Source organism: Neoarius graeffei, chromosome 11, assembly GCF_027579695.1.
Source record: "Neoarius graeffei isolate fNeoGra1 chromosome 11, fNeoGra1.pri, whole genome shotgun sequence".
Taxonomy (NCBI): domain Eukaryota; kingdom Metazoa; phylum Chordata; class Actinopteri; order Siluriformes; family Ariidae; genus Neoarius; species Neoarius graeffei.
Window position 1 is genome coordinate 30,602,207 of NC_083579.1, and position 72,089 is coordinate 30,674,295.

Sequence of the window (72,089 nt, forward strand, 5' to 3'; positions counted from 1 at the left end):
TGCAGAATGTGGTTTTGCATTGCCTTGTTGAAATCTTCCTGGAAAAGATGTCATCTTGAAGGCAATATATGTTGCTCCAAAATCTATGTATTTTTGTATTAAATGTACAAAATGTACTTTTCTGCATTAATGCTACCATCACAGAAATGTAAGTTACCTTTGCTAAGGGCACTGATATAACCCCATACCATGACACACCCTGGCTTTTTGACTTGTTCCTGGTAACAGCCTGAATGGTCCTTTTTGTCTTTGGTCCGAAGCACATGGTGTCCATTTCTTCAAAAAAAAAAACCTGGAATACTGATTCGTCTGACCACAATACTCATTTCCACTGTGTGATGGTCCATCCCAGATGCCTCTGAGCCCAGAGAAGTCAACGGTGCTTCTGGACACAGTTAACATAAGGCTTCCTTTATGCACAGTAAAGTTTTAACTGGTATTTGTAGATGTAACTCTGTATTGTAGCTTGATAAAGGTTTGCCAAAGTAATCCTGAGCCCATGTGGTTATATCAGCTGTAGATGATTCTCAATGGTTCTCGATGCAGTGCCATCTGAGGGATCAGAGATCACGGGTGTTCAGATTAGGCTTGAGCCCTTGCCCTTTACACCCCAAAATTCCTTCAGATTCCTTGAATCGTTTCATGATAGTATGTACCGTAGAGGGTGAAATATCCAAATCCCTTCCTATCTTTCTTTTAAACATTCCAATAATTTTCTGATGCATTTGTTGACAAACTGGAGATCCTCAGCTCATCTTTGCTCCTCGAAGACTAGGCCTTTCCTGGATACTGATTTTGTACCAAATCATGATTACAATCACCTGTTGACATCACCTGTTTCAAATCACATCATTATTTCATTGTTTTACCTCATTATAGACATAAACTGCCCCTGCTCCAACATAAAGAATGAAGTGATGTTTACCAGACAAAACATAAAACATCCTGTTCCTAGCATTCCTGTCAGCTCTCAGGATTTAAAGAATTTTACTGTAAGGAGATGTTTATTTAACAGTTATGGAAGGGGTCTCCAGTGACAGTCTACCATTTCTGATATTTTTGTTGAAATTTTTATTCGTTGAGAAAAATGATGATACATTTCATCATTGACTTTCAGTATTTTGTCATTGGCAAGACCCCCCACTCCCCGACTTATCGGCAGATGGATAGATTATTGACCAGAAGAAAAAAAACACTCCCTAGCCAAGTATTTAGTTGATCATCAAACTGAGTGATTATTTCCGAATGTAACAGCTGTCTGAGTCGGAGTGAATAGGGCAGACATGCGTATGGCCATTCCTGCCACACTGCCGCAATAATCTCAGAGTAATAATGGCTGCAGAGCGTGTGAGGAGCGCATGAGTAGGCGGATCAGGAGGTGTGGGGAGATTAGGCCTTCGGTGGCTCAGCCGTGCCAAAGTGTAGCCATGCGTCACACCAGTGCTGTTGTTCTCCTCCGTCTCTGGAGTGAAGAGGGACACTCATGGCTCCCACTGATAACTTGTCTCACCCGGCAGACAAGCCAGGCTTACCTCAGCTCCTCACACACACACACACACACACACACACACACACACACACACACACACACACATCCTGGCGTATTAACACACACACACACACACACCTCAAGCCAAACTACTGTACATGCTCACCTCTGGGATCAAATAATTTTCAATTAAATGGAAAATGCTAGAATATTGTGAACCTCAGAACTTCTTCAATTTCATCTTACTCATTAATCATCATTTTTCGATGTGCATTCTGCCAAAAAAATATCATATCACAATTCCCTGAGGCATTTCTACAATACACAATCATGATACTGTATATACCCTAGGCTTGCTCATAAAAATTCATTTATATGTTAATATAATAATTATTATTATTATTATTATTATTATTATTATTATTATTATTATTATTATTGTTGTTGTTGTTGTTGTTGTTGTTAATAATAAACACATTTATACTAAATGTGTGTTTATTTTATATAAAGTTTAAATGGAAAAATATAATATAATGGAAAAAATACAATATTAAAGATTAAGTATAAACTCAGCCTGCTTCCAGTCAGCAATTATAACAATATAAATACACCAATCAGCCATAAAATTAAAAACACTGACAGGTGACGTGAATAACATTGAGTATCTCATTACAAAGGCACCTGTGAAGGGGTGGGATATATTAGGCAGCAGGAGAACAGTCAGTTCTTGAAGTTGATGTGTTGGAAGCAGGAAAACTGGGCAAGTGTAAGGATCTGAATGACTCTGACAAGGGCCAAATTGTGATGGTGAGATGACTGGGTCTGAGCACAAACAGCTGAAAAAGTTCATGGTGGCTAAAACAGAAAGGTGTCAGCATTAACTTTTTCAGTGATTTGTGCCACGGTAATTCTTCTGTAGGATTGAACTATATGGGCCAGCCTTCGTGCCCCATGTGAATCACTGAGCCTTCGACACCCATGACCCTGTTGCCGGTTCACCAGTTGTCAAGTCAAGTTTATATTTATAGCGCTTTTAACAACAGACGTTGTCACAAAGCAGCTTTCCAGAAAATTAAAGACTTTAAACACAAGCTAATTTTATCCCTAATCTATCCCCAATGAGCAAGCCTGTGGTGATGGTGGCAAGGAAAAACTCCCTCAAACGACATGAGGAAGAAACCTCGAGTGGAACCAGACTCAAAAGGGAACCCATCCTCATTTGGGTGATAACAGACAACGTGATTATAAATAACTCGCTTCTATAACAGTGTCCTATAGAGTCACAAAGTATAACTGTGAAACCAGGAAATTCATTATAGTTTTAACATGAAGTCTGTTTTGCTGAAGTTATAAACTGTTCATTGATGGAAACTTGAATGCAAAACTGTTCATGATAACTGCAGTCCTAAACTTAGCAAGGTAACTGTAGTCCTCAGCCATAAAAGCATTACTGTAAGTGTCCAGAGCGTCTTCCAAGTGTGACTTTCAATTGTCCATATGGTGCCATCCTCCACAGGAGCAATGTGATGAGATTCCAACCAGACATAGGGCATCAGGATGGATCAGGCAGGTCCAAGGAGCACTTCCTTGGACCACTTCTTGGTAGCTACTAACCACTGCATACCGGGAACACCCCACAAGATGTGCCATTTTGGAGATGCTCAGAATCAGTTATCTAGCCATCACAATTTGGCCCTTGTCAAAGTCACTCAGATCCTTACTCTTGCCCATGTTTCCTGCTTCCAACACATCAAATTCAAGAATTGACTGTTCTCTTGCTGCCTAATTTACCCACCCCTTGATGGGGGCTACTGTAATGAGATAATCAATGTTATTCACGTCACCTGTCAGTGGTTTTAATGGTATGGCTGATCAGTGTATGTATATTCGAAAACCATGGTATCTCCAAAAAGAATATCATGACATACCCAAGCATAATACCAATATTATATCATTATATCGCCCATCCTTTTTTATTTGAGAAAAAAAATGGACTAGCAGACTGTCCGTCATTCCTAACATGTCCATAACTATGTCTTTTCTTATGATTCTTTCCCTGAAGCCACTATTTAATAAAAAGTCTTACCTGCAGCGTAGCGGAGCAGCTAATCCACTAACCGATCCACTCACCTCTCTAATCCTCCTGGTTTTTTTCCCTCCTTTGTCACAGACATCTGACAGCACCGGTCCCAGAAGAGCAGACTCACCCTCTAAAGTACACCCCGTTGCCCTCCAAATGTATCCCACAATCCTGTGCACAAAGACAGGAGGGTAAAGGGTCGTTGTGTGAACAGAGGAAAAGCCCGAGGAGGAGGATTTGCTCATGATCACTTGCTCTTCTCTGATGAACGTGAGTGATCTGAAATTTTTCAGCACATTTAGAAATATGTTGCTTTTATATCATTTTATCTGGAATACTTTTGGTGCTGAAATCTAAAGGGGTGAGGTTTTGACTTAAAAGCAAATTTTTCAGCAAAATTGGCAAGCTAATTTGATTAGAGCTCATCTCATTTCAACAAAAATCTTCTCCATAATCATACATCATACACCTTCTTCAAAAAGTAGTTTCAATCATTTATTATTAAATATTTTGATTAAATATTAGGCAGGTAGTTCAGAAGAAGGTAGCATTCCCACCATTGGAATTCTATATGTTTTCCCCATGTTGGTTTCCTCCTGGTTCTCCGGTTTCCTCCAGCTGATGGACTGGCTGCTCTAGGTGTACGTAAATGTGTTTGTGAATGTTTGTGTGGTGCACTGCAGTGAACTGGTGTCCCATCCAGAGTGTTCCCAACCAGACTTGTAGTACTCGAGTCCAGGACTCAGACTCGAGTCTGACTCGTGCCCTAATTTTAAGGACTTGTAACTCGATTTGGACTTGAGCACTGATGACTCAGACTCGTGCATTAATTGCATTCGGACTCATAAATTGGAGACGAGGATTCATTTTTTTTCTTTATTTTTTTTAACATGCCATAATTTGGCATAAGATATTTATATCTACATTAATTTTGCACTAATTTTGTGTAAGAGTGTCACACCTGCGTGCCTTGGTGCGTGCATCAGGTAGACTCTCGGGCACGCTCCGGATAGCGCACACACCAAGCGGACTCTCACGCGCGCCGTAAACGGCTCGCACCTGCATAGGATTAAGGCACAATCAGCGAGCCTATATAAAAACCATGAAAACACACTTACTTTGCGAAGTATTGAGTTGCATTGCTGATACATTACAGAGCCTTATTTCCTTGTTTGTTTTCCTGATCCCTGGTTTCCTCTTTCTCATCTTTGATTCTGCCGAGTCTACGATAGCCTGTTTGTGCCCCACTCGACCTATTGCCTGTTTCACTGTTGTACGATTTTGCCTGCCATTCTGGATTGTTTACCTGTCTTCACGTCAACATTTCATGACTTTGCTTGTAAGAAGAAAATTGTTTATATTTAAATTTTTCATTCTTGTAGCGTCACATGACCATTGATGACAAAGTCAACACTGCAATGAGACAAATTAAAGGTATTCATATTTTTGAAACCAGATTAGCATTCCAAGAAGATCAGTGATATATATATATAAAAGTTAGTCAATTTCTCAGAGCGGCATGGTGGTGTAGTGGTTAGCGCTGTCGCCGCACAGCAAGAAGGTCCAGGTTTGAGCCCCGTGGCCTGCGAGGGCCTTTCTGTGCGGAGTTTGCATGTTCTCCGCGTGGGTTTCCTCCGGGTGCTCTGGTTTCCCCCACAGTCCAAAGACATGCAGGTTAGGTTAACTGGTGACTCTAAACTGACCGTAGGTGTGAATGGTTGTCTGTGTGTATGTGTCAGCCCTGTGTTGACCTGGCGACTTGTCCAGGGTGTATCCTGCCTTTCGCCTGTAGTCAGCTGGGATAGACTCCAGCTTGCTTGAGACCCTGTAGAACAGGATAAAGTGGCTAGAGATAATGAGAGATGAGTCAATTTCTCTTTAATTCACTTCATCACTTTCTGTTTAATTACATCATGAAGAGTTTCGGGGTTTGGTGTTTTTTGTTTTCCTCAAGATGTGAAACTATGTTCAATCTAGCTGTAATGTGTGTTGACATTGAACCCAGGCTCTTTTTTTTTTGGTTTTCACATAGCAATTAAACTTGTTTCTTAACCCTGGGTGGCAGGAGGTGCTAAGACAGGTTAAAAAATAGAAAAAAAAAAAAGCTTCTGGCTGAAGGCTACAGCATATATAATTAGTTACTCTTGACAGGTAAAAATTGAAAACATGATTCATGGCTTAGAGCTATTCAGTAGTGAGTAAATTCAGTTCACCGCTGCCATTTATCCAGTTTATTTCAAATGTAGACGTTAGAAACGTTTACATGCAAACATCATTATTAATTACTTCACATAACATCATTTTCCTACAACATGTAAAGCTCATTGTAAATATGTCTGTTCAACAAGAGCAAATCCATTTTCTATGTAAATCAGCTGTAATATACAAAATAACAAACATCTCAGCTCTATCATTTATAATAACTAGATAAAATGGCTGATGTATTAATGAGAACAATAAAGATAAAGAGATAAAGAGGTGACAAAAAAGAGATGACAAAAAAAGCAAAGGCTTTTTCCGTCCTGAGATTTCCTAGACATTTCCTAAATCAATCTTTATTGGGAGATAATAAATCAATCTTTAGTCTGGTTCCTCAGTACGAAACTCATTCAGTGTGACAGTTTCAAAAAGTGGAAGGGAAAATTGGAAAACTGGATAAAGGATAGTGGTTGGGCATTTTGATATGCTTTTGATTCTTGAACTATGAGACATTTTTGCAAAGTTATGATGCTTTAATCCTAATGTTGTGATCCTGATTACAGCTCTGATTCTTGGTTTGGATAATTAAATGGAATTTCTTGGACTTTGAAAAGGTATTTAAGGTATAACAGTGGTCCTTAAGATCTTAATAGGTTCACTACACTGTCAGAAATAGGGATACAGTAGGAGTCCATTTCTGTCCCTCAATGCACAATGTACACTAATGTACCCCCAATTGGATTTCAAGGTAACTGTTGCCCCTTTTCCACCAAAGCAGTTCCAGGGCTGGTTCGGGGCCAGTGCTTAGTTTGGAACCGGGATTTCTGTTTCCACTGACAAAGAACTGGCTCTGGGGCCAGAAAAACCGGTTCCAGGCTAGCACCAACTCTCTGCTGGGCCAGAGGAAAGAACCACTTACATCAGCGGGGGACGGAGTTGTTAAGACCAACAACAATAACGAGACCGCGAAAGATTGCCATTTTTAAGCGACGAGAAGCAGCAGCTGTACAAACGCGAAGTCATCCATTATTATTATTGTTGTTGCTGCTGCTGCTGCTTCTTCCGTGTTGTTTTTGCTTCAATATTTGCGCCAAGGTTTATGCAAACGTAGCGACGTAACTCATGTTTACAGCGACGTAATGATGTATACAACGACGTAACTGACGTATACAGCGACGTAATGACGTGGCTTCCCTTAGCACCGCGAGCTATGGAAAAGCAAACTGGTTCTCAGCTGGCTCGCAAGTTGAACGAGTTGTGAACCAGCACCAGCACTGGCCCCGAACCAGCCCTGGAACTGATTTGGTGGAAAAGGGGTATGTGTGTACCTTTTTAGGGCCAAAAAGGTACATATATGTTCCCAAGCAGTTTATAAAGGGTACAAATATGTACCTTAGAGGGTATTGCCCCAGTGACAAGCCACTGTACCCCTAAAGGTACAGTAATGTACTTTATTTTTCTTAGATTCTACCTTAACAATCAGATAGAAGACTGAGGTTACTAAAGAGATGACAAAAAAAGCAAAGGCTTTTTCCGTCCTGAGATTTCCTAGACATTTCCTAAATCAATCATGCTGATTTGCAGACAAGATTAAGGGATGAAAGCAAAGGGAAAAGACCCTACCCCCCAGACACACATACAACTTCCAGGCCTTGCTCAGAGAAAGTAGAAAGCGTCTAGACATTTATTTGTGTGTTGTGTCTCTGAAGTGCTCTTTGAAACCTTGGGGTGGCCCCTCTGTCAGGTGGGCCTATTTGCCTGTGGCTTGGAGGTTCCAGGTGAGCTGGAGGTGTGGCTTTGATTGTGGAGCTTTGTTGTAGCACCCGTCTCAGCCTGTTCTCTCCTTCAAGCCTTTTGGCTGCCGCTCTGTCTATAGTGCCAAACCAGACCAGACCAGTCCAGACCAGGTAAACCTGAGGCCTCTTCTCACCTGCACACACATACATTCACTCACTCGCTCCCTCACTCTTTCTCATCCTCCTCCCTTTCTCTCCTCACAGCGTGACACAAGAGGTGCTGAGCCATTGCCGAAGCTACAATGGGAGTCTTGTTGCTTTGCCTCCCACACTGCCATTTCTCTGGTTACTGACAAGACAGCTCCGCAGTAATTTCATAGTTATTATGCTCTGGGCAATAACCTGAGTGGGGGAAAGAAAGAAAGCAAAGGCTTAGGTATGACTCGGGTTGAAGGTTGTGTAAAAGATATCGTGATGAATGAAGTGCAATTATACACTGTTATTCTTCTTCAACGTCCCCTTGCACACAGATCCCAGCGCCTCTCATGTGCTAATAGGAAGTCAGCAGCGTCCAAGCTTTCGACCACAAGTTAATTTCTTGACATTTCCATTCCATTAACATCACGCAGATGGCCAGAGCAGAACTTAATTTCTGCTATGTTTACTTGGTTAGAGTGCATGCTTCCCTGTTGGAATCAGCTGATCCATTGTGAAATCTATGCACTCAGGAGAGGTGGGTTTTTTTTTTACATGTGCCAATGTTTAATATCCTGCTGGAGAGAGTGTAGATTTCTGTGTATGTGTGTTTAGCATATGCTGTGCCATACGTACACACCCATATGCTCAGCAGCCACTTTAATAGGAACACCTGTACCCCACTTATTTATGAAAACATCTAATCAGCCAATCATGTGGCAGCAACACAATACTTACATCAAGCACACACAGGTTTTTCACTGCATCAAACATCAGAATGGGGAAAGGAACTGCTGATCAGATGGGATTTTTTCCGCACAACAGTCAGTTTGAATTAGAAATAAAAAAAACATCCAGAGAGAGAAAGAGAGAGAGAGAGAGAGAGAGAGAGAGAGAGAGAGAGAGAGAGAGATCTGGGGGAAGAAATACCTCACTGATCAGAGTTCAGAGGAAAATGACCACACTGGGTCAGTAGTGACGGTTTGAAAGGCTACAGTAACTCAACCACTTTTTACAGCCATGGTGAGCAGAAAAGTAGCTCAGACGGCACAAATCGTCAAAGAAAACCACATCCGGTTCCACTTCTGTCAGCCAAGATCAGACTATATTGGGGAACAGGTTAACCCAAACGAGACAGTTTAAGATTGCATGAACATACAGGTGTTCCTAATAAACTGGCTGTGTGGTGTACAGGCATACCTTCACATTAGCTTTGCATTTTTTATTTTTTATTTTTTGCATAATAAAGATGGCAGCATGCCAAGACAGCAGATGTGCATCTTCCAGATATCTTGTGAGTCTTATAAAGCACAAATGCGAACATTTTCAACTTTTTTTTCCCTTCTCACCTTTTCTTAAAGATGCCTGGAAGATGAAAGCACCGTGGTCTTGCCTTATCACTGTCTTTAGAGCTTCGCAAAACCTTTGGCAGTTCCCCTCTTCCAGGAGAAGCAGCGTTTAGGATTATAGTTCTAAGGACAACCCTGACTATTCACACTTGGCATTAGCGAGACAGCCTCACTACAAGAAGGATATTTTTTATTCCTTCAATTTAACTTTAATTACCCAAATCTCTGTGAGGGCACACAAGAAAAGCCCAGGCATTTGTGTCAAGGAGATTACCAGACTGCCCTGCCAAGTCCGCGCGTCGCTGCATCGTTAGATAGAATTCAAATTCAAATCCAGGCTAAAGACAGTGCAGCTGTCAACCCCCCCGGCCTGCAAAGCCCCGTTTGGATCAAAAATTAGCTGTCCTCCCTCTGCCTGCTCCTTCCTCTCATCTTCTTCCTCTTCCCCCAAGGACCTTAATCCCCCCTCCCTCTAAGAAGTCTGACAGCTAAAATAAAGCCATAAAAATGGCAAAATAATTAGTAATTAAAAATAAAATTCATTTTTTTAATTCTCTCTTCTCTTCCATTGTCTTCCATGTCAGCTGGTTAGAACTATGATCTTTTGACATAGGTTACATAGGTGACCCCAATTTGATTCACCTCAAGAGTGATCTGTCTGTAATGGCATAATCTTTAGCGCAATGTGTATCACTGTACCTTTGGAGAAATGTCTCCCGAAAGCCTAGTAAACCTGTCGTGGTGATATGGTGGGTAAAACATGAAGTCTCCTCAGGAGGTCATCTTTGTTGTCACTGATACCATTAATGGATCATATACAATCATACTAGTGGATTTCTGAACAATCAACTCTTGAGCATACAAGAACAGGATCCCTATTGTCTTATTTACTTGTTCACTTATTTACATGGATCCAGCACTTTAAAACATTTGCGACAGTGGTGCACTGGGTAGAATTGCTGCCTCAACCTCAACCTTGGGTCACTCTCTGCATGATCATTCACATGTTCTCCTCATGTCCATATGGGCTTCCTCTGGGTTTTTTGGTCTCCTCCTACCTCCAAAAGAACATGCCATGAGTGTGTGTCTGTGTGTGGGGAAGGGGTGTTCCCAACCAGTGTTTCTGAGATTCGGAGAGGTTCTGGATCCACCTGGCCTGCTTGATCCATCCTGATGCCCTACGTCTGGCTGGAGTCTCATGACATCACTCCTGTGGAGGACGGCTACATATGGACAGACAAAAGTCGCACTTGGAAGACGCTCTGGACACTTACAGTAATGCTTTTATGCCTGAGGACTGCAGTTGACTTGCTAACTTTAGGACTGCAGTTGTCATGAACAGTTTTGCACTCAAGTTTCCATCAGTGAACAGTTGATAACTTCAACAAAACAAACTTCATGTTAAAACTAATGAATTTCCTGGTTTTACAGTTATACTTTGTGACTCTATAGGACACTGTTATAGAAGCAAGTTTTTTATAATCATGTTGTCTGTTATCACCCAAATGAGGATGGATTCCCTTTTGAGTCTGGTTCCCCTCGAGGTTTCTTCCTCATGTTGTCTGAGGGAGTTTTTCCTTGCCACCGTCGCCACAGGCTTGCTCATTGGGGATAGATTAGGGATAAAATTAGTTCATGTTTAAAGTCTTTAAATTTCTGTAAAGCTGCTTTGCAACAATGCCTATTGTTAAAAGTGCTATAAAAATAAACTTGACTTGATTCAACTCAAGGTTTACAAATTGAATCCTGAGTACAACATTTTATTTGTGGTGCTTGAACCACTCAAAATGCTGTAGAAATGGCCCTAAAATGAAAACAGTCCATCTTTTAATGTCCCGAGGTAAAGCACCTTTGTGTCCCAGGCATAACCATCGACTATCTCATCCCCCATTTTCAGCCCAAGGTTATCATTTCCTACCATGCACCAATGAATGGTTAGGGATCAAAATTCCAAGAACAACTGGGATGTCAGAGCTGGAAAATTGTATGCTATTTTCTTGTTTGCTTTTATAAAAAGATACCTGCTTATAATAATTCAAGGTTGCAGTGACATTCCAGCAACCTTGCAGTGTTCAGAATGAACCTAGCATGACATGAGGCTGACACATTAACAATGTCTGGCGTGGCCAAGCAAACAATCTCTGAGTGCAATTTCAAAGGCATACACGGACCTGGTCCTGATTAAAAACCCACCAGTTTCTGTGTATGTTTTGGCTGAAGCCCCATAGGTGGTGGTGTTAAATAAGGCAACCAGATTTGCACCATGGGATGGTAGGGCAGGTTGATTGTGAAGTTCATTCAACCAGCCAAACATGAAGTAGATGCTCAGACCAGTAGGCATCAAACTTGGAGAAATGACGTGGTGTGTATATATATGTCATGGAGGAAGAAGAAGAAGAAGAAGAAGAAGAAGAAAGGAACAATTACATCCTGGAGGAGCTTCCTTACTGCCTTGCGCTGACTTCTAACAAGCCACAAAAGCCAACTTAATAACCCTCCCCCTACCACACGTGCACACACACACACACACACACACACACCCTCTCTGTCTCTTCTGGCCTCAGGGAGGGCGGGCCGATTAATATCTGCCTACCTTGTTACCTAATTCATTATGGAATAGTAGTTAATTTGATTTGATATTATTTTAATAAAATTCTGTAATATATTAGATTGTTTCAGGCTATCAAAATAATTTTCCAATTATTACGGTTACTCAACCAAGGCTCTTTTTTTTTTCCTCCTTTGTGAGCGGCAGTGGGCCTGACTCAGAATACATTAGCTCCTACAACTCCATTTCGACTGAAGGAAGAAGAAATATATATGCATGATTACACCAGAAATGTTATTACTGGTAATGTGCTGCCTGCAGTACTCAGCAAACGGCCCCACAGATTGATGCGTGATTGGCACAACATGGAGCCATGAACGCTTCGATTATGTCCTCGTAAAAATACATCAGATTCCCTTTTATGCTAATAAACGAGGCCTTGTGTTTTTGCGTCTGTTAATTAGGAGCATGCTCGAGCAACTCTGCCCTTCTGGTCGCATCAAGGCAACACGAGTTTCCACTCGGACTGAATCTGCTTATTACGCCTCAGGCTCAGATTATGAAGTCGACCAATACAGCATTAAATTCTGACTTCCTTTGAATGTAGGAGGATCACTGAATACTGCGTATGTAAGAAATAAAACATGGCATATTGTGCTGTTATAGTAAAATAATCAACAATGCGAATGAGGTGGAATGAGTGTTACAATCCCAATTGAGAAAGCTAATCCCAAAGTATTTTATTTCTCTTATACAGTATCACATCAACTTACCAAACATTAATTAATTGATGAATGACACATTGTACTTTTTATCCATTTATGGTTACATTATAAAGTTATAAATGTTAAATAAATGTCTTCTCATAGTAAACTTCACCATCTCAACTATTAAAAAAAAAACCCTCTACATTGTTTTTGAAAAGTATTTATTTGGCACTACTCACTTTTAACATAATTTCATCCCTCATATTTGAATTTAATGTTTTGTTTAACACCCGCTGAACTATTTACATTTTTACATTATAGTAGCCATAAGCAGATGTTTTGTTTTGTTTTTTTCTCTTTCTTGAAATTAATAATACAAAACATTCAGCTTGCCAAGTTGCCAAGAAACTCTAAAGCACAAACTCCGACTAAAGTTACGGTTTTACCTCTGATTAGAAACACTGATACTGGAGACTCCTTCGAAAAACCTCCTTTCAGAAAACTTCACCATATCATCAGTTATACACTTCGGTTTAGAATCTGGAACATCTGCTGATAATGCTGAGATGATAATGAAATTATAAAAATCTTGCGGAACGAACTCCTCACCATGCTGCTGTTATAGAACATTAATCAACACCTCTCTTCTGACCAATCAGAATGAAGCATTCGACAGTGCTGTGGTATCGATAGATAGCTAACATGTATATGATTTGAAAGCCATCACACTTTCTTTCCTCCGGACTCTGCTCGTCCTGTCTCCTGAGGCTCTTTGGCGGACATTGCTTCCTTGATCGTCCTCATGGTATAGTTTAAACTGAGTACTTTATTTTGTTGGATGCAGACCAGAGAACAGTGCACAATAAGTGACTACTAATTAACACTCTCTCATTGCTGTAACATTGTTGGAATCCATTTTCATTAAAACTCTTCTGCCAGACTGGGGACCAACGTTTCGAAAAAGATCCTAAGAGAGCCACTTAAGAATCATCATGGGGAGGTCACGATCCTCCCAATGGACACTCCCGCGCTTTCAATATCGACCTTGGGTCTCACACAAAGAAATGCCCCCCTTCTCCAAAGTGGAAAGCGCCAATTTCTGAAGTCTCCTGCTGAAGTACAGACCATTTGGCAATGAAGAAACGTCTTGTTTTTCTCTTTTTGATGAGTGTTAAGCTGGCACTGTGTGGACTCTAGTTCCATAAAAACTGCAAAGGAAGTGATTTTCTATCAATTAATTACATATTTTTTACTTTCTTGAACACTTCCTACAAACTTTTTTTTTTAACTGAGATGAACTTGCAGAACCACAGATAAAGTGAAGTAGAGAAAATACAGTAGATTAGGGTTTTAGATAAGAAGAAGAAGGCTGAAGCAGTGTCCATGCGACTTTGTAATGGCCCAGTTTTCAGGCTTATTTTGATGCAAAGTCCATATTTTTGCTGTGATTAATAGATGAAACTCTTTTGGTTCAAACTGGGCTGTGTTCAAATCTCAAATCAGGTCATTCATTGTGGCTATCGATAGTATGCACAAGGACCTGTCTGGGTCAGCAGTATATTTACTTATATGATAAATGAAGAAGGTAATATATATATTATATACACACACACACACACACACACAACAGTTGTGGTCAGAAGTTTACATACAGTGACATGTATGTCATCTTGGATATGAATGTCATGGCAATATTTGAGCTTTCAGTAATTTCTTTGAACTTTTCTTTTTCTGTGGCAGAATGATTGTACAGCATACATATTTAATTAAAAAAACACTAGAATTTGGTGCACAAGTTTTAATTTTCTTTGGGTTTTCTGAAATCAATACAGGGTCAAAATTATACATACAGGGTCAAAAATTTACATATGCTCACTTAGATTATTAATTCAGAGGTTCTGAAACTTCCACTTAGTGATCATGATTGACTACAGCTGGTTGACTCTGTGCCTTCATAAAAAGGGTTTGTTTACAGCACTCATTGGATTGACCAACACACAATACAATGGGAAAGTCCAAGGAGCTCAGTGCAGATCTGAGAAAGAGGATCGCAGATATACACAACTCCGGAATGTCTCTTGGAGCCATTTCTAAACAACTGCAAATTCCAAAATCAGTTCAAACAATTGTATGCAAGTTATTGTGAGGTGTAGTCACTTTGCCAAGCCACTTTGCTTCAAGAAAACCCAAACTGTCACCCTCAGCTGAAAGGAAACTGGTTTGGATGGTCAGGAACAACCTGGGAACCACTGTGCCACAGTTCTGCCATGAACTGGAAGCTGATGGATCACTGTCTACAGTTCAGTGAGTTTTACGTCACCATGGACTAAGAGGCTGCTATCCAAGAAATAACACCCTGCTCCAAAATTGACACCTTCAAGCTTAAAGCAGATACACATAACCTTTATTTTTAAATAAATTTCTGAGTGGATAGTATCTCCATCCTTGACTCTTGTATGCTGCATAAATGCGAATAAAAAAATATATATATATTTTTTTGAGAGTTAACTCGACTGCAAAGTTGGCATTTGAGCTGCCCCGCTGAACCAGCCAGCCCTGAGTGCGTGATGTCACAGCGGTAACCGGTTTTAAGGCTGATGCCTTTGACAGCTATAGACCAAAGTCATATAAATAAAAATTTATGGTGAAAGTAAGAAATATTGTTACTGACTTGTTCAACTAAGACTGATTTGACTTCAGTGATTGTGGGTTGACTCTCATTAAAACAGGATAGGTGTTATAACTTATGCAACATACAACATGTACATGCATGCATTTTCACTAATAAAACATAAAAGGCTAATTAAATAATCAGATGAACTGAGACAATCACATTCTGAAGCAAATTAAATAATCTTATACCGGTAACTTACATACAATACAAGTTACATGTATTAATCTAAATGCAGGTAAACAACGTGTTGTTTTTGTTGTTTTATATCCAAATAAGAGTCAGAGCTTACCCATCTGTGTTCTCGCTTCTTGAAGACCAATCTTGTGGCCGATTGTTTTGAAACAATCTGACTTTCAGTTGTTTGTTCAGTTCTCCGTTCATTCGCTTCTTCCATGTAAGGGCGAGATGGCCGCAATATCCAGTTTAGGAATAAGACGGCTGGTCCACTCATTCTCTGTTTTCTTCATACTGTGTACTCCGCCATTACTGCTCGGCTCAGGCAATTACTAAAACCCGGGACGGAACGGTACGTCACTGGTTTTAGCAACAACCGTAGGGAGATCACTGCCTGAGTAATATGTCCAGTCCCACTCCATCCCAGGTCTTAGCAACAACCCTTGGCTCACTCTGGGAGGACTGGTGCAACTGAACTTTCCTTTTTCATCTCATCTCATCTCATTATCTCTAGCCGCTTTATCCTTCTACAGGGTCGCAGGCAAGCTGGAGCCTATCCCAGCTGACTACGGGCGAAAGGCGGGGTACACCCTGGACAAGTTGCCAGGTCATCACAGGGCTGACACATAGACACAGACAACCATTCACACTCACATTCACACCTACGGTCAATTTAGAGTCACCAGTTAACCTAACCTGCATGTCTTTGGACTGTGGGGGAAACCGGAGCACCCAGAGGAAACCCACGCAGACACGGGGAGAACATGCAAACTCCACACAGAAAGGCCCTCGCCGGCCCCGGGGCTCGAACCCAGGACCTTCTTGCTGTGAGGCGACAGCGCTAACCACTACACCACCGTGCCGCCAACTTTCCTTTTTAAATAAATAAATAAATAAATAAATAAAATACTTTCCTTTTCTTGTTTTCTTTTCCTTTAATTATTGGTACTGCACCCTCTTTCAATATGGGCTTATAGTCAATGCTCCTCAACAGATCAGAGGTCTCGTATGAGTCTTCAGTAAAATGTGCAGAGCAGAGGAGAGACCACTTCGTAGACACCCCATGTGCCTGTGAACTTCCCACAAAACACGTCCAAATCTTTGCAGTTTGAACAGTCTTGGGCCATTAATGCAACATAAATCCACCTTCTGTCATTTTGCTGCACCGTCCAGCAACACATCTACGTGGCATGGCAATAAATTAGCTCAAAATGGAAGATCAGAGTTGCAGTCAGCTCTGTGTTTTAGTATAGCGGAAATGGCGATGAGACCAATAAACTTGCTGGTACCTGCTGTGACGTTACGGATGTCAAGGCCATTCACTCAGACCGCTACCTATATGAATCACTTTAATCATAAAAATTACTATATTAGATTTATTGTTAACACTTAAAACTATTCCTGTGCCATTCTTGAGGTCTCAAGGCATTTATAAACGAAAGTGAGGCCATGGCTCTGCGTATATGCTTGAACTAAAGTTTGAAGCTGACCACACGGACAAAGGAAAAGCCTTCTGGAGGAGAGCTGTATGGTCACATGAGACAAAGATTGAGTTGTTTGGCCACAATGGCCACCATGTACAGAGGGACACTGTACCAGCTGGTGGTGGTGGTACACTGTAAAAAAAAATTTGTTGTTTTAACTTAAAAAAGTTAGTGCAAGGGCTGCCTTAAAATTTTGAGTTCACTGGAATTCACATAGTAAGTTAAATTGTTGTGAACTTACTATATTAATTTCAGTGAACTCAAAATTTTAAGGCAGCCCTTAAGGCAACCCTTGCACTAACTTTTTTAAGTTAAAACAACAAATCATTTTTTACAGTGTAGGATCATCATGTTCTGGGGCTGTTTTGCTGCCAGTGGAACTGGTTCATTGCACAAAGTGGATGGAATAATGAAGGAGGACTACCTCAGAATTCTTCAGCATAAACCATCAGAAACTTGAACACGACTTGGGACTTGGGAGTTACAGCAGGACAATGAACCCAAACACGCATCAGAGCTGGTTGTGGAGGATAAAGCAGGCTAATATTAAGCTTAAAACAAGTCCTGACTTCAACCCTATTGAAAATATATAGACCATGCTTATAAGTCAAGTCCATGCCAAGAAAAAAAATAATAACTTAATTGAACTCTACCAGTTCTACCATGAAGAGTAGTGAAATATCCAACCAGAATTCTGCCAGAAGCTTGTTCATGGTAAACAAAAATGTTTGATCAAGGTGACTCTTGCAAAGAGACATTTTACCCAAATATTAGGTGTGCTCTATGTATATTTTTGACCTTGTATGTATAATTTTGACCTTGTGTTGATTTCAGAAAAACTAAAGAAAAGTAAAACTTGTGCACCAAATTCTTGTGGTTTTTTTTTAATAAAACATGTATGCTTTACAATCATTCTGCCACAGAAAAAGAATAGTTCAAAGAAATTACTGAAAGCCCAAATATTGCCATGACATTCATATCCAAGATGACATTCATGTCACTGTATGTAAACTTCTGACCAAACTGTATATATATATATATATATATATATATATATATATATATATATATATATATATACACACACATATATCACTGTCGCCTCACAGCAAGAAGGTCCGGGTTCGAGCCCCGTGGCCGGTGAGGGCCTTTCTGTGTGGAGTTTGCATGTTCTCCCCGTGTCCGCGTGGGTTTCCTCCGGGTGCTCCGGTTTCCCCCACAGTCCAAAGACATGCAGGTTAGGTTAACTGGTGACTCTAAATTGACCATAGGTGTGAATGTGAGTGTGAATGGTTGTCTGTGTCTATGTGTCAGCCCTGTGATGACCTGGCGACTTGTCCAGGGTGTACCCCGCCTTTCGCCCGTAGTCAGCTGGGATAGGCTCCAGCTTGCCTGCGACCCTGTAGAAGGATAAAGCGGCTAGAGATAATGAGATGAGATGAGATGAGATATATATATATATATATATATATATATATATATATATATATATATATATATACACACACACATATATCACTGTCGCCTCACAGCAAGAAGGTCCGGGTTCGAGCCCCGTGGCCAGCGAGGGCCTTTCTGTGCGGAGTTTGCATGTTGTCTGCGTGGGTTTCTCCCGGGTGCTCCGGTTTCCCCCACAGTCCAAAGACATGCAGGTTAGGTTAACTGGTGACTCTAAATTGACCGTAGGTGTGAATGTGAGTGTGAATGGTTGTCTGTGTCTATGTGTCAGCCCTGTGATGACCTGGCGACTTGTCCAGGGTGTACCCCGCCTTTCGCCCGTAGTCAGCTGGGATAGGCTCCAGCTTGCCTGCGACCCTGTAGAACAGGATAAAGCGGCTAGAGATAATGAGATGAGATAACGTCAGTGATTAAAGCTCATAGGCAACGGTTTTAATTTTATGCACATTTGAAACTTTGTATATTAAAAAACCCTCTGTAATTTTCTTCTGGTCCCAAGAAGTATTGTTAATAAGTGATAATTAAAATAAGTTAGCACAGATCACGGCGAATTTTTGTTCAGCTATTTTCGTGACCACTTGGCGTGTGACGTCATTTAAGTCAAACAAATCGCTTGAGTTGAGTCCACTTCCGTTTACTTACACTGCCGTTCGGCTTGAGTGCAGACGTGCATTCAGTAATTTCCAAAGAAAAAACATGCCTTATTGTTGTGCAGTGAACTGTAACAACGGGACCGGTTCAATCAGACTCGGCTGAGTCGCTGTCTGATTCTGCGGCCACACAGTCAAACCAGTGAGCCACATTCACCAATTGCTTCGCAACGGCCATAGCTTCATACATATATGGTTTCACCTCTCGATATTCAATTTGGAGAGTCCCTACTTCAAAATCGCTATCGCTTTCAGACATTTTACACAACTTCTCACAACCAAAGTCTGTACATGTGTGCTCGGTTCGCAAGTAAACACAGAACTACTCCCAGTCTGTTTGGCTTAAATGACGTCACGATGACTGTCCCCTGGTGATGAAAGTGTGCATAAGTGAGATGTAAACAAACCTTCGGAAATTGGGCAAAACAGTATATTTTAACTGTTTTATTCAATTTTAGGGTGCAAATTAGACACTAGGAAAATTGAATTTGCTTTTTGGGTCGTTCTTCTCGACAATAAAGTTGATATTCTACGTTTCACCTCTGACCATTGCCTATGACCTTTAATCCACATTTGGATGATAACCCCTTAATAAATGATCCTGCACTGTGATGGACAGTACCTTCTCTTTTAAAGAGAACATTATACAATCTGCATGAAACGTGAAGGTTTGATGACGGAAGGTGGTGAGATTAAAAGCAAGATTGTATGCATGAACGTAGATAGTCGTTTCTTATGATTATTCTTATGAATACTGCTGATATGTCCTTACTGATGCCATAGTGCAATTTAAAAATATTGCAGGTTACAAATCATGTGATATAGGAAGCTACAAGATACATTTTTATCTATTGATGCTACTGAGTCTTTGCATCTCACCTATAACTCTCAGGAAACGTTCAGAACAGATGTGGGACCCCGCGTCCCTGTCACGCTGGGCCAAAAAAGAAAGTCACAATGCATTATTCCAATGACACACTCATTTTTCCACATGGCATGCTGTTTTTGAAGGCAACTGCATGCTGGAGGATAAGACCCTTCACCAGGCTTTCCTCCTTAGCCTGATTTGAATAAGGAGCTTTGAATTAAGTGGACAGGCCCCCTTAGACAACCAGTGGTGCGCTTTTAAGAAAGCGACCGTGTCAGAGAAAGTAATTTTGATTGACGTTATGAGGAAATTTTCAGGCCGGCTGATTTAATTGTGAGTGCCAGGGGGTATCATTGGGGGCCAGGTAATGGCAGTTTTTTGGAGGGACGTTTTGATCTGGGCTTCTCCCTGTGGTACCCATCCACACGGGCACCACAGGCCAGAGGGCAGGAGAACAAAGGCACCTTTATGTCTGTGAATTTCACGTCCTCTGCTTTGAAAACAAATGGGCAGTTGTGGTGCGGAATGGATTCCCAAGCCCATTTGATGTGAAGTCTTTAGTGTCAAGAGTAGCATATTCATTGATAAAAGGACAGGGAGGGAGAGAAGGAGAGCAAGTGAGGGATGGGGTAAGGGGAGGCAGCTGCATCTTCTTAAAAACAGACTCACTTGCATCTTGGACGGAAGAGGTGTGGATGGGTTTTTTAAATGGGCCTGGAGGATTAGGGTGGAGAGTTCAATGAGAGACAGATTGAGCTGAGCTTGAATGGAGTGGAAGTGGAAGAGATAAAAACCCCTGGACCTGGTCTTCTGAGACCAGCCTTGTGTTCACAGGTTATAAGTTCATGTCTCAACACGAATCAAATTCACTGAGTGTCCAGTCAATCAAGCTCACTGCAAAGGGTTCAGGACTAGTGACCATTTTCAGCTAGTGCTAATGCTGCAAACCAGGCAAGTGCACTCACACATGGGCATGCAGTCCATGAACATCCAGGTGGATGTTTCATAATGCTTATGAACAGAAACTTAATTATCAATCGGGGTTCCCTTTGGAGTAGGGTTTCTCTCAAGGTTTCTTTCTTATGCAATTTTTCTTCATTACTGTTGTCTCTGAATTGCTTGTTAGGGATCTAGATCTAGGCCAGATTCCTGCAAAGTGGTTTTCTTGATTATTTTTAACGATGGTGCAGGAGGTAGTGTTGCTGCCTCACAGCTCCAGGGTCCCTGGTTCGATCCTGAGCTCAGGTTACTATCTGTGTAGAGTTTTGCATGTTCTCCCTGTATCCATGGAGAGTCTTCCTGGTTCTCTGGTTTAATCCCTGTTCCCAGAAATGTGCTGGCTATGCCAAATTGCCCCAGTGTGTAAAGGTATCTGTATTGTGTTGTGTGATGGATTGGCATCTCATTCAGGGTGTATTCCCACCCAGTGTAACCACCATTACCCAGACTGAGATAAAGATTGACTAAAGACTAGAAGTATTACTCAGGAATTTCCTATATCCCATGGTAGATACTGTGTAATTTATATTGTAGCATTTTCCCTGCTCTAACACGCCAACGACACCTCAGGAATGGTTGTTAATTAGTTGATTAGTTGAATCAGGTATGTAAGGAGCACCCTGTAGTTTTACCCTGCTATCCCTTTAGTACAGTCTTAGTTAAAAGAACTCCTCAATGGTTGGTTCTTCAAAGGTTTTGATCATCCTTTGGATAGGGTTCTTCACTTCATATACTCTCTCGAAAGGTAAACACTCTGTTGTCAGATTCGAAATAGAACATTTAAAGTTTTCTCCAGAGGAACATGTCCAAAAAATCCTTTAGAACTCTAAGTTATTCAGTGTGGGAAATAAGGCTGGACCAGTGGACATTGACTGGTAATTTTCACATTTGTCTTTCTGTATTTCAAAAGCATTGGACTGGATGGCCGATAAAAAATAATCAAGGCTCAACATTAGCAGTAGTCTGACTGGATGGGGCAACTGAATGTTTGGTCCAGACAAGTCAAATCTGCATCTGCTTGTCTGACTGGACAAGTTGAATTATTCCCAACTCTCCCATTAGTTCCGGGAGTCTCCCACGTATAGATAGCAGCTCCCTGAGACAGAGTGTGAACGAATGCTGATTGGTCTGTCTTGCTAAGTAGACCAATCAGTGTTCTGTGTGGGCGGGCTTTATGGCTTCTATCCAAGAGAGAGAGAGAGAGAGAGAGAGAGAGAGAGCATCCTGATTGCTCTGTCTTGTTAAGTAGACTAATCAGTGTTCTGTGTGGATGGGCTTTACGTCTTCTTTCTCAGGCCAAGTTTGCATTAGACCGTATCTGTCTCGTTTTCTTCGCGGATGCACTGTCCGTTTACATTAAAACGCCTGGAAACTCTGGGAAACGGGAATCCGCCAGGGTCCACGTATTCAATCCAGATCATGTCTGGTCCGGTGCTGTGTAAACATTGAGAATACGCGGATACGCTGTGCTGAGCTCTAGCTGGCGTCGTCATTGGACAACGTCACTGTGACATCCACCTTCCTGATTCGCTGGCATTGGTCATGTGATGCGACTGCTGAAAAACGGCGTGGACTTCCGCCTTGTATCACCTTTCATTAAAGAGTATAAAAGTATGAAAATACTGCAAATACTGATGCAAATACTGCCCATTGTGTAGTTATGATTGTCTTTAGGCTTGCCATCCTTCCACTTGCAAGTGGTAAGTGACGCGCATGCCCGACATGCACTGAGAGCACACACACAGCGGCTCAGTCCCAAATCACTGCTCGTGCGCGCCACTCGCGCGCTCTGTGAGCTGCGCAGGGCCGGAGTGCGCACCCTCCAGAGGGCACTCGCTGTTCAGGGCGGAGTGATTTGGAGCGCAGGATGCCTGCGGAGCCGAGCGTATCCGTGTATTGGCGTTGCTGTGTGCACGCGAATCGTGTATTGGCGTTGCTGTGTGCACACTAATCATTTTAAAAACGTTAATCTGATGATCCGCTGATACGGTCTAATGTAAACCCCACCTCAGATGGAGAGTCCATCAGTTCAGTGTATCCAGGAGCACTGTGACAGAGTGCCAAAAAAAAAAAAAAACACTTCACCTCAGACTACACAAAAGTGTCTCCTTGCCTCATAGGGGTAAAATAATGTTTCATGAATGTTATTATAGTACCTATATATGAGTCCCAGTAAGTTGTAACCAACTGGAACATCCTTATCTTCATACTTTTTTCTAGACATGGACCTGACCTGTGTGTACTACTGTTTTCTTGGGTATAACTTTAAGCATGTTTTTTTTCTTGAATCTACTGATATTTTCTTGTAAATTATATTCGGTTTGTAGTGTAATTAGCAACTAGTGTCTAGTATGATTTGGCCTTTGAAGATCACAAAAATGTGCCTGAAAATAGCTAAGAAGCCATCTCCAGGGATCTAAAGCCCTTCAGCTTCCGGGGTCCTAAGGCAGGCCCCAGACCCCCGGCTGCATTGTTCCGGGCCTTTGGTCCGTCATTCAGACAGGCTCAAATTTGGTCAGACAGACAGCATTTCAGACTTGTCTGTCCAGTGATAGTCTGCTTAAAATTCCTTATTTCCCACACTGGTATTTTTTAGGATTTATGCAGATTGTTCTCCTTCATATATGTCCCTATGTCCAGAGTCATATGTAGCATATCTGCAACTTTGGTCCATATGTGAATCGCACACAAAAAAGAATACTGTACTGTTGTGGGTTTCCCAAAAGCCTCTTAATGCTAAGAGCATCTTAACTAGGAGAGAGAGTGTTCATTGTGCTGCCCATGCGACCATTTAACAATGATCTTTGTGCTATGATGCTTTTGGGAAACTTGCCACTGATGAGTGTATAGGAGAAAACCTGGCTCTAATTCAGTGAGTCTAGTTTTCTAATCATGAACCATCCCGGCATCTGGACTAGATCCTAAGTTGTTTGGTTGGAACAAATCATCTAATTAATACAAAATACACGCATTTCTTTTATTTTTTTTCAGCATTTTTGGAAGGAATCTTCAGTGTCAGTGCTTTGTAACAGTCATAGGTAAAGCTGTAACTTTTTCTCTCATGGGAAGGTCTTCAGGACAGAGGACTTTACGCTTTCTGATTTCTTGGTAGCTGCATTTCTTCAACTTCATTAAAGAGGAAGAAAGAAGCTGGTAAGGGAACAGCTAGTTATATGTGTGATAACATCCATGCTATCAGAAACTAAACAGTTTTGTGGACATTAAACATAACTATAAACAGATAAAAGGTATGATGTAAGACAGGGTAAATATATGAAAGTCTGTGAAACCTCTTCCTGATATAAATTTGTTAAAGCATGTGATTGGCCAGGCGGCACGGTGGTGTAGTGGTTAGCACTGTTGCCTCACAGCAAGAAGGTTCTGGGTTCAAACTCAGTGTCCGATGGAGGCCTTTCTGTGTGGCGTTTGCATGCTCTCCCCATGTCTGCATGGGTTTCCTCCGCATGCTCTGGTTTCCCCCAAAGACATGCAAGTTATGCTGATTGGTGGCTCTAAATTGACCATAGATGTGAGTGTGAATAGTTGTTTGTCTCTATGTGTTAGCACTACGATGATCTGGTAACTTGTCCAGGGTGTACCCCACCTCTCACCCATAGTCAGCTGGGATAGACTCCAACTTGCCTGCGACCCTGTACAGGATAAGCAGCTACAGGTGATGGATGGACAACAAACAAGTTATATTATTTTATATATATATATATATATATATATATATATATATATATATATATATATATATATATATAAAATGTGTGTGTGTGTGTGTGTGTGTTTTATTACAGTTTTTTTAACTATTCATGAAGTGATGATATGGTTCATTAAAAAAAGACATCTCATCTGTTTAGAGTCGATGGTTCTAGTCAAAAGTGGTAACGTGAAGCACCAGTGAAAATTAAAACATAACCACATTTTGAATTGGTTTATTTACAGCCATGAACTCATCACCCTTGGTTAAGAATTAAACGGTAACTCTAGTCGCCATTCAGTCCTTTTATTTATTTTTCCAAGAAATGTTGTGTCATTGGAACCTCACAGATTTCAGCCGAATACTCTTGATTTATACTCTCCCAGGCATATATCTATGTAAATACCTTCAAACTAAAGTTAAACACATTGAATATCAAGTTCAGTTAATTGGTCAGTAAATTTGATTCATGTTCTGTTTTTGTGATATCTCATCATAGTATCATGGGAAGTAATCACACCCGGTGTTGTTTTGGTTTTGAAAGAGTGTTTTTTTTTCTCCAGTAGTCATCTCATCATGTAAAATACTGTTGCCAGTACATGTGTATGATCAATTGAGAACAAATTTCACATTTAGATGTAGATTTATGCATAGGTTTAAAAATGAGGCTGTGAGTGTATTTGTGGTTGTAACTGAGATCGGTGTGTACTTATCTCAATTTTACTAGCTGTCTCTATATGGAGGCAGCTACAGGAGAAGGGCTTGGGAAACAATCAAAAACTCAGACAAGGGGAAACTTTTATAAGTGAAATAAACTTCATAACTATATATGTTTTGTGTCCTACAGCCTTCTGAAGGATGAAAAACCATTTGAGAGAACTTTACAGAAAACCAGTGGGGTTGGAATGCTCATTGAAATCACATCATCTGTAGATACTAGATATTCCATTTCATTGCTATAAAGGAGGCTTTCTCTGCTGTTGGTTGTGTGGTCGAATTTGGGCATAAGCCTATTTCATTATGACAACCATATACATTCACCAGCCACTTTAACAGGAACTTGTCCTTGATCCTAATATTCCTGTTCTTGGCTGCAGGACTGGAACCCAATGTGTTCTTCTGCTGTTGCATACTGAAATGCTTTTCTGCTCACCACGGTTGTAAAGAGTGATTATATGAGTTACTATATCTATCCTGGCAGCTCAAACCAATCTGCCCATTTTCCTCTGATCTCTCTTATCAGCAAGACATTTGTTTCCACCCACAGAACTGTCGTTCACTCACTCACTCACTCAGTGGTTTTTTTTTGTTTGTTTTTCGCACCATTCTGTGTAAACTCTAGAGACTGTTGTGTGTGAAAACCCCAGGAGATCAGCAGTTTCTGAAATACTCAAACCAGTCCATCTGGCTCAAACCAACACCCATGCCACAGTGAAAGAAAGTCACACTTTGAGGTCACAGTTTTTCCCATTCTGATGTTTGAAGTGAAAATTAACTGAAGTTCTTGATTTGTATCTGTGTGATTTGATGCATCGTGCTGCTGTCAAGGGATCGGCTGATTAGAGAACTGCATAAACCAGCAGGTGGATGGGTGTTCCTAATAAAGAGGCCGGTGAGTGTATGAATGAGATGTTATCTTAAATACGGTGTTAGACCTTGTTGGAAAAACATCATTGATCTTTAATGAGAATGGACAAAAATACACCAAAAGCATCCCGATGAGCAAAAACAGTCTGATCTTGAACTTCTCGTTTAAGCAAACCAGTAGGGGCAGGGCTTCGGTCATTTTGTTTCATTTTTATAACATTATGGTGTTATAGTGTTCCTGAGAACATACAAATTCTCAGTTAAAATAGCATGATGAAATGATGAAAGTAAAAACCTGACATTTTAGCCATTTCCAACTGTTATGTGCTTTCCCTGTCTCTTAATATCATCACAAATGTATTATAAATTGCTCATCCATTTGATGTGGAGAATTTGCAAAACACTTCTACAAAATGAACAAACCGTCTCGAACCTTACGCCCCCCCCCCCCCCCCCCAAAAGAAAAAACCCCTTTCAAATCCAACTAAACACCATCCTAAATGTGTGCTTCGACTTCAATAGAGAAATTGTCTCATTTCATTTGATTATTTTTGGATGGCAAAGATCAAAGCCTCGTCACTGACATGGCTTGACTAACCTGCCTGAGTGAACGCATTTGGAAAGTATGATTTTAGCCTGTGATTATTTAACCAGGGACGCATTGTTGATTTTATTATATAAGTCAATAATCTTCTCTATTCCCCAGATTTAGTTAATCTGCCTAATTACAAATTAGCATTCTCTGCATACCAGTCCTAGATTTCCAAATTAACACCCCCGCTTCCAGGGGACGGTGAATCAACCACGCTCGCTAATTCCTCCACGGACTGCGTGATGCATGGCAGATCTCTCTCCTCCTCCTCCTCCTCCTCCTCCGTTCATCCCCTTCTTTTCTGAATTTTCCCCCTCAATTGTTTGGTGTAGAGTGATGGAGGAAAACATGAGGAGACTCCAGTGTTGGCATCCTCACTCGCTCTTTCTTACACACACACACACACACACACACACACACACACATTAATGCATGTAAGTGGTTCGATCAGGGGCATTAATAACAATTAGGAAGCTAAGTGTTGAGGTGGGGCCTGAACGCTGCTGCTCGACTCTCAGAGGTTTGAATATTGGCAGTGACTGACGATTGCTTGGTGGCGTCATCTTGGAAATGTCTTTAATTAGTGGGAAAGAAGGAAAATCTAGATAAAGCCTGTATAAATCCTGTGGTTCCTTTTTGAAAAGGTAGAATATGGAAAGAAGTGCTATGAGGCTTCATTAATTTGGGGTTTAATATATATGTGTGTGTGTGTGTGTGTGTGTGTGTGTGTGTGTGTGTGTGTGTGTGTGTGTGTGTGTTTTGTGGGACAGATTGCAAAAACCCACTGGTTGTCAAGGCAGCTGTCGGTACGATACACTGATGTGTCTACTTTAAGAAAACATAAATATATTTCACCCAAACAAAGTGGAAATGTTTTTTATTTAGTCTAATTTCAAATCTTGCCTCAGTGTCTGACTGCGAAGGTCATGTTGTGTTTAACAAACGGTGGTGGTGGTCAAAATTGTCAGTCTGCTTGTAGGATTTCCTCACAGCTTTGATTGAGTTCTTGCAAGTCCAATAGCAAAATAGCCATAAGCCTGATCAAATTCAGCTTGTAAACGACAGCGATGCTCCTGTACCTTCACATCATCATCAAAACAGAGAACAGCTCTTGCAGACTCTGGTGATGGATGACAGTGGACAAAGTTTTAAAATGTCAAGATCCTCATAAAAACTGAGCAAAACTCAAGATAAATAATAACGCAGCAATTAATTCCCCACAGATGTTCTCATGAGCAGAGATCAGAGAGTGAAGAGATGACGAGGAGACTTGGGTTAAAACATCACTAGCGCTAGTGAATTTTACTTCAAGTGATGAGACAGCAACTGATGCTGATACTCAAAAACTCATTTCCCATTATCTGTAGCTGCTTATCCTGTACAGGGTCGCAGGCAAGCTGGAGCCTATCCCAGCTGACTATGGGCGAGAGGCAGGGTACACCCTGGACAAGTTGCCAGATCATCACAGGGCTGACACATAGAGACAAACAACCATTCACAATCATGGTCAATTTAGAGCCACCAATATAGATAAAGCCACCAATTAGCCTAACCTGCATGTCTTTGGACTGTGGGGGAAACCGGAGCACCCAGAGGAAACCCACACAGACACGGGGAGAACATGCAAACTCCACACAGAAAGGCTGCTGTCGGCTACTGGGTTCGAACCCAGGACCTTCTTGCTGTGAGGCGACAGTGCTAACCACTACACCGCCATGCCACCCATTTCCCGTTATGTCATCTTCAATTAAAATTCTTTCAAATGTGGCAGTTTTGTTGGTTTTCCGTCAGTAGATTAGAATATAAATGTAGAGGTAAATCTCGTGTCTTTCAGTGGAATTAGAATGAAATCCTTAAGTGCAATTCTTTTTTTAATTTTACTTTTAGTGTAAAGATTGGTCCTAGAATCATTGATATAATAATGAAGATTTGTTAACATTTATGGAAGGAGTCACCAGTGTCAGTGAGTAAGCTTTGCAGTTTATGGGTATATGACAAGCTCATCTCATCTCATTATCTCTAGCTGCTTTATCCTGTTCTACAGGGTCGCAGGCAAGCTGGAGCCTATCCCAGCTGACTACGGGTGAAAGGCGGGGTACACCCTGGACAAGTCGCCAGGTCATCACAGGGCTGACACATAGACACAGACAACCATTCACACCTACAGTCAATTTAGAGTCACCAGTTAACCTAACCTGCATGTCTTTGGGGGAAACCAGTGCACCCAGAGGAAACCCACATGGAGAACATGCAAACTCCGCACAGAAAGGCCCTCGCCGGCCACGGGGCTCAAACCCGGACCTTCTTGCTGTGAGGCGACAGCGCTAACCACTACACCACCATGCCGCCTATATGACAAGCTCTGGGTGTTTATTTATTTATTTATCATGAGAGAAAAAAGAGAGTTTGGTGATGGAAGGACTTCTATAACCCAAGTGAGCTTTACTTCAGGACGCTTCAGGACATGCTTTTATAGAAAAAAATGATTTACTTTGACGTAATAATAATACTCCACTTCATCGCATCACGCCATCGTGTTTTATTTCCTACATAACTTTACTTGTGGTTGTGACACATGAAACAAAAAGGAATAGATTTAAACCCACCACAAATATAAAGTTTATACTCAATACTAGGTCATCATTTTCTTCTAACGTTCATCAGATCAACGTTGAAATAAATAAGGAAGTTAAAAAAAAAATCCAGTACACCAGTGCAGTATACTGCATGTTGCCTTGTGTTATCAAACATCAAGCATTTGCTTGGCTGTGTTTACACTGTTAGCAACATCCCTCCTGCAGCCGAAGTGTTTGATTTGCTTCAGATCTGACGGTCAAAAGATTGAGCTCTTTCCGTTGCTCTCTGTGCAGCCGCAGAGCCTCCAAATCCCCACTTACAGCATGAAAGTAAAAAGTAAGAGACGGTAGAAGGGGAGGAAAAAAAATCCCATCTCTGTAGTCCCACGTCAAATACAGAGTCGAGGGCAACGAGAGGAGAGATAAACAGATTTGAAAAAGCAATCAACATTTCCCTAAAGCTCAGGAGCTGATTTGCATCCGATTCCAAGATCATGTTTTATTTATCAGTAATCACGACCAATCAGGAGAGAAATTAATCAATGAAGGCGCGAGCAGCAGCGATATCCGGCCATCTGGGGGTCACACTTATCCGCCGCTCAAGCCCCGGTACACTCTGCTCACTCCTCCATCGCTCCTGAGCGCCCACTCCTGCCTACATCACCCTCCTCCTTCCCTCTTTCCGCTACGTTTGTCATGGGCCCATATTTAGGTGACTGATTTTTTTTTCTTTTTTTCCCAATGAGCTCTAAGGAACTCCATATGGCCAGGATCAAAGGTGTTGCTGGGTGCATGGTTCTGCTTTATTGCCAGCCGCTGCTGTTAATTAGAAAACAAGATCAGAGGCAGTATTAAAATCCAATTAAATTGATATGAACAGATTGCCAAGTGATGTTCGCTAATGTATAATTGAGCACCATGCAAATTTCACTGGCTGCCTTTTGTTTTTTCGTGTCTCCCCGTCTATCTCTCTCGCGCAGAATGAGCAATGGAGCTTGAAAGTTTTTTTCTTCATCTTCTTCTGCTTCTTCTTCTTCTTCTGTTAAAGATAAACAAGTTAATGCTGTGAGATGGGGGTGTTGCTTTCATCAATCGGGTTATAAGTGATATCCTCCCTGATGGCGAGGCGATGTGGAGCACAGGGTGGCTCCGAGGCAGCATTAACCCTGCATTCCTCAGGATCTCACTTCCAAAAACAGAGACTAAACAGAGACGTGCATGGACATGCCTACAGGATGAGGCCGGAGAGCCCGAGGGACTGCACGTGAACCGTGAAGTCAAACACACACACACACACACACATCGAGCTGAAAGCGATCTGATATTAGACTGGATGTTTTCAAAATGAAAGGAAATTGATTAAAAGGATTAATTTTTTTCAAATAAAGTACTGTAAAAAATTACAGTAAAGTACTGTGATATCTTACATAGTATAAAATAACAGGCATCCAGTACATTTGCTCATTTTTTTAAACAAAGTGATATACAGTGGGCAGAATGGTGGTATAGTGGTTAGCACTGTCGCTTCACAGCAAAAAGGTTCTAGGTTCTAGCCCAGCAGCCAGCGGGGGCCTTTCTGTGTGGAGTTTACATGTTCTCTTGGTGTCTGCGTGGGTTTCCTCTGGGTGCTCCGGTTTCCCCCACAGTCCAAAGACATGGAGTTAGGTTAACTGGCTACTCTAAATTGTCCATAGGTGTGAATGATTGTTTCCCAAGCCCGGAAATGGAAGGGTGGAGCAGGAAGGGCATCCAGTGTAAAATTATGCTTCAGTTAATATAACATGTGGATCAATAGGGTCCACATGGCAGCGACCCCATGCACATAAGTGGGACAAGCTGGAAGAAGTGAGTGAAAGTGATATACAGGACAAGTTAAGGGTTGAGATTGTCAGGTTGGGGATTTGAACACACAACATTGTGCACTGTAACTCAAAGCCTTAATCCATCTACATTGATCAATGGTAGAAGTGGTTAAATCAATGGAAGTTAGTTGCACTCAACTAGTTATGGAGGCTCAGTTGTGATCCTTGAGCAAGACAGACACATAACTTACAGTAACACGTGTGTGTTTATTTAATTTGTAAATCCTCGTCTTCTTCCGCTTATCCGGGGCCGGGTCACAGAGGCAGCAGTCTGAGCATGGAAGCCCAAACTTCCCTTTCCCCAGACACCTCGGCCAGCTCCTTGGGAAGAACACCGAGCCGTTCCCAGGCCAGCCGAGAGACATAGTCCCTCCAGCGTGTCCTGGGTCTTCCACGGGGCCTCCTCCCGGGGGACATGCCTGGAACACCTCCCCAGGGAGGCGTCCAGGTGGCATCCGAAAGAGATGCCCAAGCCACCTCAGCTGATTCCTCTCGATGTGGAGGAGCAGCGGCTCTACTCCGAGCTCCTCCCGAGTGACTGTGCTTCTCATGCTATCTCTAAGGGAGCGCCCAGCCACCCTGCGAAGGAAACTCATTTCGGCCGCTTGTATCCGCGATCTTGTTCTTTCGGTCATTACCCAAAGCTCATGACCATAGGTGAGAGTCAGAACGTAGATCGACCGGTAAATCGAGAGCCTCGCCTTTTGGCTCAGCTCCTTCTTCACCACGACAGACCGGTAAAGCGACCGCATCACTGCGGAAGCCACGCCGATCCGCCTGTCGATCTCACGCTCTATCCTTCCCTCACTCATGAACAAGATCCCGAGATACTTAAACTCCTCCACTTGAGGCAGGACTTCTCCACCAACCTGGAGAGGGCAAGCCACCCTTTTCCAGTCGAGAACCATGGCCTCGGACTTGGAGGTGCTGATTCTCATCCCAGCCGCTTCACACTCGACTGCAAACCGCCCCAGTGCATGCTGAAGGTCCCAGTTTGAAGAAGCCAACAGAACAACATCATCTGCAAAAAGCAGAGATGAAATCCTGTGGTTCCTAAACAGGATTCCTTCCGGCCCCTGGCTGCGCCTAGAAATTCTGTGCATAAAAATTATGAACAGAACCGGTGACAAAGGGCAGCCCTGCCAGAATCCAACATGCACTGGGAACAGGTCTGACTTACTGCCAGCAATATGAACCAGACTCCTGCTCCGTTCGTACAGGGACCGGACAGCCCTTAGCAAAGAGCCCTGAACCCCATACTCCCGAAGCACCCCGTACAGAATACCATGAGGGACATGGTCGAACGCCTTCTCCAGATCCACAAAGCACATGTGGACTGGTTGGGCAAACTCCCATGAACCCTCGAGCACCCTATGAAGGGAGCTATGTTGTCGGGGGCATTACGCCCCTGTTAGGGTCTCCCAAGGCAAACAGGTCCTAAGTGACAGGCCAGACCAAGAGCAGTTCACCAAAACCCCTTATGGATAACACTCAATCAAGGACCGTGACGTCGCCCGGTATGGCGCAGCCGGGGCCCCACCCTGGAGCCAGGCCTGGGGTTGGGGCTTGTATGCAAGCGCCTGGTGGCCGGGCCTTTGCCCACGGGGCCCGGCCTGGCTCAGCCCAAAGTGGTGACGTGGGCCCGACCTCCTGTAGGTTCACCACCCACAGAGGTAGCCGTAGGGGGCCAGTGCAGTGTGGATTGGGTGGCAGTCGAAGGCAGGGGCCTCGACGACCTGATCCCCGAACACAGCGGCTAATTTGTAAATCCATTTTTATAAAAAAGAAGGGTGTGACTGACCCACACAAAGAGATATGCTGTTGCAAAGGAGATGAGACAACAGGTTGTCTCCCACGTTGAGTTACACCTTCGATGACAATTTCTTCTTGTGTGTGACTGAATTGTGTAACAGAAACATAATCTACAAAAGCGTACTGTATGTGTGTCCTTTGGCATAAAGGAGTAAAAGAATAAAGCACTCTGGGTGTGCTGTGATCAGAAAATAATCAATAATGCTCTCGTGTGATGAACTAGAATAGCTACACTCTAAATAAAGTTCATTACTTTCCAACAACAGCACTGTTTTATTCCTTATATACTGCAGCAATGGGATGAGTGTGTCTTATTATTATTGTTGAGCAGCATGTTGTACTTTTATCCATTTATAGTTACATTTAATGCTGTGGAAGCAAGTTATCATTTATTTTCACTTACATCATTCCATCATCAGTGTCTCTTTTCCTCTCTCCTGAAGTTAAAAAGATAATCACAGACCTATTTATATATTAGTGAGAATGATGTCACTAACAACATGAAGACGTGTTACAGGTGACTGGTACAAAATGCTGACAGTGGACAATGGAGACTCCTTCCAAAAATGTTCAATAAAGACGTCTTTAGAGAAAGCATCATCGAATCAACAAATCAACAATCAACATGCTCGTAGTGTATTTATGTTGAATGGACGCTTAAGATAGCATATAAGGATAATGTATTAGAGCTGACACTACTGTCAGAGCCGCTGTAACAGAAAATAAATCAACACCTTCTGAGGAATCAGATGCGAGAGTTTGACAGGGTTGTGGTGTAAATCTAGTGAATTTATACTTAGTTGGGAAGATGGATCAGGGCCAAACATGAGTGTGATGTTGCCAATGACAAAACAATTTCCAAAGCTTGTGTCTGATCAATAGATATTTGAAATCGTATTAAATGTAAACTATGAAGATCGACTGGTGCTAATAAGGAGCATTGTTCAGGTGTGAATGCAGTTAGTGAAAGCCTTCATCCTAAATTCGTGTGTGTGTGTGTGTGTGTATCCCTTCCCTGACGCCCCCAGATTTGCCCGGGCACTGCATGAAGCCAAAGTGCATGCAGCTGGAGGGCTTTGTCTCTCCGTCCCTCCTCCATGACTCCATCTGAAAGGTCCTCGCAGTCAAGTGAAAAGGAGGCGAAGAAAAAAAAATCCTTCAAGTCACATAATGGCATGCTAATGTGATTGTCAGGAAATAAAACTTGAGTATCGGAAATTGCGCCAAAAGCTCCACCATAAATCGGCCCCAAAAAAGGAAAGATGTTCCTCGTTTTATGAATAGCAATAAAAAACCTCAATAATTTGCAATAAAAGGGAATAGGGAGTATGTAAAGCGCATAAGGGTCGACACGACATGAGCGGAGTCAGGTTTTTTGGATTTACACAGTGATACGGATATCACAGAGAGAAATCAGTGCTATTCACACACTTCACACGTCACTGTACTGGAACGAGTGAAGAAAATGAAAGTGAATAACTGATTACATAAATGAGGTGTGTTTCACCCTCAAAACATCTGACCATGCTCTTTATTTCAGTCTATTTCAATAAAGTGGTAAATAATATATTACATATGCTAAAATCATAGTCAAGCACTGCATTTTTGTCACAACAGAAGACATATTAATATTAATAATAGTGCTACATATGTAATATAAAAAGTGTCTGTAAATATTGAGATGTCAAATGTATTATCTGATTTGGCAGTTTATTCACATAATAAATCGTCTCGTACAATTCATTTTTGAAGTAAAGTGCAAAAGGTTGCATCCCCGACACATGGAATTTTGAAGCATAAATCACAATGTAAATGCAAATCAAGTTATAAATAGAAAATATATTAAATATACTATATACATACAGTATATTAACAGTGAACTGTGTATATATAAGCATAATGTAAGTACAATGTAATATTGAAGTACAGTATAATGTAAATTGGTGAGTGGCCTAGTGGTTAGCGTGTCCGCTTCTCAATCGGGAGATTGCGAGTTCGACTCACGGTCGGGTCATACCAAAGACCATCATAAAAATAGTACCTACTGCCATCTGGCAAGGCACGCTGCAATACAGATGTGAGTGGGGAGTCAAACTCTCACGGTTACCAGAGGACTAGGCCCCCACTGTAACCCTAGCTATGTAATAGGTGAGAGGCCGAGGGCTATGGAAACGGAGATCGGCGCTTCCCTATGCGCCACTTGGCATGGGAAGGATCTTTGGCTTTGGTATAATGTAAATTAAGTTTAATAATGACATGCTGTAAGCATAGTCAAGTATAACCATCAGGTAACAGTGAAGTATATTGTAAAGTATGCTGTAATTACGGTAATAGAAATGTATTTATAGTGTAATATGGAAATATGTCATAAGTACAGAGTAATAGTGAAGTATATTGTAAGTATAGTGTAATAGTGAAGTATGTCATGAGCACAGTGTAGTAGTGAACTATGTCGTAAGTACAATGTAATAGTGAAGTATGTCAAGTATGATGTTATAGTGAAGTATATTGTAGGTATAGTGTAAGAGTGAACTATGATGTAAGTATAGTGAAGTATGTTGTGAGTACAGTGTAATAGTGAAATGTCAAGTATGATGTAATAGTAAAGCATATTGTAAGTATAGTGTAATAGTGAACTATGATATAAGTATAGTGTAAGAGTGAATTATGTTGTAAGTAGTGTAATAATTAAGTATTTTGTAAGTATAGTGTAACAGTCAACTATGATGTAAGGCGTGTGATGGTGAAGTATATTGTAAGTATAGTATAGTGAATTGTGTTGTAAGTATAGTGTAATATTAATAATGAAGTATGTTGCCCAAGAGTGTCGACGTACATGTACGCAGCGGCTTTGCTCTCCTATGATGAACTAAATTTCATTGTACATTTGTGCAGTGGCAGTAAAGCTATTCTATTCTATTCTGTAAGTATAGCGTAATAATGAAATGTCCTAAGTAAGGTGTCATACTGGTGTGCATTGTCTGTATAGTGTAATAGTGAAGTATATTGCAAGTATAGTGTAATAGTAAAGTATGTTGTCAGTACGATGTAATCATGAAGAATATTGTAAGTATATTGAAAGTATATTGTAATAATGAATTATGTTATATAGTGTAATAGTAATGTATATTGTAAATATAGTGTGATAGTGAATTATGCTATATAGTGCAATAGTGATGTATATTTTAAGTATGGTGTAATAATGTATTATGTTATATAGTGTAATAGTGATCAACCTTGTAGTACTCAAGTCCAACTTGTGACCTAATTTTAAGGACTCCTGACTTAACTTGGACTTGAGCACTGATGACTCGGACTCATGTATTAACTGCATTCAGACTCAATTGGAGATGAGGACTTGGATTTTTTTCTTTATTTTTTGTAGCATGCCATAATAATTTGGCATAAGATATTTATATTTATTCACCTGTTCATACTTCATGTTCAGGAACAAACTAACATTAATGGTGCTAAAATGCCTGGGGAGAAGCCCCTAGGATTGTCCACTTTGCTTATACAGACTTCTCATGCAGTGGGAAAAAATGCGCTGCTTTGTGTTCCATATGTAGAAGAACTATCGAGGAGACAACAGGGACAACCTCGAACTTCAATCATCATTTGGCAAAACCACATCCAGAGAAGTAAGTGACATGCTATGTTCATTGCTCTGTTGATAGTGGGGCTTGCTGAGCGATGAACTAGCTAGTGTTAACCCGCTCATGTTATTTGCCCTGTTGATAGTGGGTGGGGCTTGCTGACCAATTAACAAGCTTTTTATCTGTAGCTTCATCTCATCTCATTATCTCTAGCCGCTTTATCCTGTTCTACAGGGTCGCAGGCAAGCTGGAGCCTATCCCAGCTGACTACGGGCGAAAGGCGGGGTACACCCTGGACAAGTCCCCAGGTCATCACAGGGCTGACACATAGACACAGACAACCATTCACACTCACATTCACACCTACGGTCAATTTAGCGTCAACAGTTAACCTAACCTGCATGTCTTTGGATTGTGGGGGAAACCGGAGCACCCGGAGGAAACCCACGCGGACACGGGGAGAACATGCAAACTCCACGCAGAAAGGCCCTCGCCGGCCACGGGGCTTGAACCCGGACCTTCTTGCTGTGAGGCGACAACGCTAACCACTACACCACCGTGCCGCCCCTATCTGTAGCCTATTAACTAAAATGGGGCAGTCAAGCAGTAACGTTAGTCCAACACAGTAGCAGAGACGGTTTCACATAAAGGCAGCAACAGCCACCGTCAAATGGTGCAGTTGGAGTCTTGTTCTTGGACTTGACTCGGATCAATAGTGGACTTGACTCGGACTCGACTCAAAATTTTCTTTAATGACTTGGACTTGAACACTGAGGAGTTGTGACTGGACTCAGACTTGAGGTTTAGTGACTGGACTACAACACTGATAGTGATGCACACTGTAAGTATAGTGTGATGGTGAAGACTCGCTTGCTCACTCGAGTTTGTTAACGGTGTAGTGGCTGCTGCTTTATGTCCCGGGGCTCCCTTATGCCTGTGTTACCTTCTGGCTCTCCTCTTTTAGTTATGCTGTCATAGTCAGTTGCCAGAGTCTCTGCTTGTACTCAGTGCAATATGTATACTGTTCCTACTTATTCAGGTGACATTGGGCATACCTAACAACCTGTGTTTTCTCTCTCTTCTTCCCCCCCCCCCCCCAAATCTGTCCCTCTGAGTTACATGTTGGTCCTGGGATCGAGATGCTGAGCTCTTCTGCTCCTCAGACCTGCCTGATCCATCCTGGTGCCCTGTGTCTGGTTGGAGTCTCATCGCATCGCTCCTGTGGAGGGCGGCCCCATGTGGACAGTTGGGGGTCGCACCTGTAGGATGCTCTGGACTCTTGCAGTGGTGCTTTTGTGGCTGGGGACTACAGTTGACTTGCTGACTTTAGGACTGCAGTTGACTTGCTGACTTGGGACTACGGTTGTCGTGAATGGTTTTGCGCTCAGGTTTCCGTCAGTGGGGGGTTTATAGCATCAACGAAGCTGACTTTATGTTAGGACTGTTAATGTTATAGTCATGCTGTCTGTTGTTGCCCGGATGGAGATGGGCTCTCTTTTGAGTCTGGTTCCTCTCGAGGTTTCTTCCTCATGTTGTCTGACGGAGTTTTTCCTTGCCACCGTCGCCACAGGCATGCTCATTGGGGATAGATTAGGGATAAAATTAGTTCATATTTTAAGTTGTTCAAATTCTGTAAAGTCTCTTTCTGACAATGTTGATTGTTAAAAGCGCTATACAAATAAACTTGACTTGACATGGTGAATTATGTTATATAGTCTAATACTGATGTACATTGTAATGGTGAATTATGTTATATAGTCTAATAGTGATGTACATTGTAAGTATAGTGATAGTGAATTATGTTATATAGTCTAATAGTGATGTACATTGTAAGTATAGTGTGATAGTGAATTATGTTATATAGTCTAATAGTGGGGGCGGCACGGTGGTGTAGTGGTTAGCGCTGTCGCCTCACAGCAAGAAGGTCCGGGTTCGAGCCCCATGGCCGGCGAGGGCCTTTCTGTGCGGAGTTTGCATGTTCTCCCCGTGTCCGCGTGGGTTTCCTCCAGGTGCTCCGGTTTCCCCCACAGTCCAAAAACATGCAGGTTAGGTTAACTGGTGACTCTAAATTGACCATAGGTGTGAATGTGAGTGTGAATGGTTGTCTGTGTCTACACTGTAAAAAATGTCCGTAGAATTAACAGTGAATTTATGTAAAATCATGACATAAAAAAACTATAAATACAAAAACAATGAAGCAGTGTGTAATTTACATCAATATACTGTAAAACTCCTAACCAAATGCCACTGTTAATTTAACGGTAAGAATATGTTGAATTGATCATATTTTTTTGTATAATTTACAAATTGTTGTAGTTTAAACACAGACAAACTGTAAGACTAAAACAGAATGTGATGGTTAAAATTACATCATTGCCCTGTTAAAAAAACAAAAATATGCCCACCATTGTGGCTCAGTCAACTAAGGCGTCATACAATGAATCTGGGGACCCGGGTTCAATTCCGACCTGAGGTCATTTCCCGATCCCTCCCCGTCTCTCTTTCCAGCTCATTTCCTGTCTCTGCACTATCCTATCCAATAAAGGTGAAAAAAGCCCAAAAAAATATATCTGTCTAGTAGATCATTGCTTGTAACCATCATTTTGAATAATTGTTTATTGTACAATGAATATCCGTAAAATTAACAGTTATGTACTGATTATTGTACATTGAATACCTGTAAAATTGAACATTTTCAAACTGTTGTTTTTACAAGTGTTGATATACCTTACCGTAAAGCCATATACACTGTCACTGTATTTTTTACGGTGAAAAAATGGCAACCACAGCTGCCAGTTTTTCACTGTAAATTTGACAAGATTTTTTTTTACAGTGTATGTGTCAGCCCTGTGATGACCTGGCGACTTGTCCGGGGTGTACCCCGCCTTTCGCCCGTAGTCAGCTGGGATAGGCTCCAGCTTGCCTGCGACCCTGTAGAAGGATAAAGCGGCTAGAGATGATGAGATGAGATGAGACGAGTCTAATAGTGGGGGCGGCACGGTGGTGTAGTGGTTAGCGCTGTCACCTCACAGCAAGAGGGTCCGGGTTTGAGCCTCATGGCCGGCGAGGGCCTTTCTGTGCGGAGTTTGCATGTTCTCCCCGTGTCCGCGTGGGTTTCCTCCAGGTGCTCCGGTTTCCCCCACAGTCCAAAGACATGCAGGTTAGGTTAACTGGTGACTCTAAATTGACCGTAGGTGTGAATGTGAGTGTGAATGGTTGTCTGTGTGTCAGCCCTGTGATGACCTGGCGACTTGTCCAGGGTGTACCCTGCCTTTCGCCCGTAGTCAGTTGGGATAGGCTCCAGCTTGCCTGCGACCCTGTAGAACAGGATAAAGCGGCTAGAGATAATGAGATGAGATGAGTCTAATAGTGATGTACATTGTAAGCATAGTGTGATGGTGAATTATGTTATATAGGGTAATAGTGAAGTACATTCTAAGCACAGTTTATTTGCCATTTCACTTTCTGCCATTTCTGTTCCAATTGTGTTAATTGTTGTTAAAAATCTGATCTGTAGACAGATAGCGTCATGACAAAACTGCTTGTGTGTGGTTCTTTTAAAATAATCTTTCAGTTGATTTACCTCATGTTGTGGTTTGTTAGCTTGTTATAAGATACCCATTTAATTTTTTCCCATTCAAAAACCATGGGGGACACAAACTTTTGCAATTGATGAAAGCTGTTATAAGACTGCAAGACTTATAACAGTCTTGCAGTCTTAAGAATTAAGAAACCTGGATTTTATCACAATAATCAGATTAGTTGCCACATATATAACATGGATGTCATTTTTTTTTTCTACATTTAAACATGGAGTCAAATATCAATAGACAGTATGGGGAAAGGCTGCTGAAAAAAAATTCAATAAATATTTGTAATTTGAAAGAAATACTCATCATAAAGTTGTATTTTTTATGAATATATTTAAATGTTCATATAAAGAAATAAATACATTTTGTCTTCATCGTGTTCCTGTATCCAGAATCCTGATCATCCCATCACACTATTTCAGTGCATGTAAACCCAACATGAGATTTTTTTCTTGCACACATTATATAAATACGAATGGCAGCATTTTATCAGGTGAAGCTGGTGTAATAACTGAGACTTTCCCTGTGGTGAATCCATGTCATTGTACATCACAAAAACCTTCAGAACGCTTCTGTGGTCTCCAACTTAGCATGCATTTCACAAGTCCTAATGTATGGCTGTAACATGACTGTACGACCATTACCGGTAAATTATGCAGTGGGAAATTCTCTCTTTATTAAAGTCATATTTCGCAGTGGCAGATGGTTCCGCGCCGGGCCAGAGCAGGGAGTGTAATTAAACGCGACACCTTTGCCTGCTCCAGTTTCCTGCGCAGGCCAACGTGACGGTGGTGTGTTAGCTCAGGTGCCGTCGTCTCTGTCACTGATGGCTAATGTTCCTCGCTGCACTGCTCTGTGCGTGTGTGTGTGTGTGTGTGTGTGTGCGTGCATGCGTGTGTGTGTGTGTGTGTGTGTGTGTGTGTGTGTGTGTGTGTGTGTGTGTGTGTGTGTGTGTGTGAGACTTTAAAGAAAATATATTAGCCATTTCATGTTGTACAATCTAACCATGTTATTTTTATAAAGCATATTAGTGATTAAATTATTAATGTTAGTGTAGGAGGAAAAATCATTTCAGTATCTAAATACTAACGCCATTTCCCACTTAGAACTAATTCAGTGAAGACATTCCTGATTATTTTACACATTTCTTCTATACCCTGTGTAGGCAAGATGACTTAAGAGAGCATTTTATAATTGAAATACATCTCCTACGACAATAAATGGGCTATATTTATGTGGCTTTTAAAATAATTGCTTCTAATTAAAGAATGTCAAGCAGCTCCCGAGATGAAATTTCCCACCGGAGAGATGCACTTCAGAGGACGGGAACACTTTTAATAATCTGTTTTGATCTGTTAATACTGTATTATCTACCTAAATGAAAAACAGTTGTTATATTTTTGAGTTGATTAAGCAAAAGCATTTGAATGGCCTATGCGATTTTTAAGTGCGGCAATAAAGCCATATTACAGCACATTAATGTGATAGTATGCACTGAATGCACATGTTTATTGCTCTTTTTATTCAGATCATTTGACGTCGAGACCCTGGAGCTAATAATACGAGGCTAATATTCAATGGATAGAGCTTTTATAAATTAGGATTACAATGTAAAATTGTGATTGCATCAGATTTTTTTTCGATTTCTCATCTGTGCTATATTTTAAATTAATTACTGAGTTGACCTGTTTGACTCTGACCTTGACAAAGATGAAATGACAGCTGCATATTTCCTTTAGCTACTAGTATTTATATTTACCATGCAATAAAGCATAATTACACACACACACACACACACACACACACACACACACACTCAACCCATACATACACACATAGTGTAGCTAATTTTCTGCTTGCACAAAGCATGAATGTGACACACATCTCCTAAATACAGCGAGCAGCAAACAGAGATGAGGAGAAAATGGAAATATGAGTATAATGCGTGCTCAGGCAGATGATATGACACCTGATTGGCCCAGATATCACTGGATAAAATATTCATAAAGTGACATAAAAAAGGGGAGAATTTGGTTTCGCTATAATGAGGTTGGAGTATTTTATCCTGCCATCACTGCCCCACTGACACACTTAACGAAAACCTCAGCACCACATCCCACCCTGGGTGTGTGTGTATGTGTGTGTGTGTGTGTGTGTGAGAAAGTGAAATACCCTGCAAAGATCTGATATAGCTACAGCATTTAACATGCACCATAATGGTAATATGACCCTCTTCTGATTTACATGATCGCACTTTCTTACAAATCTCGTGTTAATTGATCTTGTATTATTTTAAACAATGGTTTGAAAGAGGGTGTGGTTAGTAATCATCCAAAGAAATTGGTTTCTCACAATAGCATTCTTTCAAATTTTCCTCATTGAAGTTCCTTATAAGCCTCACTGAACTCTTCAAGGTGCGAGGTCCAGAGTGTTTTTGTTTTTGCTTGTTTTTGTCTTTGCTTTTTTCTCCTCAGTAAGAAAAAGATCCTGACGTGTTTTATTCCTCTTATATCACAGCAATTTTCCAACTAGTCTATGTTTTTACACGTATTAATAAATGACACTTCATACTTTTTATCCAGTAACATACTCACCAGCCACTTTATTAGGAACACCCATCCAGCTGCTGGTTTATGCAATTATATAATCAGCCGATCCCTTGATGCATCAGATCCTGCAGATACAAATCAAGAGCTTTAGTTAATGTTCACTTCAAACACCAGAATGGGAAAAATTGTGATCTCACAGTGTGACTTTCACTGTAGCATGGATGTTGGTTTAAGCCAGATGGGCTGGTTTAAGTATTTCGGAAACTGCTGATCTCCTGGGGTTTTCACACACAACAGTCTCTAGAGTTTACACAGAATGGTGTGAAAAACAAAAAACACTGAGTGAGTGAGTGAGTGAGTGAGTGAGTGAGTGAGTGAGTGAGTGACAGTTCAGTGGGTGGAAACAAACACCTTGTTGTTAAGAGAAGTCAAAGGAAAATGGACAGATTGGTTCAAGCTGCCAGGAAGGATATAATAGCTCATTTAACCACTCTTTACAACCGTAGTGAGCAGAAAAACATCTCAGCATGCAACAGCAGATGAACACATTGGGTTCCAGTCCTGCAGCCAAGAACAGGAATCTTAGGATCAAGAACAAGTTCCTATGAAAGTGGCCAGTGAGTGTAGTTACACTTCATGTTGTGAAACACAAGTTTGCTCAAGTTAGCGTTATAGCAGCTATAAACTAAAAAATGTCATGTTACCAAGAAACCATCCATTCATTATCCATAACCGCTTATCCTGTGCAGGGTCACCAGCAAGCTGGAGCCTATCCCAGCTGACTATGGGTGAAAGGCAGGGTACACCCTGGACAAGTTACCAGGTCATACATATAGACACAAACAACCATTCACACCTACGGTCAATTTAGAGCCACCAATTAGCCTATTCTGCATGTCTTTGGACAGTGGGGGAAACCAGAGCACCCAGAGGAAACCCACACAAACACAAGGAGAACATGCAAACTCCACACAGAAAGGCCCCCATCAGCTACTGGACTCAAACCCAGAACTTTCTTGCTGTGAGGCGATGGTACTAACCACTACACCATTGTGCTGCCGTTACCAAGAAACCACACAGCTCAAACTTCCTGGGTGGAAAACTTACGAACTCCTCAAAAGCACTGACACTGGAGACTCATTTGCTCTATAGATGTTAAACAAACATTTCCTTAGAGATGAAAAATTTACCGTCTCAACAAAAACACGATTGTTTATTATATAACACCTTTTGTGTTTTAGCTGTTGCTATAGAAATGATAGCAAATTAGAACGTGTGCATTAATATAAACCTGTTGTCAGAGATTCTTTTGACAAATCAGAATCAAGGATTTAACAGTGTTGTGGTATAAAAAAAAATGAAGAAAATGTAGCTTTACCATGTAGCTGAATGTCTTAACATTATATGGCGGCCATCATGGACAACCAAGATGTTGCTTTCTTACCTTAGTGCACATTTGCACCATTTGTCCCGTTCCCTTTAAAATGTGTCCCCTATATCAAGTTTAGCTTTGTATTTTGTATGTGTAGCTCACGTTAAATATTAGATTGTATGTTTTGTGAAGCATGTAGGCATGTATAACAATTTTTCTGGGGTGAAGTTGCAACAATACTATCATCGCTCCAAATACTGGATAAATTTGATGGACATGGAGAACATTCCTTTATAACTTTGTTAAAATGCAAAAATTTTACGATCTACGATTGTTACGGTCCATGTATTTTTATATGTGTCTCATGTTTAAGTTTGAAGCCTTCAGACAGGAATGGAGCAAAGAGATAGGTACCAACTGTATGTTTGGCATGTTTGGCCATTCTCTTGTTTGCCAGCACTTACAAGACAAGGCTGCTTGGCCCCCTCCATCTCCGGTGCCTCTGCCCAGGAGTACAGTGCGTTCTTTTGGAAAGGTGTGCTGACTGAAATAACTGTGGGCATTTCTGCCACACCTCAGCTGGCACGGCTTAGCGCTGCTACTTCCACAGACAAAAACAAGAAAGGAATTCTCAGAGGCTCGTTCTAGATCTGTCTTACACACACATACACACTAACAGGCATCTCAGGAAGCCAATGATCCAGCGTCAGTGCCAGGGATCGGAGCGGATGCCAGACTGCCCCCTGCTGTAATAATCTGGAAGAATTACACAAGGAAGAGGGGGAAAGAAAGAGTGAGAGAGGAGAAAACGAAGCAGGAGGAGGGTGGAGGGAGGAAGATTTTTTAAAGGGATATAAAACTCTGCCTGGCAAGCACATAAAGCTGAACATGAGTGTGTGGCTCTCTCTGGATTCTGCATCACATTGAATGACATCACGTACACACAAAAAAGACCTGGCGATGGCTGAATTAGACTCTTTTGTGAGGACAGACCTTGGCACATTTCACCTTAATGAGTGGCTTCCAGCTCTGCGTCACTCAATAACCACCCCTCCATCCCCCTTCAATTTTCCTCCTTTTTTTTCTTTAATGGATTATTGTTTTTCTGATTTGCTTGAATCTGCTGGCTCTTGCCCCAAGCTCTCCATGTTACCAGCTTGGCCTTGGTCAGCCGCAAAAAGCGTGTGAGACCAAAATTTGCTCCAAATGTACCACAGGGGGAAAAAAGGAGAATGCTGGAAAAAAAATGGAGTAAAATAAAAACCACAATGGCTTTGCTGCTTTGTTGTATCAGAGTAATTAAATTCATTTTTTCCTCTCCACCATTTCTCTGCAAAACCAACAGTCGTAAAATTTGGCCACATAATGTGTGCCTGGTGGACACAACTGCAGCCAAAATGCACCCAGAGGAAACTTCGCAGCCGACATCCAAACCGACTTGTAACAGAATGTTTCAGCATGAGCACTTGGCCTTGCTAACAGGGATACACACGACATGCTATGCATATAGATTTGAAAGCATGTCTTCGTATTTCATTTGATTAGCCTTTACGTTAGACCGCTTGGGACTTGATACATAATGTAAATGATGCCTCTTGGAGTAAATTACCGGAATATTTTGACATTAATTGCTATTTAATTGCAAGCACGAAGACATGAAAAACTTGATGGTTTGAAATGTGGTGCTTGATTCTGGTTCTCCATTATAACACCAGGTGAGAGCCTGAGAACTGGATTTTTTTTTTTCCACAGCAGTGAGTGTTTGGTCGGACACAAATCTTGGCATAGGAGCTTTATTTATAAGGGCCATTAGAGGCTGCTGTGTGTGAGAGCAAGTGTAAAAGTGTGGCAAGGGCAGGTGCAGGAAAAACACACTCCCACCCAGGCCATTTCCACCTGACACTGATTTCTTCATCTGACAGTAATTTCAGCCCTCCCAGTTAATGAACAATGGAATAAATGGGCTTAAATTTGGGAGGCAGAAGTCAGTTTAACATAACCACTGCCATCAACGCTGACATTAATTGCTCCCTAATTCTGGCAGTCATGCCGCCGAGAGGCCAAGAGGAGAGAATAAGTGTGTGAGGAGAGAATGGATATGAGACCCTGACACATTGGGAGAGTGACAGCACAGGCCAGGAACTTGCACAGAGAAGAGAAGGGCTATCCACCATGCCAGCTTTGTAAAAGTGGGCAGAATTAGCATTGACCTCTCTACTGGCAAGGTGCCAAGATTAAATAAAAAGTTATTTTTTTGTACGAGCGGCATTTAGCAACCTAGCAGCATCAGGAGAGATCTCATCTGGTATGGGCATTGACATTAAGTAATGTTAAGTGGTTAAAGTAGGCCTTGAAGGGAGCAGGACAGACTTTGAGAACTAAAATTATAGCCAGTGGCATTGCTGCCATGTTGGACTTTTCAAAGAAAAATGTTTGGAATTTTCACAAGTATAGTTTTTTTTAGTAGAAGTTAGCTAAAGTTAGCCATTTTGAAACTCAAAATCCAAACAAATACAGCCCTTCCAATGTTCCCTCTAAACCCTTGTGCTTTGGCTAAAATACCTAAATGTAGAGAGCAAGTAGAAAGACCTTGTCCTGACTGTTTAGATGTTGGTGGCTTATATCACTTTTTTTATCCTGTTCAGTGAGCCTTCGATACCACAGTGACCAAAGTTTTTCTTCCTGCCAGATATTTTATGATGGTGTCAATAATGACAAGAACATTACATTTTACAAAATGTGCTTAAAATTGTCAAAGTACAGGGGTGTCGTGGCTCAGGTGGATAAGGTACCATACCATAAATCCGGGGACCTGGGTTTGATTCCAACCTGAGGTCATTTCCCGATCCCTCCCTGTCTCTCTCTCTCCCACTCATTTCCCGTCTCAATGCTATCCTATCCAATAAAGGTGAAAAAAGCCCCCCCAAAAATTGTCAAAGCACATTTTAAAAAAAAGGGCTATTTTTTTATTCTTTGAGTAGTTAAGAGTTCCTAACTTCCTAAAAAAGGTTGTATGTGAAAATCTTCTGTTGCAGGGCTCTACATGGAATTTTTAAGGGTTCCCAGAGAGACAAACCAAAAATGAGGTCTGGATTTAACCTTAAAAGCCATCTTAAAATCAACAAAGTCATGCAAAACCACCGCCTTGCTTCAGTGTGTGTCTTTGTAACCAAACAATTTTGTTCATTAGCTTCGTGATGATTAAGTAAAACCAGATCTTTTGAGAAAAGCATTTCGAAGCAAATGTGGTCTGAGTCCCTGGTTCCCTAATCAAAAGGGCCTGGGGCCCAACACATCTTCACATGCAGTCCTCAACTTTCTGCCTAATTAATGAAGTGGTCATGTCCGGCAGAAAGGGCAGCTGTATGTCATTACATATGGCCCACTTTAGACCATTTCTCTCCTTCTTCCATGTTCATTCCCTGGGCACATCCCTGTCAAGTCCAGCCATTTGCAGCTCCTTTACCGAGCCATTAAATTTGGCCTCTACCCAGGCTGGATCTCCAGAGATAGGCCTCGAATGAAGCCAGGAATTCCGACAAGAGGAAGATTCATCTTTAACCAGAACCTTGGATAATATTGTTGGCCTTTAATGGCTGCTAAGAGGGCATGCTTGACTCAAGGGCAATTTTGCAGATGAGACAGTGTTATGAATACTTTAACATAAAGTACAGTATATTTGAGTCTTTCTATCCCCCACCCCATGCATTCTGAGTTCCATGTGGCAGGGCAATTATGCATAATTACACTAAGGGGTTGGTGCACAAGGGCTGGGAAATACTCAGATGTTGAGCATGCCTCCTTCTATCCCCGCCATTTTAAACCCTTAGATCAGAGCAGTGGTCTGCTGGTAGGATGTAGCATTCATTGTCATGACAGCAGGGTTGGAGAAGTTCAAGGTGCTCGCAGAGCGAAGGGGTCACGTTGGCCCAGAAGCCTCCAATCTGGTGATCTGTTGGCTCTTTGACCCGATCATCTGGTTCTGGCTGTCCAAGCGCGTTCACGCTCTGTTTCCTGATACGCTAAGACAAAGGGGCCAAGATACGAATCTGACTGCTAGTGCGTGCCGAGCAAACACAAGTGATTCCCAGCCCCCTGAGCTCTGACAACTTCCGCCCATGAACCATGCGAAGGTGCCCTGTCAACATTCACAAACATGCCTACTGCAAAAACAAGATAGTCCATACTCTAAATCCTGCTCTGCTTTAAAATGAAAATGCAGTCAAATCTCCTTATTCTCCTCCTCACAGACTCTGAAGTGCACCTCAGTCTTCCCTCAACCCAGTGGATGAAAAGCATGTTGTTTGTGTCTGCACATTTCATATGCAGATTGTGTAGTGCAGCAGGGCCATATTAAAGGGCTAAGCATTTGCTTTTTTGCATAGTTTTAGGACCCTAGCCTCGAGCCAAGCTTGGCGCTTGGTGCCCAGGCAGGACAAACAGTACAGCTTCAAGGTGGCATGGTGCAGTCTGAATCAGCGCTCACCTCACGCCCCGCCAGTCCCGAGGGCATCTACGCCAAGTCCGCCTTTATTTCCACCTCTGCCACAGGAGCAAAAAAAGAAAGAAAGGAAGGAAAAAAGGCACCGATGCCGATGCAGGGATTTGAATAATTCTGCATCATAGGCACACAACAACAGAGGCAGGAAGGAGGGGGTGAAAAAACTATGGAAGCTCAAATTTCGCAAGGCACCTCTGCTTTGCTATGCTGAGGCTTACCATGAAAGCGGCAGGCCACGTTTCAGGTGCAGCGGAGAAAAGCTGATAAAAGCAGGCGTGGGATTACACTCCATGACCAAAGACATTCATTTCTCCCATTTTCTTCATTTCTTCTTTTTTTCAAATGGCATCCTTTAGCTTTCTTCTGTCAGCTCATCAGGGCAGAGCCACTCAAGCAGAATGCCTCAGCTTTGCTTGTATAATTAGCTGGACAACTCTTTCACCTTGCTGCACAGATAGCAGAGTGTATGTCTCCTGTCCCCTGAGGCATGTTAAACCACCCTCTCCTCCCCCTCTACCCCATCTCTTCCCTTCTCTTTTGCAACACAAAGAGCACAAACCTCCTCCAGATCCGTATACACTCAAGTACTCAGACATCCCCCACCCCATCCCGAAACACAGCAATTCAGTAAGACATATCTCACACCTGTCTGACCAGCACATACCCCTGAAAAACAATGACACATTTTAACAATTCAATTAAGAAGGCTTTGCATGGCAGGTAGCATCATGGTGGTGCACAGCCAGTTCAGAGGAATTATGTAAATGCAGGGATGTTAATGCAGCATGGGCTGCACTCCTCAGCAGGTGGAGTGCTGAACTGACAAACCCCCGACCCTGCTGCCAGTCACACTGCAATGGACCCAGGTTGCCCAGCTAGTAGTTCCACTTGCTTCACACAGAATAGCTGGGGCAAGTACAAATTTACCCACATCCCTGCTAATGTTCTGTTACTTGTAACCTCATTATGTACTTGTATCTTATGGTTACCAGTGGCCATAGTTGTTGCAGTGTTTCCTGAACCTTTGGTACTTGTGATACCTCATCAGCACCTGCCTATTTCATAGTTTGTCCTGTTGTGTGGGGTGCTCAGTTTTCATCCATCACTTACTGTACGGCTTCATTTATTCATTTGGTAGCTACCTTGCTCAAGGGCCAAATGGGGCAAATTGGTTGTGCTGGGATATGACCTCACAAACTTCTGATCAGTAGCCCAGATCCTTACCCATTGAACCATCAACTTGAATGGTGACGTATAGACTGACCAATACACAAAGGTATTACTGTTGATCTGAAAGGTTTAAATGATAAAAATGGATACAGAGGAAGACAATGCCACTAATTTGTATTATTCCAATATAGTATGGTTGGCATAAATGCCTTGAACCTGTGTCAACCAGTGCATCTATCCACAGATTAAGGTTCTTTGATGACTTTACGAAATGTTTAGGGATAAATTAGCTTGATGCTGATGCTGTCAGTCACAAATACTGAAAACACTTTTCTGTAAGTACCTGAGTGCAAGGACAAAGAGTGATGAACATAGAAAAGATATTCTGAATTTACTTCTGTTAACTGAAAACCATGTGGTTATTATTCTCCTGTTTCCAGAGCCATAGCCATAGTTCAAGTCTGGCAAAAATATAGTGTTTGGTCTCTTAGAAAGATATACGTGAATAAAGAGAGGGATGTTATGATAGCATCTCTCTCTCTCTCATGTCATGTTTCCATACAAAGATCGGATCATCTGAAAGGCCATTACATTATAGACCACCCTGCCTCTTTTCTCCCCAGATATCTCTCACAGATCTTTAAGGTATCTCATCTCATCTCATTATCTCTAGCCGCTTTATCCTGTTCTACACGGTCGCAGGCGAGCTGGAGCCTATCCCAGCTGACTACGGGCAAAAGGCGGGGTACACCCTGGACAAGTCGCCAGGTCATCACAGGGCTGACACATAGACACAGACAACCATTCACACTCACAGTCAATTTAGAGTCACCAGTTAACCTAACCTGCATGTCTTTGGACTGTGGGGGAAACCGGAGCACCCAGAGGAAACCCACGCAGACAACATGCAAACTCCGCACAGAAAGGCCCTCGCCGGCCACGGGGCTCGAACCCAGACCTTCTTGCTGTGAGGCGACAGCGCTAACCACTACACCACCGTGCCGCCCACTTTAAGGTATATTTGGGATTGTTTAAATCATACACCATTCTACAAGTACATCATTCTACAAGTTTTCTGCAGTGTATATATTGTGTGTATATGGTAAGGAATAAAACCCAAAGGGTTGCACTGTTATAGGCCCTATTATAGTTATATCAGATTTGAGAATTCAACAGGACTGTGGTTTCAACTGCAAGATATGATGTTCTGCTTAAAGTATCTAGAATGCTAGCAGCTACCCACAATGCATTCCCTGATGACAAGGAGTTGATCGGGAATGGTGTTCAAACGCTGTATGCATGGGGAAAAGGAGACAAAAATAAGAGGAAAATAATGAAAGGCTTTGCAGAGAAGCTACAACCTAACCTACAGATAAGCCTCCATCTCCATTTTTAACTCCACTGTCCCGACTATTCATGAAATTCTATGCATAGCACCTGAGTGCCTTTTCAACTTCAACTCTTCAATACTGACTGGGATAAAGAGTCAGAGTGAACGTTCATTAATTCCAGAGTAACCTACTCCTCAGATTTGCTAATGCCCAGCTCTATTGATGTTTCTTTTCCCAGGCAGGAAGCCATGTTAACCCCTCAACCCCACCCTCACCTCCTCCAACAGCCAGCGCAAAGGCCTGCAATCATTTGTCGAGCCTGCATCAAACAAGAAACATGTACAGGGGTGTTTTAATGGGGGCATCATTGTGGTCAGGATGAGAGCAAGGGAATGCTGGGATGGTTGTCTGGCTGGGCATTTGTGCCCAGGGAGACTCTCCCTTCTGAGCACAGCTTGAGACCAAGTCACTGTGTATGGGCTCTGACCCCTGAGGTCATGCTCTGGGTGCAAATTCAAAAGCATGACATCTGTTGCCTGGCTTTTTGATCAAGCATAGAAAGAAAGGCTTAGGCCGCTTGTCAGCTAAACACTGGTTCTTGGGTGAAATAATACCCCAGCAAGCCACCTAGACCACAATTTAGTTCAATTTTTTTGTTTCGTTTTGTTTTTGTGACTTGGCCTGTGTGCCAATAAAGACTGATTAACTGAATAGGGAAAAGAAGGATGGGTTTTGCTGTTTTATGAATTTTATTCTCTTGTGGGAAAGAGCCAGATGATTGGAAGCTTTTTTGTTATGTAGGATAATAATAATCTTTATCAAGCTTACACAGAGTGGACCTCAGTCATTAGCACTGGTCTTATCACCAGAATCTACAATTGTTTGCATACCTGAAAGCTAAGTTCTCCAGACAATCTTGCATCTTTTAAAGGGTAAAAAACTGTTTTTAAGGTATACACTGAGTCATACTTGGTAGGCATAGACCTCAGAGGGTTAATAGGGTACATTTTTGTTTTAGACTAAAAAGTTGTTTTGAATATGCTTTGCTCCAAAGATTTTAATTTCAAACCTACAAAGCCAGTGCCTCTAGATATGAAAATGAGATTCAGATCAAAAAAAGAGTTTTGCAACTTTTTCTCCCAAAATGAGAGGCTTAGCCTGTTTTAGGGTGTGATAGACTTACGTTTTGGCATTCAAAAGCTCCTGTTTTGAAATGCAGAGCTGTGTAATGGTTTCCTGACGCAGTTGGCATGGTGACAAGAGAAGAAAAGCACCGAGTCAAATCTGGCGACTGAATCTCCCTGAAACCTGCTGTAATCTTCAGCCAATCTACGTATTAACACCGAACTTCTGCCTTGCTCTGTCTTTATTTCCGAGCCTCAGTCCACTCCCCCTACTGCTGCACAAAGGGTTTTTCTAACAGGATAAAGGGTGTGAAAACATGCCCCTGGATTCACTCTGCACTATAGCTTTTATATTGCCCAACACTTGGCATTTGTCTTTTTAATTTAAAAAAGAAAATATCATGTAGTCCCCGTCGCCTGCTGGGGATGTGTTGTGTCAGGTCCATGATGCGGATGATGAAAACAGAGATGAGAAAGACTTAGAGAGGCAACCTGGTATGATTAAAAGACCATATTGAAATGACATGGGTGATAGGAACATGTTCCACCTCTCAGAGTCAAAGGGCCATGTTTTAGTATCAGGTAGTAGTAGAATGTGATACTCTTGACAGTCTCTTTTCATAATAAATGAAAATAGATACTCAGACTGACATTAAATTAAAGATTTAATACTGACATTCTGCATTTGCAGCCTTGTAGTGCACATCTTCTTTTGGCAGTACAACCTGATTGAGCTTATGAATGGTATGGAAGATGCCAAACCTTATCATGCTTTGCCCTTCCAGGTCTATATGGCATTAATTATGAATTAAATCCATCTTTTTTTTTCTCTGAGATAAAAATCAGACACCAATTAAGCATAGGATGAATCAGTTTCCACAAACCCTGATGGTCATGTGTGTTTTATGTGCATCCACAATTTGAATATATCGACCATCATGGATTATTTATTTTTTCATTTTTTAGTAAGCGCTTCATCTTGCCCAGGGTCATGGTGGATCTGGAAAATTCTGGCACCATGAACACCAGAAGAGGTTTAGTGCATCATAGCATTCTACAAGTCTCTTGAACTGTACTGCAGCTCAGTTGGGGGTTGAGACTTGGTGAGTGTGAAGGTTGTAGTATATTATTCAGTAAATTCTCATGCTCTGTAGATGGGAGTAGAATCATCCTAGAATAGACCACACTCACCAGGATAGAAATATCCCATCACAGGATAAAGGTGATCAGTCAGGAGAACTTTGGATTGATTTGCAGTGACTCTTCCATCTAAGGGAACAAGTGGAGGCAAACCATAAGAGCAAGAATAAATACACCACACCACACCACACACCCCCATAGTATAACAAACCAGAGGACCAGCCCCCCACTGTAACCCTGGCTATGTAATGGGTGACAGGCCGAAGGCTATAGAAACGGAGATCGGTGGTGTCCAATGTGCCTTAAGGACCTGGTTAGTACAGGGGTGGGAGACTGCCTAGGAAGACCAGGTCCTGGCACAGGAGGTGCATTGACTTTGACAGCATCACAAAGCCTCCAGTTTTTCATATATTTTGGCATACAACTGTATATTTTCATGCTTATTCACTAAAAGCATTCAAAGAATGTGCATTTGGAAGCTCCAACATTTTACACAAAAGATTCAGCTCTTAAACAGATGGAAACATGGGCCAGTTCCTAAAAATGTTGCTGGTGCCTGGAAAATGGGGACCAAAGTGCCACAGTTTGCTCCCTAGCTATACTCTCACTGGCTCATATTGAAACCATTTTTCTATAGAAATATCTACCAAACATACAAATGCAACTGACATTTGTATGAGACACTTCTTGAACAATTCACCTGGAAATGAAGTTGTTGATTTCCTAGAAAGCCAAACAGCAGGTCACGCTGAAGGCATTACTCAACACAACTCTGACACTTTGGGTCAGGAGTACAAGCAGTGCTCGGATCTCAAAACACAACCTCTGGTTTCAACCCTGGCGCTGTAGAACAGCAGGGAGCATCACAGGTAAACAGTGGCCCATATCTGAATAATATATTTATACATTCAGGTTGGAGGGAAAAACAGCTCTCCAGCACTCCTCAGTCTGTCCTGTGCTGCAGTTCTTTTCATTCAGTGACAGCTCACTGAGAGCCAGTGGAGTGCAGGGTGAGCAACTTATCACCAGCGTCTGCCCATGTCTGCTTCATAGCAAAACACACACAGACAACATCCTGCAAGAGACTGACACAAGGTTGAGAAGATTTCTGCACTTTGGGTAATAAAATATCCCAAACTTTAGACATCACAATTAAAGCTGTTATATTAAAAAATGGAAAGTCAGCCTAGAGTCACTGACCAGATAAAATGGGATTAGTCAGAGGAGCAACCAAGAGGTCATGGGATCTTTAAAGTCTATGATATTTTTATGGCCAAACCCTGATTGATAATTTTCCAGATGTCTCAATCTCGTAACTAGTATATGCAGCAGATCTCATTTACACCAATGAAGGGGGACTACTTATCCAATCACAACTTTTATTTCTAAATAATAATACAACCTCTACAATTTTTCCCATGTCAATATCATAGGCTATTTGTGTAGATTTTTTTAAATCCCAAATAAGTCCATTTCAGTTCCAGGTTATAACTTTATAAAATGAGTTGTTCAAAGGGGGGTAAATACTTATGCAAGACACATGAGGTCATGACAAAACCAGTCAATCTCCAGAACTCTCGAGGTCGCACTTTTCCCAGTCATCTATGTAAATATAGCATTTTTATATAGTATTTTCTTCTACTTTTTTCAGAAAAGGGCACTTCTCATCTTTGGCATCAATTTGAATGTCACCGGTTTCTCAGGATTGACAAAATAATATGCACTCATCTTTTCGCTGAGACAAAAAAAACAGGGGATGTTGCATGTCGGGCACATTTTTCCTCTTTTTTTTGCTTCTTTTTAATCAGTGGAGGACGAGTGACATGTCCAATCATAACAAAACATCAGCTGTTAAATGGGCCTTTGCAATCACTGTCAAAGCCAACCATTAGGAAGCCCAGCATTCACGGACATCAATCAGCATTTATAAAGTTATTTATTCATCATTTAATTATATAACTCAGCGTTTTATCTATTTATTTATTCTAATCAGTCGAGTTCTGCACTTTGTGTATGTCCTTGTCCAATCAAACAATGCCGACACAAGAAATTGCTTGTTTGCACATCTTTAGGTTTATGAAGAGATTATTTTTTCTAGTCCGTAACACTTGTGTTTCTGCTATACATTTGAGGTTTGATGCTGTTAAATCAAGACCTTGCTCCCTTAATTGCATATAAGCAAACATTTTTTTTTTCCAAGAAGTGATATACTGGTGGATTTAGCACCAAAATATCTCCTTTCTAATTTCATGTTGCTGTGGAAAAGCCTCTTAATCAAGACTAGTAACGCTAACATGTGAATTATATGCAAAGACCAACTGTAGCTCGATTGAATTTTTTCCTCAAATTAAGCATATTAGCTGTGAAATTATTTGCTTTCACTGAAGAAGCTGTGGAATCCGATTTTAATGTTGCATACCCCAAATCAAGATCTGTTGTTGATCCGCTGTAACAGAACCCACACAAAGAAAGCAGTGGGTCACCTACATAAGTGCAAAAACAATAAACTATGCATGAAATTCATCGTAAACAACCAGCTGCCCTGGAAATTTGTCAAAACTCAATCCTTTGTAGGAAAATGGAGGAAATATTTCAACTATTGCTAACCCAGATGCTAAATGAATAATGTATAACTATGGACTGATCAGCCATTTATTTCTCCATCCTAATGTTCTCTGGAACATTAATAACAACAACAACAACAATAATAATAATAATAATAATAATAATAATAATAATAATAATTTGTTCAACTTATATAGCGCCTTTCTCACACCCAAGGTCGCTTTTCAATTACGAAAAAAAAAATCCACCAAAAAAGGGTCAGAATGTAATTCCAATGGCATAGCTATCCACAATCCCACCAAAAAGCACAGAACATCGCACCAAGCACAGAAGCACTGCCACACAGAGCGTTGGATAACCCCGATGTTAAAAAGAGCAATGAGTTCACTGCAGTCCATAGCGAGGAGCACAGGCATCACCCATGGTGGACCAAGGCCTGAAGGAACCCAACGCCCAAAACTGGGTCTGGAGCAATGCCACAACCGGCGGACGAAACAGTCAAACAAAGAACATTCAAAGAAAGAACAAGCATCAAACTATACAAACACAGAAAACAAAGGGGAAAAATGAAAAATAAAAAGCTCTGGTGAGAAGTGGCAGCCAAAGTGCACACAGCGTACTCTCAACCAGAAGCGGAAAACAACAACACTACTATGAGTGGTGATAAATCCTCGAGACTAACAGCTGAGTAAAGTGCTCATGATGAGCAATACTGCTTCATGAAATCAGCAAGATATGGCCAAATGAAAGCAAAGGACTTCATGAGACAGGATATTGTGGTCAATGTGAGACTGGACATTGTGGTCAGTGTGAGACTGGACATTATCATCAATGTGGCACAGAACATTATGTTCAGTGTGAGACAGGACACTGTGGTCAGTGTGAGACTGGACATTATCGTCAACATGACATAGGACATTGTGTTCAGTGTGAGACAAGGCATTGTGGTCAGTGTGAGAACGGACATTGTGATCAGTGTGAGACCGATATCATGGTCAGTGTGAGACTGGCCACTGTGGTCAATGTGAGATTGGACATTGTGGTCAGTGTGAGACTGGATATTGTGATCAGTGTGAGGCTGGAAATTGTGGTAAATGTGAGACTGGATGTGATCAGTGTGAGACAGGACACTGGTCAGTGTGAGACTGGATATTGTGGTCAGTGTGAGACTGGACATTGTGGTCAGTGTGAGACAGGACACTGTGATCAGTGTGAGACTGGATGTGGTCAGTGTCAGACAGGACACTGGGGTCAATGTGAGACTGGACATTGTGGTCAGTATAAGAATGGGCATTGTGGTCATTGTGAGACAGTACATTGTGGCCAGTGTGAGACTGGGTATTGTGGTCAATGTGAGACTGGGCATTGTGGTCAATGTCAGACAGGACACTGTGGTAAATGTGAGACTGGATGTGGTCAGTGTGAGACAGGACACTGTGGTCAGTGTGAGACAGGACACTGGTCTGTGTGAGACTGGACAATGTGGTCAGTGTGAGACAGGACACTGTGGTCAGTGTGAGACAGGACACTGTGGTCAGTGTGAGACTGGACAATGTGGTCAGTGTGAGACAGGACACTGTGGTCAATGTGAGACTGGATGTGGTCAGTGTGAGACAGGACACTGTGGTCAGTGTGTGACTGGATATTGTGGTCAATCTGAGACAGGACACTGTGGTCAGTATGAGACTAGATATTGTGGTCAATGTGAGAATGGATGTCATCAGTGTGACACAGGACACTGGTCAGTGTGAGACCGAATATTGTGGTCAGTGTGAGACTGGGCATTGTGGTCAGTGTGAGATAGGACACTGTAGTAAATGTGAGACTGGATGTGGTCAGTGTGAGACAGGACACTGTGATCAGTGTGAGACTGGACATTGGTCAGTGTGAGACTGGACATTGTGGTCAATGTGAGACAGGACACAGTGGTCAGTATGAGACTGGTTGTTGTGGTCAATGTGAGATTTGACATTGTGGTCAGTGTGAGACTGGGCACTGTGGTCATTGTGAGACTGGATGTGGTCAGTGTGAGACAGGACACTGGTCAGTGTGAGACTGGACTTTATGGTCAATGTGAGACAGAACACTGTGATCAATATGAGACTGGATGTTGGGGTGAATGTGGAACTTAAAAGGCAGGCATTGTATCTTGAATAACATTGGAGTAAGGTGATCTAGGTTGTTTTTTTTGGTTGTTGTTTTTTTGTAAGGACATGATTTCCTGTATTCTGATCAAGCTAAAGCGTCACTTAACAGCAACAGATAGGAATGTTACATATTGTAAGAAACAAATCTGGGATTATATTAAAGTGCTTAACTGTTGCTTTTGTTTTCCAGGAAACTTCGGCAAGCAGAAAGTGAAAAGCAACAGCTGTGTTGCAAGACGTCTGTAGAAATCAGAGCGGGTGGGTGGAGCACAGAAGCATGGCAGGCCAGAACTGAGTTCTCAAAACTCTTTTTATTTGTAGCTTTTCAGCTTTTCACACTCTCCCAGCCACACACGCACGCACGCACACACACACACAAGTGTTCTGGTTGGGGAGAGAGCTCCCTTCCTCTGCTCTCTCTCTCCTTTTATAGGGCACGGTCACTGGGGAAGACACACAAACACAGGTTAACTTACATCAGGTGCAGTGATTCTGCTACTTACCTTCCCTGACTCCACCCTCCATTCACAGACCGACGCTTGACCACGCCCCCACTGCCACATACCCCCACCGCCCGACTCAGGCCGGGGAGCCATCCGGCCTGCAGCTGACTCCCCCCCCGACAGGAGAGGAAACCTGCCACGACCATCTGTGCCCCCGGCCTGTGGACCACCTTGAACTTAAACGGCTGGAGTGACAGATACCAACGGGTGATCTGCGCGTTGGCATCCTTCATGCGGTGGAGCCACTGGAGGGGCACGTGGTCTGAACAGAGGGTGAAAGGGCGTCCCAGTAGGTAGTAGCGGAGGTCAAGGACCGCCCACTTGATGGCAAGGCACTCCTTCTCTATGGTGCTGTAGCAGCCCTCATGCACCGACAGCTTCCTGCTGATGTACAGCACTGGACGATCCTCCCCCTCCACCTCCTGGGACAGAACAGCCCCCAGCCCTCTGTCCGACGCATCTGTCTGCAAAACAAAGGGGAGAGCAAAGTCAGGGGAGTGTAACAGTGGCCCCCCCACACAGTGCAGCCTTTACCTCAGAGAAAGCCCGCTGGCACTGCCCCGTCCACTGGACCGGATCTGGTGCCCCCTTTTTAGCAAGCTCAGTCAGCGGGCTGGTGATGTCCGAATAATTAGGTATAAGCCTACGATAGTAGCCAGCCAGCCCCAGGAACTGTCTCACCCTCTTTTTGGTCTTGGGCCTTGGGCAGGCCGCAATCGCTGTTGTCTTATTAATTTGGGGACGCACTTGCCCATTGCCCAAGTGGAAGCCCAGATACTGTACTTCCACCCACCCAATTGCACACTTCTTCGGGTTGGCTGTGAGACCCGCTCGCCTCAGCGACCTAAGGACAGCCCTTAGGTGTTCTAAATGCCGCAGCCAGTCATTACTATAGATTATGATATCGTCTAGGTATGCGGCCGCATAGGTGGCGTGGGGGTGGAGGATCCTATCTATAAGCCGCTGTAACGTAGTGGGCGCCCCAAACAGCCCAAAAGGAAGTGTGACAAACTGGTGTAAGCCAAACGGTGTGGAAAAGATAATTTTCTCTCGGGATAATGGAGTCAAGGAGATCTGCCAATATCCCTTTGTCAAATCCAGTGTCAAATAAAAACGAACCATGCCTAGTCGATCAAGCAACTCATCAATACGAGGCATTGGGTACACATCGAATTTAGACACCATGTTGACGTTTCTATAGTCCACACAGAACCAGACCGACCTGTTGGCCTTGGGAACCAAGACCACGGGGCTGCTCCAGTCACTGTGGGACTCCTCGACGATACCCATGTCAAGCATGGCCTCGAGTTCTTCCCGAACCACCTTTTCTTGTGTTCGGGCAGCCTGTAAGGGCGGCTGCGCACTACCACCCCCAAGGGCATCTCAATGTGGTGTTCTATGAGGCGGGTGCGGCCAGGCAGGGGCGAGAACACGTCAGAAAATTCTGTCTGCAACTGGGCAACCTCCGTGAGTTGGGTCGGGGAGAGGTGGTCTCCACAGGAGACCGGAGTGGTAGTCAATGTTCCCTTTTGAACCTCCGGCCCCAGCTCCGCCTTCTCTGGAACCAATGACACCAATGCCACGGGGACCTCCTCGTTCCAAAGTTTTAGCAGATTGAGGTGGTAAATTTGCAACACCCCACCTCTATCCATTTGCCTCACCTCATAGTCGACGTCCCCGACTCGCCGTGTGACCTCAAAGGGCCCTTGCCACTTGGCGATCAATTTGGAGCTCGACGTGGGCAACAGCACGAGTACTTTATCTCCCGGTGCGAACTCCCTAAGGCATGTGCCCCTGTCGTACAGGCGGATTTGCCATTCTTGGGCCTTCTGCAAATTCTCCTGGGTTAGGTGTGTGAGTGTGTGGAGTTTTGTGCGCAGGTCGATAACGTATTGAATTTCGTTTTTGCTCATTGAAGGTCCCTCCTCCCGATTTTCCCGCAGTACATCTAGAATGCCCCGCGGCTTACGCCAATATAATAATTCGAATGGGGAGAACCCCATGGAGGCTTGTGGGACCTCTCACACTGCGAATAACAGGGGCTCAAGCCATTTATCCCAGTTGCGTGTATCCTTGCTTACAAATTTTTTAATTATGTTTTTGAGGGTGTGATTAAACTGTTTACTAAGCCATCTGTTTGTGGGTGATACACGCTGGTGCGGATCGGCTTAATTCCCAGTAACCCATACAGTTCACGCAGTGTACGTGACATAAACATAGTGCCTTGATCAGTCAGAATCTCTTTGGGGATTCCAACTTGGGAGATGACGCAGAGGAGTGCTTCCGCAATACTACGTGCTGAGACATTGCGAAGAGGCACTGCTTCCGGATATCACATTGCATAGTCCACCAGAACTAAAATAAAGCGATATCCTCGTGTTGACCAATCTAATGGCCCAACAAGGTCCATCCCAATTCTTTCGAACGGGGTCTCGATTAATGGCAGAGGGCGCAAAGGCGCTTTTGGAATGGCCACTGGATTTACTAACTGGCATTCGCGGCACGCCGTACACCACCTATGGACATCGCCGTGAATCCCTGGCCAATAGAACCGGGCCATTATTCGGGCTAGTGTCCTATCCTGCCCCAAGTGTCCAGCCATGGGATTAAAGTGAGCCGCCTGGAATATAAATTCCTGGCGGCTCTTTGGGATCAAAAGCTGTGTGATCGGTTCCTTAGTCTGAGTGTCCTGTGTCACTCAGTATAATCTATCCTTAATAATGGAAAAATAGGGGAAGGACGGGGTGGCGTTTGACTGGAGCGTTTGACCATCAATTACTCTCACTTGGTCAAACGCATGCCGCAGAGTCTCGTCTCGCGACTGCTCTAACGGGAAATCCACGAGGGATTCCCTGAGAGAGGGAGGAGGAGCCTGCTGCTCCTCACTCTGATGCGGTGATGATGTAGATGGCTCTGTGACAGCTGCTCCTGCCAATGCCACACCAGGACCTCCCCCTGCTGAACTATGTCAGGCCCCACTCTTCACTAAATGAGTCATTAATTCCCAAAATCCCAGCCAATCAGTCCCCAAAATTATCAAGTGGGTAAGGCGAGGATTAACCGCCACCTTTACTCTAAATTTCTCCCCTCGAAATAGAATGTGGACCGACACTAAAGGGTAGTTGTGAACATTCACGTGCACACACAACACCTTCACCAATTGTGCTCTCCCCAATGCCTCATCTTGCACCAGGCTTTGGTGGATTGAGGTCTGATTACAGCCAGAGTCCACCAAAGCCTGATATGTATCCCCTTGGATACTCACCAGTATGCAATATGCTCCAGCCCGATCGAGGGTGGTCCCTGGCGCGTCAGGGATCTGGACCACCGAGCCCACCTCCATCGCTGAGCACTGATGCTGGAGGTGCCCTGGCTCCCCGCAGCGCCAGCAAACCGGCCCAGGCTCTCTCTCTGCACCGGTGTTCCAGAGCTCACTCACCTGGGGGGGGGGGGGGACAGACACAGAAGTGGGAAATGGTAGGGCACCACGGGTGCGGTGGGCCAGCTGAGGTGGATCCGTCCCCTGCCTCCATGGTGGAGGAATGGGGCGAGGATGAGGAACAGAAGGGGAGGGGGAGAGAGAGAGAGAGAGAGAGAGAGGAGAGGGGAGAAGAGGAGACATGCTATCCTGCCATCGGAACAGCTGCCAAATGGTCCTCCGCCAGCTCAATGGCCTGATCCAGTGACGCTGGGCGATGGCACTGGACCCACTCCACTGTTCCTTTGGGAAGTCAGGCGATGAATTGTTCCAGCGCCACCAGATCGACGATTCCCTCGGCGTCGCGGTTGTCGGCCCTCAGCCACTGCCAGCAGGAGTCCCGGAGTTGCTGGCCAAACGCAAACGGCCGGCCGACCTCCTCCAGGCGCAGAGCGCGGAAGCGCTGCCATTGTTGTTCCAGGGTGCGCCCCACATGCTGGAGGACGGCCCAGCGGAGGTCGGAGTAGAGCAGCCAGCTGTCGGCGGGGAGCTGTAGCGTGGCCAGCTGCGCCTCGCCCGTTAGCAGGGGGAGGAGGCGCGCCGCACGCTGTTCCACCGGCCAGCCCCAGGCCTCTGCTACCTGCTCAAAGAGCGTGAGGAAGGCCTCGGGGTCATCGTGCGGGCCCATCTTCGTTAGGGTGAGGTGGGGAGGGCCCGCGGCGGTGGAGGTGGTGGACCCTGCCGACGCAAGTAGGTGCCGGAACGCCTGACGATCTTCCTGCTGCGCCAGCACCAGAGCCTCGAACCTTTGCTCCTGCTCCTTCCAGAGGGCGACCAGCGCCTGGTGCTGGATCTGTTGGGCCATGGCGAGGGCATGGATCAGGTCCTTGAAGGGAGAGGACTCCATGGGGCTGTTCTCCTCTGTGCTCCGATCCCAGGTTTCGGCACCACCATAGAAATCAGAGTGGGTGGATGGAGCACAGAAGCATAGCAGGCCAGAACTGAGTTCTCAAAACTCTTTTTATTTGTAGCTTTTCAGCTTTTCACACTCTCCCAGCCACACACGCACGCACACACACACACACAAGTGTTCTGGTTGGGGAGAGAGCTCCCTTCCTCTGCTCTCTCTCTCCTTTTATAGGGCGCGGTCACTGGGGAAGACACACAAACACAGGTTAACTTACATCAGGTGCAGTGATTCTGCCACTTACCTTCCCTGACTCCGCCCTCCATTCACAGACCTACGCTTGACCATGCCCCCACTGCCAGAACATCTTATTACCCAACATCAATGATTCACTTTTGTCAGAATTTAGAAAAAAAGACAAAGAAATTAATTAAAAAAAAAAGTTTCTACTTTTCCCAGTTTTTTCTTCTTTCAGTCATCCGTTTTGCATAGTGGAATCTGGTCAGACTTTCATGTAGTGTTTTATTAGCAGAGAAGTGAAAGACAACATGATTTATGTATTATGTTTTACTCTTATGAAAAAGATTCCTCCAAGGTTCTTGGGATAGTTGAAAGTTCTGAGTTTATGAAAAAGTTTTGCAGTGGTAATCTTCGATGAAAACCTCCTGTTTAAGGATTCGCTCAGTGGCACAAATCAATGTAGAAATAAATGTGCGAGGTGGGACTTTTCAGTAAATATCATAAACATAACTAATTAATAATTAAAGTTTTAAAAAGAATGAAGTATTAAAACAATTTTCTCCTCATATTTTAAAACAAAAATATATATACAAATACATTTTAAAAATGCAGATGTTTTCTCCTGATAAACTCATCCAAGTATCATCATCAGACTTCCAAGCAAGAGTCAGAGCACTGGAAGGTAGCAGCCAAAATCCATCCATCCACCCATCCATCCACTCACCCACCCACCCATGATCTATACTGCTTTTCTGCCAAGATCGCAGGGAAGCTGGAGCCAATCACAACTGACTTCAGGTGAGAGGCGGGGTACACCTGACACAGGTTGCCAATCTAGCTTAACTAATTAACTATCTAACTAACTAACTAGATAAATGGATGGATGGATGAATAAATAAATAAATAAATAAATAAAGAGACACAAATGAACCTATGTTTGTCTGAATCTATATCAATAAATTATAGATATCTACACGTACCATCCAATCAGAATTGACCATTAAAAATGCTATGACAGTTTTCTATTTTCATAAAACACATATTATCTTCATAAAACATCTACCATTAAACATATGCTAAGGAGTAGACAAAAATTTGCATGTTTCATAAGCCATCATGGCATCAAATAATCACACCATCACCAATTAAATCTGACATGAGACATCTTCTCTGACACATTTATTGACGTAGTCATGACAGTCTTATGACTAACCTTTAAATAAAGTGACATTTTTATACTACTGAGATTTGATCAGTTGTCATATTGGTTTAGATTTTGTTGAAAGTTAATATGATTTTTTTTACTCCAAATTAACTGTTTTGGAAACAGTGTCTGTTAATGATTTGTCTTCTTCCAAGACAAGAACAGCTTCCAGAACACAATTCCCTCATTTAGCTCATGTCACGAGCAACTTCGAACCATTTTTCCAATTTCACATCATGGAGAAAATAAAATCCAATGTATTAAATGCAGCTACAAACCTTCTCATAGTCACTCAATAAAGGAACCACATGAACCCAGTTTTATCTTCTTCCCTGGCTGGTTGTCTTTTACATGGTCCAGTTTAAGGTCTTGTTGTTTGTTTTCAGAGTTTGTAATGGGCCAGCCCCCTCTGATGTAGCCATTAGTTTACCCCTGGTGTGTCTGAGGTCTCTCAGATCAGTTTCTCTGGTCCATTCTACAATTTCAACTGAAGCTTGAGGGAAAAGGTTAAAATGCCTTTATAGTCTCTGCTGAATGACGTACGACTGAATAATATTTCAGCATATAAATTCTGTGAGCATGTGTCATATACACTGATCAGCCATAAAATTAAAACCACTGATAGGTGAAGTGAATAACACTGATTATCTCATTACAGTGGCACCTGTCAAGGGGTGGGATATAGACCCCTTCGCATGTTTGTAAACAAACCAACCGTTGCCAGGATGCGCGCGCAGCCTGGACCCAGAAACAATGGTACTGCCCATAGACCGGCATTATGAGCTGTCAGATTATGCAAAACAATTGTCATTACAAGATCGAGAATGCTACATAAATAAGTTAACTCTAACAAGTGGACATCGCCTACCGGATCCGCATTTAATTAAAGAGTGGACGGACGATGTTAGTAAGTTCCCTGGTATACAATGTCCAGATATATACTCGTACCTTATTGACAAGACTTCAGTGTACACCCACGAAAAACTTCGTGCCTACAAGTCTTTAGACGCATATGATTGTTATGTGCTGGCATGTACAACTTGATTAACAATGGGACATTCATATTCATTTTGTTTTAATCAAATTATGCCAGTGATGTGATGGCAATGTGGCTTTAGCTACAACAGCAAATACCAAACGCTAAACAGCAATTTGCAGGAGGTAATGGCATGAAAGGAATGATAGTGTAAAGAGTGCAGCTAAGAGAAATCAGAGCTGCGTAAAAAGCGAGAGGCAGAGAGCAGAAATGAAACTGAACGGGGCGGGAGCTAGGTTAGAGCAGTCAACGTAAGTTGGCATTTAGAGCGAGGGCACACAATTTTACCTTTCCATCCTTGCTTTAAAATTGTGATTTTCGGCATACACAAATAATGATGGCACAAAATCTGGACTGCTTGAGTCAAGTGAGACCTCTCCTACAAACAAAATTGCATGCAAAGCTAAGTTAATATGCTAACAATATTCATTACATTGTGTAACTATGACCCAGCTAATCAGACAAACGTTACCAAAGTATTTTGCTACATCAATAAACGAAGACTAGAAAGAATAAAAAAGAAAGATTTAATAAATAGCCTGATCTTACCTTTGATGAAGTGGGCGCTGCAAACCCACGCATTTGATAGTGCTTTCATCCCAGTCTACACGTTTGATGGCTTGTAGCCATAGACGTCGGCGATTTTTTTGGAATGGGTGAGATCCTGCTGGAATTCTGAACATTTTAACCCCATCACTGCTACGATTCTGACACCCGACAACACAACAGCTAAGCATTTCTGAGTCTTTTTTGGGTCCAGGCTGCACGCGCAATTTCCGTTTACGTATGAATGACGTTTACTGCGAAGGGGTCTATATTAGGCAGCAAGAAAACAGTCAGTTCTTGAAGTTGATGTGTTGGAAGCAGGAAAAATGGGCAAGCGTAAGGATCTGAATGACTTTGACAAGGGCCAAATTGTGATGGCTAGATTACATTACATTAATGACATTTGATTGATTGATTGATTGATTGATTGATTGATTGATTGATTGATTGATTGATTGATTCTGAACAGTAAAGAACTAATAATAAGAAGAAGAGGAAATGCAGTAACCAAAACATCGTCATGAACAAACAGAATAACATAGCCACAAGGCCATAACATAATAATGTTCGGAAAGGATTAGGAAGAAGTGAATAACTTATCAAATCCTAACCCTCTATACCACCACTAATCAAACGTCACTTTCCGCCATGATAAAAAAATATATAAAAGAAAACAAAAGCAACAAACAAAAAAGAAAACATACCAACATACCAAGACATACCAACATGGTATAAAATAGACCAAATCAAATCATATATACAGATACTTATGTTATGCATACAGTATATACACACATACAATACATATATTCATACACATACTGTACATATAACTATACACATATCCTTACATACACAGACACCCATAATTTCATATAATTATGCATATATATATATATATATATATATATATATATATATATATATATATATATATATATATATACACACACACACACCACACACATACATACATACATACATACACATACATATATATATATATATATATATATATATATATATATATATATATATATATATATTCTGCCCTTGTTAGTTGTTGTGAACTTGGCAGATCTCTACAGAGTTCTTCAATAAACACTGAGTCAGCAGATGAGTTTCTCAAATGTTTACTGTTGAATCACTGTGAAACTGCAATATAAAAATAAAAAATGTTACATGTTGTTTGACTTTGTTATTTAACACAATTATCATACACAACACAAATACACAAACAAGTTCAATTTCTCATTAACTGACCACAACGAACAATTAGCGATTAGCTTAATGCTAACATTACATTGAAAAAGCCATTGACAGGCTAGCGTATTAGCATCATTCCGTTTTTAAAGTTTACCCACATCAAATATGAACTGTTTCTGCAACTTTAACAAGTAAGTTCAAGACAAAAACAACCAATACTCACAGACATGTGCATTCCAGGGTTCAGCTGAGAAAATGAATGAATAAAAAAACACCAACAACAGCTTCACTACAAGCCCCCTGTCCGTGAAATGGAACTAATTAGTGAGTCTAAAGAGACACACAGCATGGTCAAGTCCACAATCCCCTTACTCCCTCTATTTATATATACACAATACTCATTATGATATAAATATATATAAATTTAGCAGATGCTCTTACCCAGAGCAATGTATAACATACCCAGAGAAGCCTGGGGATCAGTTGGGGGTTAGGTGCCTTGCTCAAGGGGACTTTAGGCATTCCTGCTGGTCCAGGGAATCAAACTGACAACCTTTTTGCCCCAAAGCTGCTTCGTGCATGGGACACAAAAGCTAGCCAATATGGTCCAGTACCACAGAAGAGCTACTGTAGCACAAACTGCTGAAAAAATTCATGCTGACACATTTCTGTTTTATCCAGCATGAACTTTTTCAGCAGTTTGTGCTACAGCAGCTTTTCTGTGGGATTGGACCATATGGGCTAGCCTTCGTGCCCCATGTGAATCACTGAGCCTTCAACACCCATGACCCTGTCACCGGTTCACCGGTTGTCCTTCCTTGGACCACTTTTGGTACAATTCTATGTTCACACCAAATGTGGTGAGCGTGTCAAAATGACCATAAGTCATTCATTTTCTATGTTAGCCAGTGTCTCTCAGTGGTAAGCAGCAGCATGGCCATTGGTGTTGTATCTTGGGCAGTGGGGGTGTCAGAATTAAGTTGAAGTCCAGGCAACTTTATGGTCATGAGCTCTGATGCTGTTCAGCAGCAACCAATTGAAATTTAGAAGTACAATGGAGGATAAATCAATAATTACCTCACCCCCAATGGAGTAAGCAGGGCGAGGCATTGTAATCAGTGTGGTTTGTTTGTTTGTTTGTTTGTTTGTTTGTTTGTTTGTTTGTTTGTTTGTTTGTTAACAAGCTAGCATTTAGACGGTTGCACTGATTGACTTCAGATTTTCAGGGTAGGTGGGCAATGGTCCGTAGAGTACCTGATTAAATTTTGGGGGTAATCAGGTCAAGGTCAAGCTCATCGGAAAGGTCTACCTTTCAGTCAAAATAACATATTTTCCATTATAACTCAAAAACGGTTGCCGATAGACAAATGTTTACTATTATGAGCATATAGGAACTTCCATGTGGCCTTTCATTTGGCACCATGATCTTGACCTTGAGTGACCTTGAAATTTTCAGAGGGCTGTAACTTGAAAATGGTTGATGGTAGACAGATATTTACCATTATCAACTTATAGGAAGTGCCATATGAGCTTTCATTTGTCACCATGACATTTGACCTTGAATGACTGAAATGTCAAACTCAAGGTCATGGATTTTCATAGGACTATGAAAACCTGACAGCTGATGATTGAGAAATATTACTATTATCAACATATACAGTTGTGGTGAGAAGTTTACATACAGTGACATGAATGTCATCTTGGATATGAATGTCATGGCAATATTTGGGATTTAAGTAATTTCTTTGAACAGTTCCTTTTCTGTGGCAGAATGATTGTACAGCATACATCTTTAATAAAAAAAACCACTACAATTTGGTGCACAAGTTTTAATTTCCTTTTGATTTCCTGAAATCAACACACAGTCAAAATTATACATACAGGGTCAAAAATTTACATACGCTCACTTAGATTATTAATTCAGAAGTGCTGAAACTTCCAAAATGTCTTTTATCTTGCCAAGGCCGAGGTCTCTTAACTTCCTGTTAGTGATCATGATTGACTACAGCTGGTAGCATCTCTCTACCTTCATAAAAAGGGTTTGTTTACAGCACTCATTGCATTGACCAACACACAATACAATGGGAAAGTCCAAGGAGCTCAATGCAGATCTGAGAATAAGGATCGCAGATGTACACAACTCCAGAATGTTTCTTGGAGCCATTTCTAAACAACTGCAAATTCCAAGATCAGTTCAAACAATTGTATCCAAGTTATTGTGAGTTGAAGTCACTTTACCAAGCCAGTTTCCTTCAAGAAAACCCAAACTGTCACTCTCAGCTGAAAGGAAATTGGTTTGGATGGTTAGGAACATATGGTCATGAGCTTTGGGTAATGACCGAAAGAACAAGATCGCGGATACAAGCGGCCGAAATGAGTTTCCTTCGCAGGGTGGCTGGGCGCTCCCTTAGAGATAGGGTGAGAAGCACAGTCACTCGGGAGGAGCTCGGAGTAGAGCCGCTGCTCCTCCACATCGAGAGGAACCAGCTGAGGTGGCTCGGGCATCTTTTTCGGATGCCTCCTGGACGCCTCCCTGGGGAGGTGTTCCAGGCATGTCCCCCCGGGAGGAGGCCCCGGGGAAGACCCAGGACACGCTGGAGGGACTATGTCTCTCAGCTGGCCTGGGAACGCCTCGGTGTTCTTCCCCAGGAGCTGACCAAGGTGTCTGGGGAGAGGGAAATTTGGGCTTCCATGCTTAGACTGCTGCCTCCGCGACCCGGTCCCGGATAAAGCGGAAGAAGACGAGACGAGACGAGACGAGAGGTTAGGAACAACCTGGGAACCACCATGGCACAGCCCTGCCATGAACTGGAAGCTGATGGATCACTATCTACAGTTCAGTGAGTTTTACATCACCATGGACTAAGAGGCTGCTATCCAAGAAATAACCGCCTGCTCCAAAATTGACACCTTCAAGCTTAACTAAAGTTTGAAGCCGACCACACGGACAAAGGAAAAGCCTTCTGGAGGATAGCTGTATGGTCAGATGAGACAAAGATTGATTGGCCACAATGACCACCATGTACAGAGGCAAGACAAATCAATCTGAATAAATAATCTACCAATTTCATCTCGGTAACAGAGCATCCATGAACCTAGACACCATCATTAGCAGGGCAGCCAGAGCGAATTTTGATGCTCTCACCACATCTGGTGTGAACATACCATAAGAGTGCATGTGTTAAATTAAGGTAAATTATAGACCAAAAAATAGATCACAATCACTACAAGAAAATGATGCAGCCCCCAGTCATGAAATGTATTTGGTTAACTCATTTTTGAGCCAAATAAATTTGACTAGATAGAACCAAGACCAGATAGAACCAAATTTATCTGATCCAAGCTCAGAGCTGTGAAAGGAGCTGACAGCAAAACCACTGCTTCAAGCTTCAACATCCAGCAACTGTTCACTGGCAAATACAAGCGGTAGAATAGAGAGCACTGTAACTACAGATGAGGGTTGGAGAAAGTTCTAGAGTTTTAGAGTGTCGATAATATTAAAACCATTGTAAACAAAGGTACCCACAAGCAATATGACATCCTCAGATGATACTGATGGGTCCAAAAAAATTACCACAGATGGAGAGAACTGAAGGTAAGATGTATAAGACAGTAGTGAGACTAGCTGTGATGTATGGATTGGAGACTGTACCCTTAATGAAGAGACAGGAGGCAAAGTTGGAGGTGGCGGAGCTGAGGATGTTAAGGTTTGCGATAGGAGTGACAAGGTTGGACAGGATAAGGAATGAGCACATCAGAGGGACAGCACATGTGGAGAGCTTGGGAATTAAGCTAAGAGAGATGAGACTGAGATGGTATGGGCACATCCTGCCAGGCACACGAAAACGAGGAAGGCCAAAGAGGAGATATATGGATGTGGTGAAAGAGGACATGAAAGTGGCAGGTGTGGTAGAGAAGGATGCAGAAGACAGGGAGCAATGGAGACGAAAGATCCGCTGTGGCAACCCCTAATCGGGAGCAGCCAAAAGAAGAAGAAGAATAGGAGAGAACTGAAGGTGTTTCTGTATTGCTGTTTAAATGTTTCAGTTCAGCATATGTCATGCAGAGATGATGTTTAGCTGGCTTTTACCAGTAATATGACATGTATCACTTGTCATTGATGGATGACTTTGAGGAGATAATTTCTGGAGGACATAAGATTTTAGTAGTGCCATCTTCAGTACTGGAGCACTCTCAGCAAAGAGTATGCAAGCCTGTAATCCCATGAAGGTGGTTTCATCATAGTACAATCCTTACAGACATCATCTCTGCTAGTCTTGAGAGGTTTCATGAAAATTTTGTGAGAATCTTTTGAAAGAATTCTTTTTGAAGGGTTGGGGAGCCCTTTTTTATTCATGGGTTCTAACACTTTGGGAAATACAGCAGTGTAACAATAGTCTGGGATGCCTTCAGAACCAGAAAAATGACCCCACTAGTTCATAATGCCTCATTGGCTAAGCTGATCCGTTAGCATGCTAAAAGTAATAAAGTATTATACATTATGCCATATGCAGTCTGTCACCATTCAGAATCTCATCTTGAGATAATTCCAGAACTGATGGACTTTATAGAGTGGTCAGGTTAGTGATACCAAGCAGCTCTTTTACATTTGGATGATTGCTAGTGAGCAGTGTGGAAAGAACTAACTTCCTCTCATTCCTCCTCACCACACAGAATGTCAATTAATCATGGCGGGGTCACTGTCCTTCATCTTCACCAAGTGTCATAAGACTCCTCAGCACGATGCTCCAGCACAAAAGGAGCTATTAAGCAAATCACAGCCAGGCCTGTTAGCATCAGCGACATTTCCAGCCTGTCCTCGTCTCGCCCTGACCCCAGCTCACTACGCTGCTAATTCCTTGATTAAATGCTTGTAGCCACCCTGTCGCTGTGGATAACTGGCAAACAATACATAGGAAGACAGCGATATGACTTGGTGGTGAGACAGAAGGCACATCACATGCCTGGCTGTTAAAGTAAATGCATTTAAAACAACAAATGCAGGTCAAAATGTTTTAGATTAACATATACACCGATCAGCCACAACATTATGACCAGTAAAAAGTGAAGTGAATAACACTGATTATCTCATTACAATGGCACCTGTCGAGGGATGGGATATATTAGGCAGCATGAGAACAGTCAGTTCTCGAAGTTGATGTGTTAGAAGCAGGAAAAATGGGCAAGTGTAAGGATCTG

At 42.4% G+C, this 72,089-nt stretch overlaps 1 long non-coding RNA gene across 3 annotated transcripts; it reads right to left on the bottom strand.

The window, feature by feature from the left end:
• Positions 1-3,440: 3,440 nt before the first annotated feature.
• On the bottom strand, positions 3,441-52,203 carry LOC132893804 (uncharacterized). Of its 3 annotated transcripts, none has more exons than XR_009655593.1 (3): positions 52,038-52,203; positions 42,526-42,605; positions 3,441-3,740 (listed from the first exon to the last, which is right to left on the bottom strand). It is a non-coding gene; the product is annotated as an uncharacterized LOC132893804 (long non-coding RNA). The 3 variants fall into 3 exon arrangements; XR_009655594.1 differs by lacking the exon at positions 3,441-3,740 and adding an exon at positions 7,125-7,906; XR_009655592.1 differs by lacking the exon at positions 3,441-3,740 and adding an exon at positions 26,379-26,882.
• Between the last annotated feature and the right edge of the window lie 19,886 nt (positions 52,204-72,089).